We start from the raw sequence: 60,948 nt of genomic DNA on the forward strand, positions 1-60,948 counted from the left end.
AAGAGAGCTTGGCCACGAGGGTCGGGCTCACACCAGGCTACCAGCAGTTCACCAAATGACAGATGCAGAGCCTGTGGGGTGGGGTGGGGTGGGCGTCTCTAGGCCTGAGCTGGGCTTCTGCTCTGTGGAATGGGATAAGGGGAGGGGAAACAGAGAAATCAAGAGCTACATTATTCTTAAAAACTGGCCAAAGCCGGCACCCAGCGCCTCATCTCTGTCTCCTGGATTCTCACCTCACCCTACCCAGAGAAGAATGCTTCAACCTTCCTTTCTTTGAAGCACAAAATCATTAGATATTAACATTCCCCAAAATATCTTTAATATGCTCTACTGCAGAATGAAACTGGGAAACAGGGTAAAATAAATCTGGCTCAATGGTGTATATAAGCCAATTCTGGGAAGAAACTTTTCTTTCATTTCTTAAAAACATTAAATGAGAAACTTTCCATGACATTTAGGCAGAGAGCTTCCCCTGATTCTACCACAACATCTGGCCTGGGAAAGAGAAGACAGAGAGAGAGGTCACAAGTGAACTGTGGCCTTGTTGACTTACAGCGGACTTGCTTTGTGGCCCCGGAGGTCAGGACTAACTCCAGAACAGGAGACACCCCAAGCTTTCTTCTCTCTGCCTGCTGCCATCTCCCCCAGATCACCACCTAGTACTCTAGCTGGAAAAACAGCATCTTTGTGATTGGTACTCAGCAGGCAAAGTTACTGGTTCACACTGTGATGCATAGATAGCAAAAATGGTTTCCAGAGCAAAGTCTGATGTGAGCCCTTGCCTGTCCCTTCCCACCATCAAGGGAGAGGAGTTTGGCTGAGCAAAGGGGAGGTTCTTACCCCTGGCCATTGTGACTGAGTGGTTGGAGCATTAGCCCACACACTGAAGGATCACAGGTTCAATTCCCAGTCAAGGACATGTACCTGGGTTGCAGGTTTGATTCCCACCCTGGTCAGGATATGTGCAGGAGGCAACCAACAGATGTGCCTCTCTCACATCAAGGTTTCTCTCTCTCTCTTTCTCTCTCTCCCCTTCTCTCCCTCCCTTCCACTCTTTCTAAAAATCAAAGGAAAAATATTCTCAAGTGAGGATTTAAAAAAAAGGAAGAATATTGGCAAATTCAAACACACAAAAATAAAAATCTTCTGTGTGACACAGAACACCATAAGGCAAACAACAAGCGAAGGGAAGTAATTGCAATTCCTATCTCAGACAGAAGGTTAATCTTCCTGATGTATAAAGACCTCCTACAAACAGACAAAGCAAAGACACAACTCAAATGAAAAGCAGGCAAAGAATATTGATAGACAGTCCACAGAAAAGGCAGGACCAATGGCTCTTAAGCATGTGAAAGATGCCCAACAAAAGAATGCAAATTAAATCCTCACGGAGAAATATATAAAGAACTTACATAACTTAATATTAAGAAGACAAAAAACTCATTAAAAAAGTGGAAAAGAGCCTGGCCGGTGGTTCAGTGGATTGAGCATCATCCCATGGACTGAGAAATCCTGGTTCAATTCCAGGTCAGGGTATATGCCCGGGTTGCAGCTTGATCCCCAGTGAGGGGCGTGCAGGAGGCTGCTGATCAATGTTTCGTTGTCATATCAATGTTTCTATCTCTCTCTCTAAAAAATAAGTAAATAAAAACATATTTTTTAAAAAATGGAAAAGAGATTTGAAAAAACACCTTACAGAAGTTTACAAATGACAAAATACATGAAAAGATGCTCGACATCATTAATCATCGGGGAAATGCAAATTAAATTTATATTAGATACTACTATAGACCCATTAGAACAGTTAAAATTTTAGTGTTGATAAAAACGTAAAGCTATTGGCACTCTTACATTTTGTTCATGGAAGTGTAAAATGATACAGCTACTTTGGAAAACAATTGGCTAGTTTCTTTTCAAGTTAAACATACATATTTTAACTTGTATGTTCAGTAAATACTCTTACTGAAAAGAAATGAACACATATGAACACAAAGAGATTTATTTGTACATGACTGTTTATAGCTGCTTTATTCCGTGAAAAATAAACGGGGCTTGGAGGAAAAGTTGTGTTCAGGGAATTCTGGCTTCACTGCCTTCTCACTGAAGTCAGGGAGACAAGCCAGTCATCTCCTGTTCCCACGGGCTCACTGCCCCAACCCACAGCAGAGGGCTGACCCCGGAAATGACTAGTCAGAGCCAGAGGCTAGGCACCGCCTTCCTGTGTCTTCCAGACACCAGAGGTTGCTGCCAGTCTGCAGAGGGGACAGCTATTGCCATGCCCTGCCCCAAGACCCTGAGGGGCACAGGGCCAGACCCTAACTGTCCTCATCTCTATCCAGACCTGTACTAGGAAGGCTGGCAGCAAAGGTCCTGGGGCAGGGCAGGGTCCTCCAGGCTGAGAACCCATCCTCCAGAGGAGAGGCAGGCTCCAAGACCTCACACCTGCTCCATTGTCCCCTTAGCCCTCCTTACAAAAGCAGACGTTCATAAAATTACTAAGGACCCCACCCCAGACCTCCTTAATCAGAATTATGGGAGTGAGGCCTGGGAATCTGTATTTTTACACCTCGTCCTCAAACTCTTTCAGACTCTAAAGATCGAGAACCACTGCCATCAGGCAATGAGTGCAGAAAGCATGGGTGTGACTGCAACCCTCCTTCTGTGTCTCCGTCCTGCTGTGTCACTTGGCCGGCGCCCTTTCCCATCTACAGATGGATACGATGGCTAACCAGATACCGAGCCAGGCCCTGTGAAGGATCATAAGAGAACAAATATGTGGACAAATTTAGCTTCTCTCGGGACCTTTCATGCCGAGACAGTGGGACCTGGCCCTTCAGGCCACCCCATCCTGTGAATGCAGCCCAAGTCCTTGGCCCTTCAGCCTCAAGACTCCACTGAAGAAGTATTTCCATCTGTTATCCATCCCCCCCTTCCTCCCAGGTCTCCTTGTATAGTGCTGGACACACGCAGCAAACAGCGGTCATGATGGTCATGGAGGGAGTGGCCTGGATGCTTCGGTGGGGTCAGGATGAGCTGCATGCCCATCTCCCTCTGCTAGATTCCTAGCCTTCCAAGGCCCCTACTTATCTCCATCTTCCCAAGGATCCAGGCAAAAAGGCAAAGGGCGGGTCCTGACCCGTGGGTAGCCTGGGGTTAGCCGCCAGGGTTCTCTGACTGGTCTCCATCCATACCTCAGAACCCTCTGAGCAGCCAAAGGAGAGGAAGAAGGAAAGAGCAAGCATGGGGGCTCCCTAGGGGACACTTTATTGCTCATTATTATTTTTTCTCAAGTGTCTTCTTGAGTTTTATGCAAACCTCGTTGCATCTGATAGAATAGGGCAGATCAGTAAGGAAGGTAGATACTCCCTGGAGGCTTTGCCTCTGAAGAAGGGAGTGTGGGCCGCTCCCCAGACTCCCTTGCAACTGCCCAGGAGCTTGCTGGAGCCATTCAGTGTTCTGGCTGGAGAGGTGGGAGTTCCCAGCCCCTCCTGTCTCAGTTCTGTCTACAGAGACAAGGCCTGAGGCTTGGTCAAACTTCCATCATGGAGTCCGGGCCACCTCCATCACTCTGAAGGGTCAACCATTTCTAGCTCCCCCCCTTCTTCCGCCACCTCATCTGCATGAGGATGGACAATGCAGTCCCCTGCCCAGTGCCTTTCCAGGCTCTGGGACCCCAGTGTTCCTCTCTGCTATAAGCCCACAATGACAGATAACTCCCCAGCTCTGACCTCAGGTCCTGTTTGCCCCTCTGGAAGGGAGACTCAGAGCCATGAGGCTCAGCTCCAGAGGTCATACTCTCCCACCCACAGCACCCGTGCCAAGAGGAATGCCTGCCCCTGCCAGAGGTAAGCCACAGCCCCAAACTGAAGCCTGGACGGCCCTCTTTGGGATAACCTAATTTGACGTCCTTTCTGGTTCAGTGCTGTCTCCAGCAGGGACGGTGCCTTCATTAATATGGTGGAGTCTGGAGGCCGCCACTGCTTGCCAAGGCTTCAGCTAATTGGGAATTGATGACGGCCTCTGGGTGAGGGATAAATAAGTTTCCAGCAGCACAAGAGCCTCAGGCCTCGCCCAGGCTGTGGTCCCCTGGCCCTGAATCCTCCTGTGATAGACACCATAAACCCTTCTGATGGACACACTGATACTCCTTCCTCAGGGGATCCAGGTGTCCCAGTGGGGTGCAACCCAACCCCAACCCCAGGCCCCACACTCCCCTGTACAATTCCAGAATGTGCAAGGCAGCGTTAAAGTCTTAACAAGAGGACCTGACAGCCCTTCTCCTCATTATAGGTAGATTTTTTTTTTTACTCACTTATTTAAACAAACAAATTAAAAAAAACTTTTAACTATGGTTCAATGAGAGTAGTGATTCAATTTAACAATGAGCCAATCCAAATTTCAGCATGTGAGCTGTAAAATTTAAAGAGCGTCAAGCATGGGCTATCTAACCAAGCAGTTGTTCTATTAGGGGCATCACAGAAATCCCCCCACCAAGAGAGGATTCTGGTTCGTGTTGGGTTAACCTCTGCCTTTCCAGAGCCATCTAGAACCAGAACTGGGGACCCCAAAAGAGGCCACCCCTAGGGTATTAGGATGATGCACCTGGCTTGAGGCTCTGTGTTTGGGCATCTGACTGACTGGTAAGTGGGGAAGGGCTGCCTGAGGCCCTGGCCCAAGGCACAGATGATGAACTGGCCCCCAAGGCACCATCTGTGATGGAGGAACAGAGCCAAGCACGCCCTGGGCAGCAATCCCAGGCCTGGCTCACCACCACACCTAACCAGCTCTCCCACCACACTGCCTGCGAAACCCCACAGACAAGAGGCCACATGGGAGGAATCTGTGGTGCTAGCTGGTGTCCTCACAAAGTCCCAGATACCTGCTAATGGAGAGAGTCATCTAATGCCATCTAATGGAGAGATGCATCTTTCAAGATGCATCCCAGTAGAGAGAATGAGCCAACTTGCCGCTCTCCCTGCTCTCCCATTGCCCCGCAGGGACCCCCACTCCTCTGTCATGAGCTGTGATTCCACAAGGGTCAAGACAGATGTATTGAGCCCCCAAGCAGGGACTGCAGCTTGGACCCCAGGCTGAGAAGCCAAGCCCTCCCCATCATGTCCCATCCTCTGACCAAAGCCAGGGCTGCTATTGGGGGTATACATTCGGCCTGTGTATAAAAACAATGACTGAGCCCTGACCAATGTGGCTCAGTTGGTTGGAGCGTCATCCTGTGCACGAAAAGGTGGTGGGTTCGATTCCCAGTCAGGGCACATACCTAGATTGGTTTCTCTCTCTCTCTCTCCCTCCAGCCCCCTTCTCTAAAATCAATTTAAAAAAAGAAAACAATGACGGAGAGTTCCCAGGAGCCCCTGTAGAGGTCCCTGTCCTTAGGGCCGGGATACCCAATCTTTGATCCTCAGGATGGAACTGTCTGGCTCAGGCCCTAAAGGGCTGATACAGAAGGGGGCACTCAAACACCCCACTTTTATCAGACTAAGGGCACACAGCCCACCCTGAAAGATCTCTACACCCATTAGCCCAACACCCAACTGATAACCTCTGGGGGCTGCCTGCCTGTGGCCTCCCTACCCACCTCCAGCCTCCACACTTCAGACAGGTGTCTTCAGTCCCGGCCTTCCAAGGAGGGGCTCAAGGGCGGGGGCTCTGTTCACCGGCTGTGGCACGTGCTCCCTGTACACTTCCCTCCTCTCCCTCTGCCCCAGAGGCTTCTCTTGGGGAGATGGCCCTTGCAAGCTTGCACTCCCTTCCCTTGGTCTCTCCATCTCTCCCCACCCCGGGCTCACTCACAGCCCCCCATACTCCACCCCCCATCTTTCTCTCAAGGCTGAGAGTCTCTCTGCCTTGGCTTTTGCCTGAATGATCGAATGCTCTAATATATTTGCCAGGAGCTGTCTCTCCAGCTCTGGCCTCAGTATCTCACACGGCAGCAGTCTACTGGGACGTGTGTAATTCAGTGCTGAGAGGGCTCTGGGATATGCTGTTTGAGATAAAACCGCTGTGAAGGAGGCTTGGAGCAGATCAAAGCAGGCCGAGGAGAGGCCACGGGGGAAGCAGGGCCCTGCCCTGTGCCGGCTGTGCCTTAACATCACCAGAGGAGCTCACAAAATGTATTCTCCCCGAGGCCCAGCCCAGACCAATTAAATAAAGCATCAGGACTTTTTAAAAGCTACCCTGGTGATTCTAAAGTTCACCCAGGCATGAGATCAGCAGAGTCAGCTGTGGCTGCTGGGGAGGGAGAGAGAAGATGGGTGCACCCTGAGCCAAGGAGTATCAGGCCCACCGCGTACCTCCTTTAAGGCCATGCAAATCAACGCCAGAGGACAAAGGGACAGTAAACACACTTGGCTCTAAAGATGGCCCTGCAAAGCTCCGTGGTTCTGGAGGCAGAGGAGGGGGCTCCTACTGCTCAGATACCCCAGAGAATAACCAGAGAGGGGGCACTGAAGCAGCCTGGGCCTCGTGACTTTGTCTCCTTTCTTCCCGATGGCATCTCCCCTTCCCCGTGCCCGCACCACCATCCTCACCCTCTATATCCTCCCAGCTCAAGTAGCACCTCCTATTCATACAACAAACAAATACATCGCATCTACTGTGCACCGGACCCAGGTTTCTGGAGTAGAAAGTGGAGGCACAGGTCCTACCTGAAGTTCTCACAAGCAGAGGGACCTGGGGATCACAGACAGTGCAGGGGTGCCATGGGGGTCCTGGACCCTAGAGGCAAGGCTCTGAAATTAGCAGAGGTCTGCTCAAGGGGGCTTGAGGTTTTCTGGTGATACATGACCCAAGTTTTAAGGGGCACCAGCATTCCCTGGATGCTTTCTCAGACGCTCACGGCCTCAGTTAACAACCCCTTTTTCCTGTGACCACTGCATGCTGCACTTTTTCTCTACCAGGTGTTGTGTAACAGTGTTTACGTGGCTGTGGCTGCATCTGCGAACAGAGGTGAGGCACTTGGCTTTGAGGAGGGTGTCTCATTCACCTGGGTAACCCCAGAGCCTGGCACAGCACCTGGTGCACAGTGGTTGTTGGACTAAGTACAATTATTGGTCTCACTTTTGTTGGGGAGGGAGCAGCAAAGCCAGGGCCTTCCAGGTGGCCACGTCCTTAAGCCTCTGAGGGCCCAGGCCTGCACCTGCCTGCTGTCTGGACTAGTGTTCACTCCTAGCACGGGTGGGGAGAAGACACGGTAGCTGAGATGAGGCAAGGGAGGGGGCCTTCAGCGGAGGTTTCTGAAGCTGGGGCAGCTGCGAGGCCCTGAAGACAGCTGACATCAAGAAGGGATAAGGAGGGCTGTGTTGCTTGCAGGCAGGGCGAGGTGGAGTCCACATGCCCACTGCACAGGAGGGCCAGGAGCCAGGAGCCCAGGAGGACAGCCTCTCTGTAGGGTACCCGGTGGGCAGGGCTTCTTCCATGAGGGGACCAGAGCTGACTCCACAGATGTGATCAGGGCTTTGCACAATTCAATTTCCAAAGGACAAGGACAAGGAGAGGGAGCAAGCAGGGCCTGGGGGTGTTCTGTGAAAGAGAGAGAAAGGAGAAAAGAGCATGCGTGGTATGTGGCTGATGGAAGTGATGAGGTCAAAGTGGAAGAGAAACATGGCCCGAGGCCACGGGAACCTTGAATGGTCAGCAGGAGGCCCAGGTCCCCTTTATAGGACAAGCATGCTTAGGCCTCAATGCTTCTCCCAGCAACGTGGAAAGTGTTCAAGGATCACCTGTGATTTTTTTCAAAACACAGTGACTCAGGCCCATCTGTCCCAGAGATTTGGATCTGGGCAGGGAGGGGCCTGAGATGTGTGTTTAGGGTGGGTGGGGAGATAAAGGAAATTAATATATATAAAGTGCTTAGAAGGGCTCACATAAGCACTCAATAAATGTTAACTACTTTATTTATTATTATCCAAAAAGTATATATTGAGTATCTACTCTGTGTAGTACTGGAAATATCAATAGCGATACGCCAGCACCACTGTCCTCTTAGAGTTTACAACTTGTAAAGGGAAAGGCTGAAACCAGCCGATTCAAAGATTCCATCCATTATCAAGGCCTGTCTTTCCTGCCCACTAAATCCATCCACTTCTCTCCATCCTCATTGCCTGCAGCCGTGGTCCAGGCCAGCATCCTCTCTTACCAGGATGGCTCCTTGGTTTCTCCGCCTCCAGCCTTGCAACAGTGTTACAGAGGGATGGTCTAAGGGCATATCTTCCTTCTCCTCTCCTGCCAGTTCCCGAATCTCTCCTAGAGCATGCTGCCAGCAAACCAGACAACCAAATGGGACGGATTAGATCTGGTGGCTTTCTTTCATCGACATCACACCTAGCTGTGTGCTTCTAGTGATGGGTGTGCAGCAAGTGAGTGTGCATTGGGCACCATCTAGTGGATAGCAGGACAACTTATTTCCAGGCTATGAAATAAACTCCCCAAGCCCTAGGCAAGCTTCCTAATATCCAAGATTTAGTACAGAGCCAGATTTTAAAAGCAAAGATTACTCTTGACTCCACAATTAGGTCAATGTAGCAAAGGAGATTTACAGCCTACAGGCACCCTGCCTACCACTGTGCTAGGTATAGAGTTTTAAAAATGAGTCAAATTGCCTTTGTCCTCAGGGATTCCCAAGTTAGATGGATAAACCAGCTATGTGAGCAGATTATTATAAAACAGGACTTGGCATATGGCTGTGGGGTGTCCATGAGTTTAGACTAGGCTCTGGGCAGCTTTGAGAGAAGGCTTCTTTGGTCATGATCCCAGGGCACAGTCTGTGGTTTTGGAAAGGGGCCCTGTGTTCCATGCCCCATGTGTGGTATAATCCAGGTGACCAAGCGCATCGTGGGGTACATCTGGCTCCCTGAGTCTGAATCATCATAGACCTGCTCACTACCCTTCCTTATACCCCTACCCACACCTTCGTGTCAGTTAGAGAATGCCTCTTTCCAGAACACTAGCCCTAAACTCACATAAATTAACTATGCTCCTATTGGGACAGTGTGGGGAAGGCATGGACTAGACCAGTTTCGCTCTCTCCTACTCTGCCACTCAGCAGCTGGGTGACCTTTGGAAAATCTCATTGCCTTGTCCTCAGTTGTAAATTCAGGAGACCAGACATAACTCCAAGATCCCCACCTGTTCAAAAAATCTGGAGGTTTTGCTGCACGTTATTATGTTCCGGGGAATTAAATTTGACTCCATTATTTCTCGCTAAGTCAAATAACAAATCATACCACAGTAAGGTTCCACTGTCATTCAAAAAATCAAATCTGAAAACAATAAATTGTGTGTATTTAGTTCTAACAAGATTTCCTGTCCTCTGAAATTGTCGAGAAGGGAGAATCACAAAATTCTGATGCTATTTTTTTAGCGTTATTGAAAAATAAATCATAACAGTTGAAAAGTGCCTCTGTGGGAATATGGTTAGGAAATCTGCACTCTGATTAGAATTATGTAACACAAAGATGCCCAGCTGGATATAATGTCAGTGTGACTTGGTAAAGCTATTTTCTTCTTAAACTGGTGAGCTATCTGTAGCTTTACTTTCATATATATATATATATATATATTTTTTTTTTTTTTTTTCTTTTTTTAAAGAACAAAGTCCTAGCCCTGGCAGGTAGTTCAGTTGGTTGGAGCATCCTCCAGATGTGCTAGGGTTGCGGTTTCTCCCTGGCTGGGGTGGGGGGAATGGATGGGTGGAACAGCGAATCCATGTTTCTTTCTCTCTCTCTCTCCTTCCACCTCTCTTTAAAATGAATAAATAAAAATTTAAAAATAGCCCTGGCTGGTTTGGCTCAGCAGTTAGAGCGACAGCCCTCAGACCAATGAGACCCGGGTTCGATTCCAGTCAAGGGCACGCACCTTGGTTGCAGTTCACCCCCAGCCCTGGTCGGAGTCACGCGGGAGGCAACCAGTCCATGTGTCTCTCTCACGCTGATGTTTCTCTCTCTCTCTCTCTCTCTCTCTCTCCCCCCTTTCTCCCTCCCTCCTACTCTGTCTAAAGATAAATGGAAAAATGTCCTCGAGTGAGGATAAAAAAAAAATTTAATAAAATAAAAGAACAAAGGACTAAAATAAGTGGCCCAGTCAACTAGAAGCGAGGGAATAAAATCTACCTTTCTGTGGCTTTGCTCTCACTCGAGTAATGAACTTCCTGCGAGCACTAACATTTTCCCATCGGCCCAGACCTACAGACCAAGCCACGCTCTCTGGGCAGTCTTTTCTAGAATGTCTCTTTCCATCACAACAAAGTCCCATTCTTCACAGAAAAGCAGCACCCAGGACAATTGCGTGGGCTTGGAAGGGAACATCATTTCTGAGGCAATTGTGAGTTTCTTTATGCAAGCCTTGTGTTTCAAAATAACTGGGCTTAATTGCTCTGTGAGAAATGCGCCCGGGAGAAACTGGCTTACGTGGGCAGAGTGGTGGTGGCAACAGTGCCCAGCACAGTGCTGTACACATAGCAGGGACCCACCCGCACCACTGCACTGAGCTAACAGGGGTGCACCCAATGAGCTCCGCTCTCCGCTGCACCCTATTGGACTTGCCCTGGCTTTTTATTTTTAAATGTTTTTATTGATTTTTTTTTTTTTTTTTTTTTTTTTAGAAAGAGAGATAGAAACATCAATATGAGAGAGAAACATCGATCAGCTTTTTCCTGTATGCCCCAACACTGGGGATTGAGCCTGCAACCCAGACGTATGCCCTGACCAGGAATCGAACCAGGACCTCTCAGTCCATGCTCAATCCACTGAGCCACACCAGCTGGGCTTGCCCTGGCTTTTTAAAAGGCAAGTCAAAACAATTATTTTACATATTTTTATATATGTTCAATCACACACTCATTCATTCATTCATTCATTCATTCATTCATTCAACAAATGTTTACTAAGTGCCTACTATGTTCCAAGTACTAGGGTAAGGGTTAAAAATACAAAATAATTTATATGTTAAAACTTTCCTATATTATCTGTCCAGCCAGAGTGGCTTTGCGGCTGAGTGTCAACCCATGCACCAAGAGGTCGCCGGTTCGATTCCCAGTCAGGACACATGCCCAGATTGTGGGCCCGATCCCCAGTGGGGGGCATGCAGGAGGCAGCCAATCGATGTTCTTTCTCATCGATGTTTCTATCTCTCTCTCCCTTTCACTTCCTCTCTCTCTAAAAAATCAACAAAGGAAAAAAAATTAAAACAAAAAACTTTCCTATATTATCAAGTAGGAGGGCTGTGTTATTCATCATTCATTCATTCATTCGCATGGCACTGGGGTATAAAATGAGTAAGACTCTAAAGGAGCAAGTACCCGTCCTCAAAGATTATACAGTATGATAGAAATGCAATGGTGATGATAAAGGTCATGGGAAGGGACAGCCTTCTATTAATTTATGTATTTATTTATTATCTATGTGGATGAAAAAAAGGGGTTCTATGGAAAGTAACCTCACAGGATGACCTAATCATAAATTCCTAGTGGGAAGGTTATGGTGAGTAGTCATGCCCTAGGCCTATAACTTCTTTTTTTGTTTGTTTGTTAATCTTCACTTGAGGATAATTTTTTCCATTGACTGTTTTTTGTTGTTGTTGTTGTTAGAGAGAGTGGAAGGGAGGGAGGGAGGGGGAAAGAGAGAGAGAAACATCGAGAGATACATCGACCAGTTGCTTCCTACACGCACCTCTGACAGGGCTGGGGATTGAACCTGCAACATGCCTTTAACTGGATATCGAACCAAAGACCCGTCAGTGCTCCAGTCAACACTCTAACCACTGAGTGACAATGACCAGGGCTAGGCCTATAACTTCTTTAATGAAAGCTTTTTTTTTTTTAAATCTTCACCCAAGGATATACTTCTATTGATTTTTAGAGAGAGAAGAAGAGAGACAGAGAGAGAAGCATCGATGTGGGAGAGAAACATCAATCAGTTGCCTCCCATAAGCACCCGACTGGGGATTGAACCTGCAACCTGGGTATTTGCCCTGACAAAAAGGGACCCATAACCTTCTGGTGTACAGGAGGACGCTCCAACCAACTGAGCAACCCAGCCAGGGCAAGTGAACGCTTTTAAGCCAGCTCTGCCCATTGTTCTTGTGCATCAGGGTTAACAGGCCATCGAAATAACAAACGTAATACCCCTCAAAGAGCGTATTAGTCCTCAAGAGAGCACATAATCTTGTTAACTATCATATAATCCGATTTTCATGTAATCTTCCTTATGTCCCCCTCCTTAATTTCAAATACATAAAAGAAGCTGCAAAACTGTTATTTTCCAGAGTACGTATTTGAGGTCATGCTCCCCAGCATAGGTCATCAAGTTGGCTCAAATATACTTACAAAAATTGTTTACAGGTTTGGACATTTCTTACATCAACATCTAGAGAAACTGTTTTTTTCTAAACTGCCTGTCCCAGGTGTCCCCTTGGAATAATCTATGTTCAAGTGTTGTCAATCACAGGTATGGAGTCCAGCCCTCCATTACCCTTTTTGAGGCAGCCTACACAAGTGCCCTGCCCAGTACTCCTGGGCATGTAGAGCTGGTACTGATGTGAGAGGATGGGGGGTGGAGGAGGGGTGTAAAAAACTGCCAAAGTGCCAAAGAGACTTTTGGGAGAAAAAGGCAAGACTCAACCTCTCCATCTACCCACTTCTCTGACTGGTTCCATCTGAGGTTCGTGGGCAACAATGGCCATGAGGCCCCCAATAATGCCAGGGCTCAGACCGCTGGCCAAGGGGAGGGTACTAGTTCCAGCACAACTATGGCCTGGGTTTTGAACTAAACAGCTAGAATTTCCTGGTCATTCCGTCTCCCACCCTGGGCCCCGTGAGGGCTTTGTGCTCAAGGTGCTCCTTCAGCTCAAACCACACGTCTTCCTCTTGCATGAGGCCTAGGAGGCAGTCCTCCAAGTGATGGGGGGAGCCCTGTAGTCACCCATGCTGCCACATTTATGCCAGGTTCTGCTCCAGGCATCAGGGACACAGCCCTGCCTGTGGGCCACCTGCTTTCTGGGGTAGTCACCAAAATTTTGACAAAACAAAATTACAGGCATCTTATATTCTTCCTCACACTCGAAAATAATGTGATTTTGTTTTGTTTTTTTGGTTTTTTTTGTTCAGGTAGAGTAGGAGGAGGAGAGAGGAACAGAGAGAGAGAGAAACATCGATGTGAAGGGACACATCGAGTGGCTGCCACCCGCACGACTGACCAGAGCCGGGGACAAACTGCAACCGAGGTACATGCCCTTAGCGGGAACCGAACCCGGGTCTCTCCGGACCGCAGGCCGACGCTCTAACCGCTGAGCCAAACCGGCCAGGGCTTGTTTTGTTTTTATAGGCTGCAGGTATTACTTATATAATTATAAAAAAGAACAAGGTTGATGTTTATAGTGTGGTTTTTTAACAAGGAAAATGAAAAGGAGGGCAAGGCAATGTGTGCTGGAGGCGGCAGTGGAAACTGAGCTGCTCTGCCTTCACACTTGCACAGACTCTGGCTTCAACCGCCCACCACAGTCTCCCTTAACCATTTCTTCCTGCATCACGTAAGAGCATTTTTTCCTCTAGTCTCGCTGTTAATAAACCAGGCAACATAATGTATGGTAAAGAGCATTTGGAAGTTAAGAGCAAACAGGGAAATGAACTAAGACATGTTTACACCATTTAAAAAAAACAACAACACCCTACAAAGCTTAAACATCGTGGGAAATATGTTTTAATGGGCCAAAAGGTAGTACAGGAAATTCACAGAAGAAGAAATTGAAATAGCCAATGAAATATGAAAACAAACAAACCAAAGTACAACATGCATTCAAAATCTGAAGACTATAACCAAAGCTTAACTCAGGATAAAGTATACAGCCTTAAATACACATTGAAAAATAATAATAAATGACTACTTGGTAGGGAGTGGAGGTAGATGGTGAAATAGAACTTCCATCTTTTACTCTGTACACTCTTGTCTTATCTAAAGCATCTCTACCCAAAATAAACATAATGCAAGATACGTATGTAACTTTGAATTCTTATCATCACATTTCAAAAGTTAAAGGAAACAAAATTAATTTTAATAAAACATTTTATTTAACCCAATATTATTTAACCCCATATTTCCAAAACAGTATCATTTCAACATGTAAGCGATATAAAGAAAATACTAATGAGATATTTTACTTTATTTTTTTTGCACTAAGTCTTCAAAATCCAATGTGCATTTATACTTACAGCCATCTCAATTCAAATTCGTCCTCCAGAAGTGCTCAGTAGCCATGTTGCTAGTACTGCTGTACTGGACAGAGAGGATCTCAGTATTTACAGAAATATAAAAACTCTGTATAAATAAAATAAATGTAAATGACACTATCATCCCACCAAACATCTCACAGAGTATGGTTCATCTATACTGCGAATTTTAATGTAGCTGTTAAAAGGAACAAAGGGCCTCCTTTTTCTGATAGGAATAAATATCTCTGGGATATTAAAAAAAATTAGGGTACAATATGTACATAATAAGATCTCAAACTGTGAGAGTGTGTGTGTGTGTGTGTGTGTGTGTAGAACGAATCCAGCAGGATATAGGCCAAACTATAAAGTGATGAGTGAAAAAAAAAAGCCCAGCCAGTGTGGCTCAGTGGATTGAGGATGCAGGAGGCAGCCGTTGGATGTGTTTCTCTCACATAGATGTTTCTCTCTCTCTCTCCCTCTCTAAAATACACTGATGAGTGATGACCTCCAGGGTGTGAGAGTAGGGAGAAGAGGAAAAAAACTTTCACTTTTTATTCAGTTTATGTCTGTTGTTTTGTTTACTTTTTCCTTTTTTAAAATATTTTTGATTTTTTTTTTTTTTTTGGAGAGGGAGAAAGATAGAAACATTGATATGAGAAAGAAACATCGGCTGCCTCCTGCACGCCCCCTACAGGGGATCAAGCCTGCAACCCAGGCGTGTGCACTGACCGGAATCAAACCTGGACCTCTCAGTCCAGGGGATGATAATCTGCTGAGCCACACTGGCCGAGCTGTTTTTGTTTATTTTTATCAAGGGAAAAGCACAATAAAGTCCTTAAACTCCTGGTTCTGTCTCTCTCTTTCACATCTTATCCCCCAGCAAGTCAACAGTATTTGGGCTCAGGTGTTCCTCAGGCATCTCTGGAGGTCCCCAAAGACAGTGAATCCGAGGGGACATTTCCTTGCTCCTGCTCAGTCCTCTGTCCCCACACCACACAGGGATTGGGGTTCTTTTGGAGCTGGACGAGCAACTGAGAGTAATAAGCACCTAAAATATTCAGAGAAAATTGAGGATATGCTGTAAAGACATGGATTTCATTAAATAAATATTTTCTGAGGGCCAACTAAATGACAGGCATCAAGCTGGTGTAGGAAAATAAAAGTTGAGTAGAACATTTTCGGCCAAGGACTGAAACCTAATGAGGGCACCAGCTGTGGACACAGCTGACTGTAATCCGAAGAGGCACCAAGGAAACAACAGAGTTATTGGGACAGACAATGAGATAGATAAGGAGAGAGCTACTTAATGGGAGGCCCTGGAAACTGAGGGGGGAAAGGGAGGCAGGGGCTCAGTTCTCATCCCAGCTTTAATACTGGGTGACCTTGAGCATGTCAATTCATCTCTCCTTGTCTCCATTTTCTTATTTGAAAATGAAAACAGCTCCTAAAAAGGATGTAACTTAAGTGAACAGAGAGCACAGAGACTGAGTCAGACAGGTGCCATGCTATAAGGGAGCTCAGACCACATGGAGAGACCATGGTAGGTGTTTCAGGTGACCACCCAGCTGACATCGAGCCAAGAGTCAGCTGCAGCCACCAAAGGAAGCCTTTGAGATGACTCCATCCACCCTGGGTGAGAACCAACTACTTGATCCCAACTAACCAACAAGTAATAATCATAAATAATTTTTGTTGTTTTTCACCACATAGTTTTGCATGGCGATGCAGGAATTGATCTCTACAACAAGAAGTAGCTAGAGATGGAGAACAGTAATGACTGAATACCCCGCCCAACAGGTGGGGGTTTAATTCCCGGCCAGGGCACATGCCCAGATTGTGGGCCCAATCCCCAATGGGGGGCATGCAGGAGGCGGCCAATTGATGTTCTCTCTCATCGATGCTTCTATCTCTCTCTCCCTCTCCCTTCCTATCTCTAAAATCAATAAAGAAAAAAAAATGTTTTTAATGACAGCAGCCAACACAACAATAGATGTTTGGTGTGACTGCCCTATCTTGAACCATAAATGTGTCATATAAGAGAGTTGCATCTTTAAAAAACACATAATTGAATACCCCATTTAGATGAGCAGCCCCCACTGTGCTCCAGCCAATAGTTTCCACCTGAGAATGAAAGGGCAGATGTTCCCACATTTTGACATTTTTAAAGTAAAAACAGAAATCCAGATTTTTATGGGAAATGTCCTGGTTTTGCAATGTTGACACATAGTTCAAAACAATTTTAAACCTATTCAAGACAAAACTATGGGTTAAATTGGGCCTTCAGGCCACCAGTTGTCAGTCTCTAATTAGGAAAGTAGAGTGGTCATTGTCTGCCTCTTTCTCTGGACATCTCCCTTACCCTGTCCACATGGCTGCAGTGAAGTCCCCATGTTCTTACACAACTGTACTTCTTGGTCACTGTTGATTGGCTCATGAGTGGGACTCTGACCCACATTAGTTCCATCAGAATTCTTACCTGAATGTGTTTAGCAAAATGGAGGAGAAAAGACACCCCCCCCCCAAGTCAACCTCCTATGAGAGAGAAGGATGTTCCAGAGAGAGAGGCAGAGACAAGAAACAGAGGGAGTCCTAGAGGCTTTTGAATCCCTGGATACCATCATCTCTACAGTTCCTCTACATTTTAGTCCTTCTCATAGTTAGGTTAATTCTTCCTTATATTCTATGAGATACCCCAGTCTACCCCCCCCCTCAAAATTCCCCTTTTTTGGCCTATTTTCTTTCAAGCTGGGTTTCTGTCACAATATAATCAAAAAATTCTAATACAGGAGTTTAACAGAGTAGTTTAAGCAGGGTAGAAGTCACAATCAAATTTATTTTTTAGAAAGATAACAAGTCATTAACTGGGGATTCTTGCCTATGTCACATAATCTGTTTACCTACTCAACATCTATGTCTCTTAAGGTACTAGTCTTCTTCCTCTCTGTACTAGAACAAGTTATATGAATTTCATTCACCCTATGTATTTTTCTTGTCTTCTATAACAGATCTGAATATTCTCAATCAGCACACTCCGTTACAATGTTTGAATATAAAAAATAGCATAGGCTTGAAAAAGGAACCAGTTAGATAAAAATATAGTTCTACATTAAATAACAAGATCTAGTAGCAGGGTATCTTTTTTTTTTTTTTTTTATCCTTACCTGAGAACATTTTTCCATTTTTTGTTCAGATAGAGTGGGAGGGAGAGAGAGGAAGAGAGAGAGAGAGAAACATAGACGTGAAACGGACACATCCAGTGGCTGCCTTCCGCACAACCCAACCAGGACCAGGGACAAACTGCAACCAAGGTACATTCCCTTAGTGGGAACCCAACTCGGGTCTCTCTGGACCGCAGGCCGATGCTCTAACCGTTGAGCCAAACCGGCCAGGGCAGCATATCTTTTAAGGACCGCAACCTCAAGTAGTGATGAGCTTAACACTGAGTTGTCTCCAACACCTATGAAGTGATTTGAAAACATCTATGATGACTTGCTGCCAAAGTCACAGGTACTGTTCATACTCCTGAGGTTTGCATGCATGCATTTCAAGTTCATAACGAAGGCGATGCTAGATTTCAGTTAGTATTCCGTCCGGAAGGTCTGCAGACCGAAGTGAGCACCCAGCCAAGGGCCAGCAGGGGTTGACCTCCCTTTGGCAGATCAACCACATTCCCAAGCTGGCCCAGCCCTTCCAGACCTGGCCGCCCTCAGGGGAGAGAAGACACGCTTATTAAAAGGGAATGAGGGTAGAATTCATTGGAAAAGCACGTAAGCCTTCCAGGCGACAAAAAGATTACAAGCGTGGTGCCGGATCCTCCCAACAGCTACTGCGGCGAAGCAAACCCAAGTTCTGCGCTGCAGCCCACCAAACTCGCGCAGCCGCACGCGCCGGGGAAGTACCGCCCTCGCAGCCCAGAAGGCGCGCGCGCCAGTGGCCCCGCCCCTTGAACGCGTGCGCCGAGGGCCCCGCCCCTCGAACGCGTGCACCGAGGGCCCCGCCCCTCGAACGCGTGCGCCGAGGGCCCCGCCCCTCGAACGCGTGCGCTGGAGGCGTTCCCGCCGCCAGGCATCAGCAATCTATCCGGAGCTGCGGGTGGCCGACGCGGCTCGTTCTGCGGCGGCTCGGGCTCGGAGGGGAGCGGGGTGACGGGCGGACATACGCACGCGCGCGGCGCAGAGAGGCGGCGGCAGTGTGTCTTCAGGTGGCGGCCGCGGGTTCCTGAAGCTGCAGCGGCGCGAGGGGGAGGATGGCGGAGTCCTCAGACAAGCTCTACCGGGTCGAATACGCCAAGAGCGGGCGCGCCTCCTGCAAGAAATGCAGCGAGAGCATCCCCAAGGACTCGCTCCGGATGGCCATCATGGTGCAGGTGCTGGCGTGAGGGCCGCTTTGTGCGCGGCGGGGCTTCCTTGTCCGGGAAGGGTGGGGGGAGGCCCGGAGGGGCGGGCGGGCCTGGCCCCTCGGAGCCCGCGCCGGGCCTTGGGCGCTGCTGCTCCTCGGCCGGCGTGTAGCCGGTCGGGTGGACTCTCCGGAAGGTTTTACTGCTCTTGCAGGAAAAGCCCGGGAAATACAGTCTGGAGCTGAGGGTGCCTTTTGCTTTGTAAAAATGAGGAACCGTTTCTGTTACCATTCGCCCCAGGGAAGGAAATGTGGTCTTTTGAGGCTCGTCCGATTTTGACCTACCTTGTTCTAGAAGATTTTTGTCCTACATTGATGGCGACGACTGGCAGGAGAAGATTTTTTTAACCTATTTTTGGCTGTCCTTTCAACACCCGCTCACCCTCTTTTTTTTTTAAGTTGATTTTAGAGAGATCGATTTGTTGTTCCACTTATCTGTGTATTCATTGGTTGATTCTTGTAGGTTCCTGACTGGGATCAACCCCCAAACCTTGATGTATTGGGATGACGCTCCAACCAACTGAGCTGCCTGGCCAGGGTTTCACCCTCATTTTTTTTTTTTAATTGTGCAAAATTATGCAAGTCGGTGTCATTTCTCTACAGTGCGTTCATTTTTTACCTGACTTTTTTATGTAAAATAACATTTCCCCAAACTTTCCAGGTTCATAGTTGAGTTCTTTTGATGCAATTTGCAGCACTCCGGGTTTGAGTAAGAGTGGCTTGGGTTGAGGGGTTCTAAGGGGGACTTCTTGACAGATTGGGGATCCCCCCCTCCTGGGTTCCCTTAGGCTTCACAGTGGGGCGTTGGAGGCTCTGTGAGGTGGTGTGTCTGAAAGCCCTTGCCAGAGGGTTCCTGCCTCCAGCTTATATTTTGCCCATGTCCACCTGTGTAATCTTGATGCTCACCTGCCCTGTCTCCCCACCTCCAGCATAAAGCTGTCTGTAATCCAAGTTTAGTGCTCACGGTCAAGGTATTTTGATTATCCCTCCCTGCGGTGAAGCACTAATGTGTTTAGGAATGACCAGAGAGTCCTCACTGGATTTTCAATACTGCTGGGGTGGAGGGGAGTGGGTGTAAGTACTTAGGTTATTTCATTTCATGATCTGGCGGGGACTGGAGCTGTTAATCTTGGTATCCTCAGGGTTTACCTAGCTCGGTACCTAACACACAGTCCTTAATCATTCAATAAATACTCGTTGAGCACCTAGTGGGTTCCAGGCACTGCATTGGGTACTAGGGGCACAAAGAGAGACTCGGCCCTCGGAAGCTTTAGTTTGATTAAAAGGAAGATGACTGGTAAACATTGCTGTCCAGGGATGGATGCCATCTGATAGAGATGTGCCTTAGGCATCTGTGCCCAGTATAGGAGCTTGTATAAAAGTCTTTGTTCACAGAAGTGGCAGGAATTTGAAATGGATTAACAGACCTGCCATCTGAAACTGCCACATCTCCCACTAAGTGTCTTTGAGCTTTACCGTGACTGTATGGGTGACTGATCTTAGGAAGCTGTCTTCTCCTCCAGGGGCTCTTAACCTGAGGTTTGGGGTGTGGGTAGAAGGTTTGTGAGTTTAGATGAGAACAAATTTACATTTCTACTTTCACTAACCTCTAGATAAAAGTCATGATTTCCTTCAGTTAGGAGCATAAGCCACAAAGGCATATTAGCAGTACTTGTGATTTTTGTCACCATTGGTAATTACAGAGATTTTTATATCACTTTACATTTTGGGGGGATTTCTCTAAATTTACTCTCATCACTGCTTCAAGATAACAATAGTTATTAGCGTGGGTGCTTGATTTTGTTATTTAATGCTTTGCAGGTCATGGGTTACTGTATTCCAGTAAGCTTTTTAAATGTTTTGGTAACTATTTCAATTTAATTGATTTCCTTTGTGAACCTGTCTTTTGTCCTACATTTTTTTGGTTGTTGTTAATCCTCCCCAAGGATATATTTTTTTTTAATCCTCACCCGAGGACACTTTTCCATTCTTTGTTCAGATAGAGTGGGAGGGAGAGAGAGAGAAACCTCAACGCAAAAGGGACACATTGAGTGGCTGCCTACCGCACGACCCAACCAGGGCTAGGGACAAATTGCAACCGAGGTACGTGCCCTTAGCGGGAACCGAACCCCGGTCTCTCTGGACCGGAGGCGGATGCTCTAACTGCTGAGCCAAACCAGCCAGGGCTCCATTGATTTTTTAGAGAGGGAGGGAGGGAGAGACGGAGAGAGACAGATTGATTGGTTGCACCCCAACTGGAATCTGCAATCTTTCAGTGTGCAGACCAATGCTCTAACCACTGAACCACACCGGCCAGGGCTGCCCTGCATTTTTAAATGTTATTCTGAGAAAGGGACATTTATAGGCTTCACTAGGCAGTTAAAAAGGGCACTGTTCTATTGCAGACAGACAGAAAACCTAAGTACAGCCAGTGTCATGAGCAAGGACACTGAGGAGCACAGAAAAGGGATAGCTCTGGCTGGGGGAGTCAGGATGGCTCCATTGAGTAATCAGTTCCTGAACCAAATAAACTAACATTCTGGGTCCTCTTTTTTTTTTTTTTTAAATCCTCACCCGAGGACATTTTTGCATTTATCTTCAGATAGAGCAGGAGGGAGAGAGGTGGGAAGAGAGAAAGAGCGAGAAACATCTATGTGAGAGAGACACATCGAGTGGTTGCCACCTACACCACCCCAACCGGGGCCAGGGACAAACTGCAACTGAGGTCCCTGTCCTTAGTGGGAACCAAACCTGGGACTCTGGGGGGAGGGGGGGGCGCAAACCAGCCAGGGGGATTCTTTGTTATCAAAAGTATGTGTAGCCCTGACAGGTTTGACTCAGCGGTTAGAGGGTCTGCCCTCAGACTGAAGGATCTTGGGTTTAATTTCCAGTCAAGGGCATGTACCTGGGTTTGAGATTCATCTCGGCCCCAGTCAGGATTGTGAGGGAGGCAACAAATCTAAAAATCAATGGGAAATTATCCTAACCACCCACCCCCACCCCCAGGCGAGGATTAACAAAAAGAAAAAAAATGTGGTTGTCCATAATGGTAATTAGGGAGTGGAGTTTTGATTCAGGATGTAAAGTTGGTCTTCCATGCTGTGCTTGGTGGGGGTCAAAAAGAAAGAAGCCATTCTTCTCCCTCTTGGATTGTAAAACCTTTTACATTTGTATGGGAGGATTGTTCCGGGTGTATCAAATACCTGATACTTGAGCAGGCTAGCCCTGGGGCAGCCTTGAGGGGATGAACTGAGTGGAGGTTGTAGTGATCCTTCTGTTCTCCTGTCTTGGGAGGGTTAGGGAACACATTGTCCTCACGTTGGGTGTGGTGATGGGTCCTTTGCTCTCTGGGGTGAGAGCAGTGGAGTGGCCGATGAGGACCCTGGTATGGGAAAGGTGCTCAGTACACAAAGATCTGCCCTTTTCGAGAGAGCCTTGTGGCTGCCCAGTGATAGCCATAGTCATGTGACCTTGGTCTAGTTCCCTTCCTGTCATATTCTCAGATCTAAGGTCTAGGGTAAAGCTTTGCTTTGGTCAAAGGTTCTTCCTCTTAAGGGAGTTGGGGGCCCCAGTCATCCATGCATGGGAACACAGCACCCAGACCAGAGTTTAAGGGATAGGTGTGAGGCCCTAGCAGAGCCAAGAAGATACTTTGCAGTTACAAGTTCCATTGTGGTGGCAAAGCCACTTAGCCACGTGCCCTCCTTTGCATGAATGTAACTGGAACATTGCAGAGGGTACTAAGGCGGGGTACTAAGGCAGGAAGAGCCAGGTGGAGACCACTGCAGATGCATACAAGATGGCCTGATGCTTAAGGATGTGTCTGCTGCCTTGGTGAAAGTTGGAGGGCCAGAGCTCTGGAATGCTGTTTGTTATCTGGTTTGGGGACCTCTTTTCCACCGCAGGGATCTTCCCTCTTCCTTTCTTCTTTCTTCCCTTCGGGCAATCCACAAACAACCCTGAATGCCCACTATGAGCAAGCAGGCTTTGCCAGATGTCAGCAAGACGGACGTTGTGCCTTTCAGGGAGCTTCTAACCCAGTGCAGGACAGACATTGATCAAATAATCACCCAGATGGATCATTCTTAACTGTGGGAACGGGGCAGGGGCCCTTAGGGGACCCTAGAAATTGCTGTTTGCTCTGACTAGGACTGCAAGAGTTCTGGGCTGGGGGAACAGCTGAGGGTGCTGTAAGCAGGCTGCCTGATGCTGAGGAGTCTTTGACATTCTGGCCTTAACCTTCCATTTTAATCTGTTAAATCTAGAAAGAGGCCACTCATGTAGTAGGTGAGGACTAGTTGGGAGACCTTGTCACTGACTTTTCACACTGTTTCCCGTTTCCACAACTCCATCCTTAAAGTTCTATATGGTGTTTACTTTTAATGTTTTAAGTTTTTTTTTTTTCCTTACCCGAGGATATTTTTCCATTTATCTTTGGATAGAGTAGGAGGGAGGGCGAGAGACATTGATGTGAGAGAGACACATAGGACTGGTTGCCTCCCGTGCAACCCCGGCCAGGACTGGGGACGAACCGCAACCGAGGTATGTGCCCTTGGCTGGAGTCGAACCCGGGTCTCATTGGTCTGCAGGCCGACACTCTAATCGCTGAGCCAAACCAGCCAGGTCTGTTTTAATATTTTTATTTCATCTGCATGACATTTGGCTTTATGTTAGAATATAAAAGCATGTGTTTGAGGCCTCCCTTGCTTCAGTCAGAACCATTTGTGTATTTCTCATTAGCTCTTCCTACCCAGCAGCGTAGTGCACAGAACCATGTTGTCAGAGCTCCCTTTGTGGACACCATCGCCCCCAGGCATTTATGAAACGGGGGTGCTGGTTTCCCCCACCCAGACTCAAGTGTGGGTGCCAGGGACCGAGTAAATGCCAGTGTTCATCCCACTCCGCCTGTCACTGCCACCTCCACTCTGTAAAGCCTGGGAGTGCATTGGCACTGTGGCAGTGAAGGGCCATACTGTCGAGTCAGTACCAACCCAAGTGTGACGCTTCAAAGGAAAGAAAACCTGCCACGAGAGGAGAACCCCCTTTTCCACGGGGCCTGACTTCCCAGTTCCTGCAGCAGGAAATGGTACTTCCTGAAGGCACATGCGCAAGCTAACAGTCTAGCTACTGGCCCTGGAGTTCTTTCGTCTGCCCTCTCTATTCTGCTTCCCTGATTTGTTCTCTTTCCTTCTCCCTCAAAGAAGTTAATGTATTCCAATCACATCTGTGTAGCTTCTACGAGCCTGCCACTTTTCCGACACACTTTCTCTGCCTTGCTCATTATCTGGGACTAGCTCCTTGTTATTCTAACTGCAGAGGCACTTCAGAGCCACACAGGCCCTCTGCGTTCATGCCTGACTCTTTTGGGCAGACAAGTGGAGTCAGTCCGGACATGAAACAGGCATCTTGTATGCATTTTACTATGCTCAGAGATAAAGCATGTTACTTAAATGGTTAAAAAGGTACGTGGGCAGAATCCTGTTTAAAAATGCCACTGTTTCTGTGGGTGTGTCCCATGTCCTGAGAGTGGCCTCAGCAGGCAGCAGCTTTCTTAGCTGTTGGAGAAGAGCCTGAAGAGAAATGTGGAGTGGAGGGGGGTCGGGCTGCTGTTTCTCATCCATTTGCAACTGTCCCCTGGCCGTATGGGAACCTGGGCAAGGCTGTCCTTATTTCACAGATAAGAAAACAAGGGCACTTGGGCTGTTTCCAGATCTTAGCTATTGTAAATAGTGCTGCTATGAACACAGAGGTGCATATATTTTTTCTGATTGGTGTTTCAGGCTTCTTAGGATATATTTCTAGAAGTAGGATCACTGGGTCAAATGGCAGTTTAATTTTTAATTTTTTTGAGGAAATTCCGTGTTGTTTTCCATAGTGGCTTCACCGATCTGCATTCCCACCAGCAGTGTACTCGAGTCCCCTTTTTTTCTCCTCACCCTCACCAGCACTTGTTGTTTGATGATTTGTTGATGGCAGCCATTCTGGCAGGTGTGAGATGATACCTCATAGTCGTTTTAATTTTCATCTCTCTGATGAGTGAATAAAAAGGCTGTGGTACATCTACACAGTGGAATACTGTGCAGCTGTAAGGAAGAAAGATCTCTTCTTTGAGACAACATGAAGAGACCTGGAAAGTATTATGCTAAGTGAAATAAGCCAATCATAGAAACATAAATATCACACGATCTCACTTATTTGTGGAATATAATGAACAAAACAGACCCAGAGACATAGAAGTAGGGATCAGACTGACAAACCTTGGGGGGGGGGCAGGAGGAGATAAACCAAATAACTTATATGCATAACCAGTGGATATAGACAACAATACTGTGAGTGGGGAGACAGGAGCGGAGAGGAGGGTGTCAGTGGTGGGAGAGAAAGGAGAAACATCTGTAACAAAAGTAAACAAGAACTTGATATGTTTCGTTGCTGAGGGCTGGGCTTAAGGCTGCGTTGGAGGTTAACCAACTCTTCGTTTACCTCCCTCTGATTCTCATCCTTCTAGTCGCCCATGTTTGACGGCAAAGTCCCACACTGGTACCACTTCTCTTGCTTCTGGAAGGTTGGCCACTCCATCTGGCAGCCTGATGTCGAGGTGGATGGGTTCTCTGAGCTCCGGTGGGACGACCAGCAGAAAGTTAAGAAGACTGCAGAGGCTGGAGGAGTGACAGGTGTGTACACACCAGGGAGGCAGTGGGTGTTACTCCCAACCCAGAGCTTCCAGGGGGACTTTTCCCAGAGAACAAAGAAAAGGTTCTTCAGCTCACCCCTCCCTGTTTCACACATGTATATGCAGAGAACAAGGCGTCCATGTTACTTCAGCCACGCCTCATTGACCCACCTTCCGTCCTGTTGTAGGATATTTTACTTTTCCAGATGCCTGAAATGTGGCCCTTGAAGTTGTTGTCTTGTTTTTTGTTGTTGTTGATCCTCACCTGAGGATACTTTTCCATTGATTTTTTTAGAGAGAGGGAGGGAGGGAAACATTGATGGGAGAGAGGCACATTGGTTGCCTCCTGCACCACCCTGACCAGGGCTGGGGATTGAACCTGTGACCCTTTTGTCCACAGGCTGATGTTCTAACCGCTGAGCCAAACCGGCCAGGGTGTGTTGTTGTTTTAATAGACTTTGCTTTTTAGAACAGTTTTAGGTTCACAGCAAAATTAAACAGAGTTCCCACATTCCTTCTGACCCCACAGCTTCCCCACCATTAACATCTTCCACCCGAGTAGTACACTTGTTCCAATCAGTGAACTTGCATTAGCACATCGCCTTCACACAAAGTCTATAGTTTACACTGGCATTCACTCATGGTGTTATATATTCTGTGGCTTTGGACAAATGTATAACTGTATTCATCATTATAACATCATAGAATATTTTCACTGCCCTAAAATTCCTCTGCACTCATCTATTTATCTTCTCCCCCAATAGCTGGCCAATACTGATCTTTATACTGTCTCCATAGTTTTGTGTGTGTTTTTTTTTCAGAATGTCATATGGTTGGAATCACACATTATGTAGCCTTTTCAAATTGGCATATTTCACGTTAATATGTATGTAAGGTTTCTCTGTGTCTTTTTATGGGTTTTTTTGTTTTAATGCTCACCCAAGGACATGCTTAGAGAGAAGGAGGGAAAGAGAGAGAGAAAGACATTGATGTGAGAGAGAAACAGTTCTGTTGACTTCTGTATGGTGCACAGGACAATACTCAAATCCACTGAGCCACTCCAGCCAGGCTCTTTCCATAGTTTGATAACTCATTTCTCTTTTTTTAATCCTTTCCCAAGGATATTTCTCTATTTATTATCAGATAGAGTGAGAGGGAGGGAGAGATAGACAGAGAAACATAGATGTGATAGAGCCACATCAAGTAGTTGCCTCCCGCACAACCTGGGACGAACCGCAACCAAGGTACGTGCCCTAGATGGGAATTGAACCCGCAACTCATTAGTCTGCAGGCCGACACTCTTAACTGCTGAGCCAAACTAGGCAGAGCATAACTCATTTCTTTTTAGTGCTGAATAATATTCTGTTGTTTGGATGTAACAGTTTGTTATTACTGGTACATACTAGTTTATTTCTACTGAGGGACATCTTGGTTGCTTCCAAGTCTGGGCAGTTATTTATAAAACTAGTGTAAACATCCATGTGTAGGTTTTGGGGTTTTTGTTTTGTTTGTTTGTTTTTTTGTCTTATTTGTTTTTGAATTTTTGTGAGTTTATTTGAACCTGTATGTATAGGTTTTTATATGGACCTAAGTTTTCAACTCATTTGGTAAATACCAAAAAGCATGATTACTAGATTGTATGTTTAGTTTTGTAAGAAGCTGCCAAACTGTCTTCCAAAATGGCTATAGCATTTTGTATTCCCATCAGCAATGAATGAGAATTTAAGAGTTCTTTGTATAGTTTAAATAACAGTTCTTTATCACGTGTCTTTTGAAAATACATTTTCCCAATCTATACCTTGTTCTCATTCTCTTGACAGTGTCTTTCACAGAGCAAACATTTTCTTTTGTTTTTTATCCTTACCTGAAGACATCTTTGCATTTATCTTCAGATAGAGTGGGAGAGAGAGAAACATCAATGTGAGAGAGACACACCGAGTTGTTGCCATCCACACGACCCCAACAGGGGCCGGTGACAAACTGCAACTGAGGTACGCACCCCCAGCAGGAACCGAACCCGGCACTCTACTGTCCGCAGGCCAATGATCCAACTGCTGAGACAAACCGGCCAGGGCCAGAGCAAACATTTTCAATGCTAGTGAAGTTTATCTCATCAATTATTATTTTCATGAATTGTCTGTTATTGTATCTAAAAGTCAGCGTTATACCCAAGCTCATCTAGATTTCTTTGTTGTCATCTAGGAGTTTTATAGTTTTGTGTTATACATTACATTTAAGTCTGATTCATTTTGAGTTAATTTGTGCAATAGGTATGAAGTCTATGTCTAGATTCATTTTTTTGCATGTGGATGTTCAATTGTTCCAGCACCATTAGTTGAAAAGCTCTCTGTTCTCCATTGTATTGCCTTTGCTCCTTTGAAACATCAATTGACTATATATTCATGTGGATGTATTTCTGGGCTCTATTTTAATCTGTGTACCAACTTGTGTATTTTGCCAATACTACACTGTCTTGATTACTGTAGCTTTATACTAAGTCTTAAAGTCAGGTAAGTAACATCAGTCCTCTGACTCTGTTCTTCAATGTTGTCCTGGCTATTCTGGTCTTTTGACTCAACGTAAACTTTAGTTTGTTAATATCTACAAACTTGCTGGGATCCCTTTAAAATTTGAAGAGTTTTGTTTGTTTGTTTGTTTGTTTTGTTAATCCTCACCAGAAAAGGTATTTTCCCATTGACTTTTAGATAAAGTGGAAGGGAGGGGGAAAGAGAAACATTGATATGAGAGAGATACATCAGTTTGTTGCCTCCCACACAACCGAGACTGTGCTGGGAAGCAAATCTGCAACCCAGGTATGTGCCTTTGACTGGGAATTGAACCTGTGACCCTTTGGTCCGCAGACCAGTTCTCTAACTGCTGAGCCAAACTGGCCAGGACCTTTTTTTTTCTTTATTGATATTTAGAGAGTGATAGAAACATTGATGAGAGAGAGAAAATCAACTCGCTGCCTCCTGCATGCCCCCCCACTGGGGATCAGGCCCACAATCTGGGCATATGCCCTGACCAGGAACCTAACCAGTGACCTCTTGGTGCATGGGGTCAACGTTCAACCACATTGACTGGGCCAGGACCTTTTTTTAAACCATTTTTTGAAGAAGAACTTTGGAGACCACATTCTCCTGTCTCTGTCTTCCTAAACTGACCCAGTTTAACCTCTTCTTATGGCTCTAAGCTGTTGATGGCAACAAGGCTATTTGTACCTGTGCTAAACTGTTTTCTGTCTTCCTGTCCTTTTTACAAAAACTGTTAGTGTAATTGTCTCCAGCTGCTTCTGGTCTGCTATAAACTGAGATCAGAAACACAGCTCAGAGTTGTGAATAAAAATAACAGTAAATTTGTCTACAAAGGGTCTGGAGAGCGAGTGTCATTTGTAGAAGAGGGAGAAACATCGATCAATCAATTGCTTCCCACATGCAGGCCGACAGTGGATCCACCTTCTGGTGTATAGGATGGCACTCCTACCAACTGAGCCACCTGGTCAGGACTTAATGCTATTTAAATAGTAGTGTGCTTTAATTTCTTCTTGTAGTATGTCTGTTGCTGGTATATAGAAATGTCTTTTTTTTTTTTCTTTATTGATTAGAGAGAGAGAGAGAAACATCAATGAGAGAGAATATCAACTGGCCATCTCCTGCATGCCTCCCAATGGGGATTGGGCCCACAACCTGAGCATGTGCCCTGACTGGGAATCGAACCAACGACCTCTTGGTGCATGGTTCAATGCTTAACCACTGAGCCACAACAGCCAGGCTAGAAATGTCTTTTATATTAACCTTATGTTCTTCAAATTTGCTGAATTCACTTAATCTTGCTAGTAGCTTTTTTTTTTTTAGATTTCTAAGGCTATCCCGCATATACAATCATATCATCTACAAGTAGAGATGGCTTTGCTTGTTCTTTTCTGAATTTATACCTTTTATTTCTTTTTCTTTTTTTTATCATAATGCACTTACTAGAACCTCAAATACAATGCCGATTAAGTGGTAAGAGGAGACAGCTTTGTCTTATTCCTGATCACAGGAGAAACACTCAGCCTTGGAATTTATTTTCATATCAGAAAAGAATCTAGCTTTTGTCCCAAATGCTTGGTTGTTTATCCCCAAGACTCTTGAATGATTCAACCTTTTCCCAATAATTAGAAATGCCACCCAGAACATATGCTATCTTACATATATTTGTGTCTGTATCAAGATACTCCCTGTAATGGAACATTTAACTTTGATAAATTTAAGTACGTTCCACAGGGAGGGAGGGGGCTCCAATGAAAGTGGAGAGAGATAGAAGGTAAGACAACCACCAGCTAACATTGTGCTGTTTCCAACAGCCTGTCTGAGAAAGATTTTTATTTTATTGCCAGAAAAGAAGCTCTATTAACCAGCCACAATGGTTAGAAATGACATAGATGAAATGGACCAACCAAAATCAGCCAGAATTCCAAGTGTCCCAGTAGAAGAACCCCAGGGAGGTGGAAGGGGAGGGCAGGGATGCTGGAACTACACTGAGGCTGTTGAAATGAGCATTGCTGTGTTTGATGCCTCAGGCAAAGGCCAAGGTGGAGTTGGCAACAAGACGGAGAAGACGCTGGGTGACTTTGCAGCAGAGTATGCCAAGTCCAACAGAAGCACGTGCAAGGGCTGTATGGAGAAGATAGATAAGGTGAGAGCTTAGGAGTTCAAATATCTGACTCTGGGTTTCTCAGATTAGATGTCATTAGATATCTCAAAAGAAAAGAAAAATCGGGGCTTTAAGTACTAGCTCAACACTAGTGGTTAAAAATAAAGTGACGATTTTTAGTAAAGACAGGAGGTGACAGTGACTTTTTTCCAGTCGGGTCTGGACCTATTCACAGTCTAGAACTCGTGTCTGTAACTGCATCCACTCTTAGGAGACCAGGTTGGGGGTGGGGCAGGGAGTTTTGAAATCATTTACACAAAGGGTCTCTTCTGGGCCTGGCTGTAGCTGAGAGAAGGCTGTTGGTCAGTGTTTTATGGTAGGATTCAGTTTAAGAAGTGGGTTTGTTCCCTGGTGTGAGTCTCCATGTTTCTTCTACTTCATCAGAGGAACTTTATTAACCACCCTTTTCTACTAATTGTCATCCCTGAAAAATGACAGCCAGTTGGGTGCAATAGATGCTATATGAGTAGCAGGGGACAGAAGTGGAAGGATGGGCCTATACCCTCCAGCCATTGTCAACCTTCCCTGATCTTACACGTGTGCTATTTGATTAGTTTAAGGTTCCTGTATCCTCAGAGTATTGTACCAGAAATTGGAGGTAAGCCAGTGGGATTTAGAAAGGAAAATCATGACATTGTTAAACCTTCTCCACTACCTTCATCCACTACAAATTTGAGGCAAAAGTTTAGGATTCAAGGGGAATATCAGAAGCTTTGTGCTGTTGAGTGTTGCTTGTCCTGAAATGGAGTTTTCATAACGTCAGCCCCCTTTGTGCTCAGTTGCCTGGGTATGGGGCTCACCGGCATGGAACTCTCCTAGGAAAGTCAGGCCTAGAACTGTGAGCCTGGGCAGGATGGCAGGACTAGGTTCGACCGATGGGAGTGAGGCAGAAAATCCCTGCTGGGACTGGGGGCCTGCTCTGGCTCCTGGGCCTGAGATTCAGTGTCCCAAATACAGTTAGTTCAAGGCCCCAGCTGTGCCCCAGCCTACTATATTGTGTTCTTAATGTCTGTTCTGAGTCAGCCCAACATCCTCAGGAAAATATGTCAACCAATGGTTGTTGGTACCAATTCAGTGTCAACAGGAATCCCTAATATGGGGTGAGGTGAAGAAGGAAACTAGTGCAAACGGCTCAGTGGTGATACAGCACAGCTGTGAAACACCGCACTGTAGAGCCGGGGCAGTGCAGTCTCATATTCAGGGATCTCGTAGGCAGAGGGGAGCTGGCTTACATGGACAGAAATCCCTGCCCTTGGTCCCTGATTGTTCCATCCTCATGTAAATGAGGATTCCAAATTCTCACAATTTAATTGGTCCAAAAGGCACTGTCCTAATTGGTCAGAATAAAGCTGCTCTGATTGGATGGGGAAAGCCTCAGTCGTATTGGTTGAAACAGGATTCCAAGAACTCCTTTTTCTTCTTCTTTATTGATATTTTTCAGAGAGAGAGAGAATCGATTGGCTGCCTCCTGTGTCTCCCACTGGGGATTTGGCCCACAACCTGGGCATGTACCCTGACCAGGAAACGAACCAACGACCTCTTGGTGCATGGGTTGACACTCAACCACTAAGTCACACCAGCTGGGCCTAAGAACTCCTTTATAAGGGCTAAATCAGGTGGCAGAAACACAGTGCAGGCAAGCAGTTCTGTGCAGGCCTCTCCCTGAAGCGCAGTTTGTGTAAGAGGCCCCTGTAGAAAGAGCTGCTAGGCTCTGTGGTAGTGGTTTTTTTCATATGAGCCTAGTTAGCCACCAGGAGCCCTTCTTAGTAGGTGTCTTCTTTCTCAGGTTGCGCAGTTATCACATCCTTGACTTGCCCAGGCAGTTGAATAGATGATTGATTGATTCACTGATAGACAGGAAGTTGAGCCCATTTAAAATGGAGGTGCTGGGAATTGAGGGTAACACAATCACTGGTGGCATAAAAGAGCCAAAACCTCCCAGCAGTCTTCACATTACCCCTGGGATAGACCTGAGGCCCCTTGCTGGCTGGCGCATGGGCTGGCTTGGTCACCCCTGGTCCCAGATGTCTCTCCCTCCTTTTTTGTCTCAGTACCTCGTGTGGGTTTTTTTTCCTATAGGGCCAGGTGCGCCTGTCCAAGAAGATGCTGGACCCGGAGAAGCCCCAGCTGGGCATGATTGACCGCTGGTACCACCCATACTGCTTTGTTCAGAACAGAGAGGAGCTGGGTTTCCGTCCCGAATACAGTGCGAGCCAACTCAAGGGCTTCAGCCTGCTTGCTTCTGAGGACAAGGAAGCCCTGGAGAAGCAGCTCCCAGGAGTCAAGAGTGAAGGGTGGGTGGAGGGCCATGGGGACTTTAAGAGGGGTTTAGTGAGAAGCTTGATGTAGGCCCAGAGACCCCAGAGATTCCATACCATTCCTGCGTTTCCCCTTGCTGACCTTGGGAAAGCCAGGGATGCAGACTGAGGGACAGTGACAGCTCAGCTCTGCCTCTTTCCCAGCTGTGGTAGTGGAGGACAGCAGGGAAGGGCTCCTGGTGCTCCTGGTCTGATCCTGTTACCCCTACATGACCTCCTCTTGTCAGGGTGTGTTCCTTTGTGTCTAGATGTCTCTGAGCTATGGTGCTGGGAAGATCATGACAGTTTTTTAATGGGGTGGAAGGGAGGCAGTCAGTAAGATGGTCCCTGGTTTAAAGGTTAGAATGGCATGGATTTTATATGGTGTTAGCATTTAGGATGGGAAGACCTACCAGTGACTTATCTTGAGTCCATGGGCACTTATTCTTTTCAGTTTTCCCTTTGCTGGTCCTTCACCCCCAGTCTAGTGTTGCTTGGTAACAAGCACACCAAGAGAGATGTGGCAGGGTCAAGGTGTGCACCGTGCTCCTGGGAAAGTGACTGTGCACCACCATATTAGGATCAGGGTGACCCTAATATCAAACAGCTGCCCTGCATTATTTTCGTTCATAGCACACAAGTTCACAGCACAGCATGTGTGGCTCAGGACTCTATACAAAAAGCGGGAAATCTGGCCCATGGATTAAATCCTCAGGGCATTGCAGCACATGGTGTAGGTGTAGGGATGCATAAACCTGCGCATATGCTATAACAACCACCAGAATTGATGGAGCACTTTTGATATGCGAGGCACTGTGTTAAACACTTCATATGTGATATTTTGTTTAACCATCATCACAGTCCTATAAGGTAGATGGTATTCTTTTTCCTGCTTTTATGGATGAGGAAAAATGCAAGGATTTGACTCATGTCTGTGTAACAGCTGTAATGGAGTCTTAACCACTGTGACTGTCCTGCCCTGTTTTTTTGTGGGTGTTTTGTTTGTTTGTTTTTTAATCTTCACCTGAGGATATTTTTTCATTTATCTTCAAATAGAGTGAAAGGGAGGGAGGGGGAGAGAGAAGGAAAGAAACATTGACGTGAGAGAGACACATCAGTTGGTTGCCTCCCACACAATCCCGACTAGGGCCGGGGACCAAATCGCAACCAAGGTATGTGCCCTTGACCAGAATCAAACCTGCAACTCTTTGGTCCACAGGTTAGTGCTCTAACCACTTAGCCAAGCCAGCCAAGTTTGTCCTGCCCCATTTTTAAGGGCTGCTGCAGACGCTCCGTGCCTTCCTTGGGTCAGGGTGACACTGTTGGACTTGTTCAGCCGTGTTTGCTGACCCAGCTGAGGCAGACTGGTGAGCAGTGCCGATTGAATAGCAGTGCAGCCTCACCTCACAACTGCCTCTTGGCCTTCGAAGCAGCCTTAAAAGGCTCAGACTCTAGGTATGGGCTTACTTCTAGCATTGTGCTTACCTAGAACCTTCCAGGTTGTTTTGTTTGTGTCGAGAAGTACATGGAGTTTTTGACATCAGATGGAACCTGAGCCCTGGATCCTGTACTGGGCTGTTCCAAGGCTCTGGGGCAACCCTGAGGTCCCTCCTTGGCAGCTGAGTATGTTCTGAAGTGGATGAAGTCAGTGCAAACACTGCCTAAGCAGACAGCAAGCAGGGCCTGCAGAGAAGAGTTGAGATAACAAGATACTATGGAACCCAGGTCACTGGATTTCAGAGTTTTTGTGGCTCTGGTTCTTTCTCTTATATCCTGCATCTCTTTCAGAAAGAGGAAAGGCGACGAGGTAGATGGAATGGACCAAGTGGCCAAGAAGAAATCTAAAAAAGAGAAAGGCAAAGATAGTAAGCTTGAAAAGGCCCTCAAGGTGAGTTCTGAGCTGTGTGTCTCCTGCCACTCTGTCTCAGTTCTTTTTCCTCATTCTGGGAAGGAAATTCAAGGAGGTGTGGCTGTCCTACTTACCCAGACCTTTTGGAATTCCCAAATTGATAGTTGTTGTTAAGAAGCATGGCTTTTTCCCCAGGTGGTTTTCTTGAAGGAGAACCCACATTAGGCTCCAGGTCCCAGACCAGCAACCAGGCTCAGGCAGGAGCTAGGAGGTCGGTCCCACTCATCAGCCTCAACCAAGATGATGGATTCCTGCCTCAGCCACAGAGTACATCACTGTGCATCCTGGACCTTAGGGATACTTGGAAACTGAATATTAGATTTAAGGATGCCAAAGGTTCTTAGCATAGACAAATGCCTTTGAAGAGACAAGGTTGTTTCTTGGTTTGTTTTTTTTATGAAGGTCTCTTGTTTAAAAGAAGGGGGGAAAGGAATAGAAGGCAATATAGTGAAGAGGAGAAGACTACCCATTAAAGCAGTAGTTATTGACCAGAGATTCATCACTGTGTTGATTACACGTGCATTGAAGCAAAGTGCAAATTATTAAACTGCTAGCTGTTTGGGGAACTCGGGGAGAACATTTGGTCTCTTTTGGGAACTTGATTTCCATGAGCCATCTGCTTGGCTCTCTTACATGAGTATTCAGTTTTTGCCAGTGGTATATAAATTAGAAGCAATTTCTAATCTTGTTCCAGTTGTTTGATAAGGACAGATTTGGTGTGGTTGCCCTTTATAAAAAAATGTGTTTGTTATGGTCCAAATCTGACTGCGGTAGAGCTGTGGTGCTCTTTTGCACTGAGGAAATAGGTGTTTGAGAATTCCCCCATTCACTCTCGTATTAGTGGAGAGCAGCCACGTCCACCTACCTTCCTTAAGCACAGGTGTTGGGCTGATAAACCTGGGGGTTTTCCTGTGTCTCCTGGCATTTGTTTCTGAACGGTTGAATCCAGGAACCCTGGTTCCTAGACAGCAGCCTTCCCCATGTCCCTTAGTGGTCTCCTCCCCACCTTCCACAGTGTCTTTGAGAGACCTCGTTCTGGGTTTGCTTTGGCATCCACAGGAGCAGGATGGGGAGCCACACTTCCCTGTTGATCAGACCAACTTTGGAGGGCAGCTTAGCTGAGAATGTGGCTGGAGACAAGCAAGATCGGTGGGGTCTTCTCTGGTTGTTGGATTTCTTTCTTTGAAAAGAACTGGTCTCTCAATGGCTGGGTCTTGTCAATAGGCCCAGAACGACCTGATCTGGAACATCAAGGACGAGCTAAAGAAAGTGTGTTCAACGAACGACCTGAAAGAGCTGCTCATCTTCAACAAGCAGCAAGTGCCCTCCGGGGAGTCGGCGGTGAGCTGCCTTTGTGTTAAGTGAAACGCGTGTGAGGCAGCCAGGTCGCTGTGGAGTGACTGTCCTCTCGGACTATGGGAGGCCCTCCGATTGAACACCTGCTGGTATTAATTAGGAAGAGTGACAATTCCATAGTGTGTTGCATGGTCATTACTGTTGTGGTCACCATTTCCCAAGGGTAGGAAAGGGCAGGCTCCCTTAGGCCTTTTCAGATCTTCCACAAGGTAGCCCTTGGTTTAGAATTTTGGTGAGGACTGGGGTGGGACTTAATGTTTGCCTTGTATTTTCATACCACACTGGCCTGAGGAGCTCTCTGTGCTGCCTTCTGCCCAAACTGCCCAAGGGCTGTGAGGTCTGTGGAGGAGAGGTTGGCACTGTTCCTTGTGCAGGAGCAGTGGGTGCTCTGGCTCTCCCTTTATGTCTCAGTCACCAAGGGAAGTGGGAACTGCAAGAACGTGTGTGGACTTAAAGTATAAGAATCTAAGTTCCACCTATAAGCCAGCTGAAACCAGGCAAGCCCTCTCTTCTGTGTTAGTGAGCGCCGTCTGTGCAAACGCTTCGTCCTGCACTCGTGATGTCGTTTACTGTAGCCTTTCCTTTTCCGTCCGACACGCTTCTTCACTGGCTTCAGATCTTGGACCGTGTAGCTGATGGCATAGTGTTTGGTGCCCTCCTTCCCTGCAAGGAATGCTCTGGCCAGCTGGTCTTCAAGAGTGATGCTTATTACTGCACTGGGGACGTCACTGCCTGGACCAAGTGTATGGTTAAGACACAGACACCCAACCGGAAGGAGTGGGTGACCCCAAAGGTAAGCAGGGAGGATCCTGGGATTTGTTGGCAGAAAAGCATGGTCCCTTCACTCCAGGTCACCATGATTGCAGGGAAGTGTTCCTCAGAATTTCTTAGAGCTGGTCTATCCTTGTAAATAGAATACAAAATTCTATTCTTGGTTCTGTACATTTAAAAATTACACAAGTGTAGAACCAAGGCATTTCTAACTGGAGTACAGGTTTGTACAACTGGTGTAAAATTGTTTTACTTGCAAAGACCATGGATTATTTCTGTTTCTGTTTATCGAGTTCTTATTCTGTGCCAGGCACTGTTCTAAACACAGGGTGTATGGTGACTAAATGGATAATTCCTGCCTTTAGGATAGAAAAGTGTTTCTTGAGGATATTTCCCTACCTTATGCAAGAGGGGGTGAAGCTAGGTCCAGAGTTCAGATATCTCCTGTTGTTGATCTCTTTTATAATGGAACTACATATTGAATTCTCAGGTGCACACAAAACCTCAATTGAGGGACATCATTTGGAACTGTGTTGGTGGGGGACTGACAGTGTCTTTGGGGACTTAGCTGCTGGAAGGACTCCACCTATGTCCTCAAACTCAGCTGGTGCCCAGCTGTCTGGGGCAGTCATGGCTGCAACTAAGTGGGATTTGGGGTTTGATCTTCATCATATTATCTCTCCTTGTGCATTCTTCTGAGGGGCAAGCATTTGGAACAGCAGCACATAGTAAGCACCTACTAATTGCTACTTTAGTGTCCCTTTGGCACCACTAACTCAGCTAACTCCATTGTTCCACTGGCCCTCCTGCCCTGGCTCATTGCTTTCCTGCCTCCTCTGTTCACTACCATATAACACTCCCTCCCTCCCTCCCAGTCTTTTCTCTATATTTATTCTGGAGTGATCACGCTAAACAAATTTGGCCTTGTCACTTCCCCCACCCTTAATATCTTACAGTAATTCCCCAGTTCCTATAGAAATATTTTTCCAGCCCTGGCCAGTTTGGCTCAGCGGTTAGAGCGTCGGCCTGCGGTCCGGAGAGACCCTGGTTCGGTTCCCGCTAAGGGCGCGTACCTCGGTTGCAATTTGTCCCCAGACCTGGTTGGTCGTGTGGGTGGCAGCCACTCGATGTGTCCCTTTCACATCGATGTTTCTCTCTCTCTCTCTTCCTCTCTTTCCCTCCCACTCTATCTGTACAAAAAATGGAAAAATGTCATCGGGTGAGGATTAAAAAAAAAAAAAATAGAAATATTTTTCCAGTTTTTTGTTTTGTTTTTGCAGGGTCTCCAGGAGTGCAGGTTTATTGGAATTAGCCTGCCAGACTACCTCTAAGGAGAGAGGAGCCTTTCCCAGTTTTTTTGAGTATTAAATATAACAGACATTTTTGTGGTATTTGTATCTCTTCTATCTTTGAGAAAAATAACAAGTTAATAAGTAATATGAACTATTTTTGTTGTTGATTTTAGATAGAGGAAGGGAGAAAGAGAGATAGAAACATCAGTGAGAGAGAATGTCGATTTGAACTATTTTGTACTTCATGTCATTTGCACAGTATCTCTGTGTATGTATCTACTTTTTATACCCTCACCCAAGGATATGTTTATTTTCTTTTTTTTAGAGAGAAGAAGGGAGAAAGAACATCTAGGGGTTGCCTCCTGTTCACGCCTTGACCAGGGATCAAACCCACAGCCTTTTGGTATATGGGATGGTGTTCCAACCAACTGAGCCACCCAGCCAGGGCTAGATGTATATACTTTTAAATATTTTTATTGATTTTTAGAGAGAAGGGGAGGGAGAGGAAAAGAGAAAGAGAAATATCAATGTGAGAGCAGAACATTGATCAGCTGCCTCCTGCATGCCCCATACTGGAGATTGAGCCCAAAACCCAGGCATGTGCCCTGACCAGGAATCAAACCAGTAATCTTTTAGTGTACAGGACAATGCCCAACCAACTGACCCACAGCGGCCAGGGCTATATGTATTTTTTTAAGGAGTATTTTAAAAGAGTATCCGCAGCCCTGGCCTGTGTGGCTCAATTGGTTGAGCATTGCTCATGCACTGAGAGGTCAGCGGTCCGATTCATAATCAGGGAACCAGTAGGGGGCATGTAGGAGGCAGCTGATTGATATTTCTCGCTCTCACTCTCCCCTTTTCCCTTCCTCTGTCTCAAATCAATAAAAACATATATTTTTAAAAGGGTATCTGCATGTGTGATACATTTTTCTCAGGTGCACAGCTTGCTTGTTGCCCATGTGAATTCATGGATTTACAGACTCCATGCAGTGCCTCTGCTGCCCCCAGGATCTTGGCCCAGAGAATCAAGTCAGCTCCTTAGCTTGAACATCCCAACCCCTACCTAAAGCCCTTTGTGATCTGGCTGTGTTGGCCTGTATGGCCTCTCCCTGCCACCCTTTTTCTCCTCACATACCACTCTCTCCACCCCTGTACACATACACTTCTAATTTTTTACATTCCCAACAACAGGGAACTAACTACCTGGGTTCCCAGCAAACCATGATAAGTCAGTCAAATGTCTTTGCTTCTACAGTCCCCTGTTTAAGGGGCTACTTAGCAAGTCACTGCCTTTAAGGAGCCCTTCCAACAGTCCAGTCTTGCATTACCATAGCACGTTTTGGTTTAGAACTTGGCTCCTGTATAAAGTTTGCCTTGGTTGAACTTCTTTCTCAAAGGCAGAAACTGTCTTTTTAACCTCACTGTGATATGTGGCTCATGTTAGGTGCTCAGCATATGTTGGAAATGAATCTGTTACCTCTTTCATCCAGCAGTCATTCATTGAATGTGGATATAGTAGAAGAGGGCTGTTTCTTGATTGAATGAAGACTTAGGTGCATGTGAACTATGGTATTCCCTGGACTTCATGTACAGTAGCCCCCCCTTATCCACGGGGGATAGCCCCAGTGGATGCCTGAAACCGCAGATAATACCAGATCCTATACATACTAAGTAAAATAAGGATGACTTAAACACAAGCACTGCAGTGTCTTGATATTTGATCTGATAACTGAAATGACTGTTAAATGACTAGCAGGCAGGTAGCATATACAGCATGGAGACGCTGGACAAAGGGATGATCATGTATGTCCCTGACATAAAAATCATTGGCATGCAATTTAAAACCTAGTGAAATTATTTTTGGAATTTTCTATTTCTTCTTTTCAGACTGAGTTTGACTGTAAATGAAACCTCAGAAAACAAAACCATGGCTAAGGGGGGTGGTCTATATTTGATATTAATCAAGTGACCACTCAGAGCACAGCCCATTGCAAGTCACCTGGGATGAAGATAACTATACTGATAGGAGAATTTGTATTGAACACTATTATTGGGCTCTACAGCTGTGATTTTTTTTCTAAGGATAGGGAATTGCCCTGATTGCCATTTATGTCATTCTTTATTGCAAAAAGAAAAAAAAGAGATTCTTTAATTTGGACAAGAGAAATTATCTTTGCTCTATCAGGTGGTTATTTCAAGGGAGAACTGGTTTCTTAACTGAAACTTAAATTCTTTAGGAATTCCGAGAAATCCCTTACCTCAAGAAATTGAAGGTCAAAAAGCAGGACCGTATATTCCCCCCAGAGACCAGTGCCCCAGTGGTGGCAGCACCGCCGCCTTCCACAGCCTCAGCGCCTGCTACTGTGAACTCCTCTGCCCCACCAGGTAGAGCTCCAGGGCCGGGTGGGGAGGGCGGGTGGGCTGGGTCTGATCTTTGGGAGAACAGGATATCTTTCTCAGTTTGCTGTTGTTGATCCTGTGAGGAAGCCCTGTCTCGCTCCCCCAAGCAGAAGGGAGGTTGGGAGGGAATTTCCTAAGAAAGGCGAGGTAGATGGCCTTACCTGGAATGGCATTCAGTGTACCTTGCCTAGCTATACAGAGCATCTCTCCGGGTATCACTTTCCTGCCTTGGGGCGGCCCTTCACCAGTCAGTCATCCTGAGCCTGATATGATGCTGGGATTGCTTACATCCAGAGACCTGCTGTATATCTTGCCAGCAAAGGAAGTTACTGATCAATATTAGTGAGAAATACTGCACATCAATAGAGATAATGAGATCAGTTTGTGTTTTTTGTCAGGGGAAGAGACCCACTGTCTTTGTTTAGACATGTGGAGGGCTTGCAGGACTTTTCCCTATGGCACCTCTTGTTTTAGGAATGTGTCATCAGCACTGCATTCCCAGCATCCACAAATAATGGTGCACCCCTGGCCTGGGTTTAGTGCTGGACACCTCAAATGCTAGGGTCTTCTTTTTCCCTGGAATCGGTTGTCTCAGCTCATTGTGATCAAATCTTTGAGTGACTGTCATGGACAAGTCTGATATTTTAAATGGGGTCAATTACTAATATTGCATAAGAAGTTACAGTTTGTTTTTAGATGTGAAATGGAAGGAAGAGAATAATAAAAGTAATTGGGAGTTCACGTGACCTACCTCTCTGCTTCCCATCACTGCCAGCCTCCTGATCCCTGGCCTTTCTGTGCCAGGGATGAGTATAGATGACAGTTTGATGTCCTATCCTCTGCTTTCCTACTGGCCCTTTACTTCTTTTTTCATAGACTTCCCTCAGGAGAAGCTGGTGAAAGAGGGGTGCTGAGGCTGTCCAGGGACCCTACATCCTGTCCTGGCTTTTCCCTGGGGAGCAGCCCTGCCTCACGATTCTGTTTTCCCATCCCAGATAAGCCACTGTCCAACATGAAGATCTTGACTCTTGGGAAACTCTCCCGGAACAAGGATGAAGTGAAGGCCACGGTCGAGAAACTCGGGGGGAAGTTGACAGGGACGGCCAACAAGGCCTCCTTATGCATCAGCACCAAAAGTGAGTTAAATCGTATTTGTAAACCTGAAGTAGTACTCTCTGTGATGAGGATTAAGTGAGGTGATGTGCTTAACACAGTGTCTCACACAGACAGCGCCACTGCTCTGGTTCTGTAGGAAGAGCTGCCAGCCTGTGTGCCTTGTGCTGCTGCTCGGGACTGGAGCATATTCACGTGCCTTCTATTCTCCACAAAGGACTGGAGGCTACTATTCTCATCACCTACACTCTGCCACAAGGTGTTAGTAGGTTTGCTGCCAAAACAAAGTTCATAACCTAAATACATTTAGGAAGTGCAGTTAAGCAAAGGTAAATAGGTTTCTTTGCAGCATTATTACACTGACAACCGTTGTAGTGAATCTCCAAGACCAGAGAAATGGTATGCAGCATTTTTCAAACATATTTGACTTCAGGGTCCTTTTTCTGTGGAATGTCAATTAAAAACTCATTCTGTAGAATGGTTTGGAGAAGATGGCATTAACCTGTCATGCCTAGAGAAAGGGGAATGTTGCTGGTAAAAGACAGTCGTGGGGGGAGAGCAGGAAGAGATAAACCAAAAAACATACAGTATATGCATAATCAATGGACATAGACAGTACTGTGAGGCGGGGGTAGGAGGGGACAGGAGCAGGAAGGAGGATGTCAAGGGGGGGAACATCTTTAACAAAAATACATTCATTAATTTTAAAAAGAGAGAGAGACAGTTGTGGAAATAGCCTAAGAGCAAGAACACTGGATTCGGAAGGAAAGGAGAGCTGTGGGTGATGAGAGTTTGGAAGTAATCAGTCAGTACGACTAGTAATTTGAGATTTAAGATTAGTTTTAAACTTGTTGTTTGGCTTTTTTTTTCTTTCCTGATTTGAACAGAGGAGGTGGAAAAGATGAATAAAAAGATGGAGGAAGTAAAAGAGGGCAACATTCGAGTTGTGTCTGAGGATTTCCTCCAGGACATTGCCACCTCAGCCAAGAGCTTTCAGGAGCTGGTTTCAGCCCACGTCTTGTCCCCCTGGGGTGCTGAGGTGAAGGCGGAGCCTGTTGAAGTCGCGGTTCCAAGAGGGAAGTCGGGGACCATGGTCTCCAAAAAGAGCAAGGGCCCCGTCAAGGAAGAAGGTGAGGCCCTGAGCTGCCATCCCCGGGGGCCAAGAGACAGCGATGCCAGTGACCCCATTTGGCCATAAGTCATGGCCTGTCCCATGTCTGCCTGTGCAGAGCCTCACCCTTTGTGCCACTACAATGGCCTGGGGTGGTGGAAGGCACACAGGTATTGTGTTGACATATCATAAAAGTGAAAATTACCCGCTTGTCTTGACTTCCCACTCCCCTTTTAATTTAATGTTCACATCTCTCTGTCCCCTTCTAAGGAATCAACAAATCTGAAAAGACAGTGAAATTAACTCTTAAAGGAGGAGCTGCTGTGGATCCTGATTCTGGTAAGCAAACGGGTGATATGAGCAGAGTAGGGCCTGCCTTTGCCCTTGTGCCTCCTAGTGGGCTTCCCCTCCCATCCTGTCCTGAGAACACACACATCTTGTGAGGAACCTCCCAAAGGTGGTGTTAGGGTATCCAAGCAAGCGTGGACTCTGTGCCTGCCGACCCCTTTCTCCCTGAGCTCACTGGCCCCTCTGTGGGAGAGGAAGCTCTAGGAGCCCTGCCTTTATTGACAGGTCTGGAACGCTCTGCACACGTTCTGGAGAAAGGTGGGAAGGTCTTCAGCGCCACCCTTGGCCTCGTGGACATTGTTAAAGGAACCAATTCCTATTACAAGCTGCAGCTCCTGGAGGATGATCAAGGAAGCAGGTGTGTTCTGGGGATAGGAGAGTGTTCAGGGGAGCTGTGCTGTATGAAAGGTGTGGGCCCGTTTTGCTGTGCTTTCAGCATCATGAAACCCAAGTTTTCTCAGTACCTAGAGAATTTAGTCTCACAAAGAACACGGTGTATAATGAGACCTTTAATGAGAGAGGGAAGATGCGTCACCACCAGACAACCTTGCTCTCCTGTGTCCGGTCTGGCCATCTTCACAGGGTGCAGTGTTACATAATTTTGCAACTCTTATAGCCGCTCAAAGATTCTAGATTTTCTGATACCTTTACACATGTTTTTAAACTTCTGGAGCAAGTAGTTTGGCAAGAACTGAACTTACTCTTTAATTTTACTTCAAACTCACTAGTTATTAAAGATGTTTGGATTTGCGTTTTTTGTTGTTATTTTTTTAACCTTGTAGAGCTAGACAGGCCACTTCTGGGGTACTGAGGGGCTGGACTGGCTTTCATCATCCACTGGTTGATCGTCCCTTAATATAGCCAACGTGGAATGGGAGCTATATGTAGGTAGAAAGGTGTGTGGAAGGAATTCATTGAATTCTTATGGTGAAAAAGACATTTTTAAAAAATTACTTTCATATGTTAAACTTGACCTTTTCTTTTTAGCACATGAAAACCATTTACCCATTGGAACTCCAGGAGATCCAAAAAAAGTTTTCTAGTGGAAAGGCAAACCCCTGTGTAATGGTAGCCCAAGGGAATTAAAAGTCAGCACCCGGTAAATCCTGCTAGCCTCAATTTGTAAGCACTATCATGGCTTAACTTCTTCCCATCTCTTCATCTTTTCACCATACCTTTCATTTTAAAAATGAACATCAGTCCTGGCTGGTGTGGTTCAGTGGTTAGAGCGTCAGCCCAAGGACAGACAGGTCATAGGTTCTATTCCCAGTCAAGGACACTTACCTGGGTTGCAAGTTCGATCCCCAACCCTGGTTGGGGTCATGCCAGAGGCAACCAATCAATGCATCACATATTGATGTTTTCTCTCCCACTGTCTAAAAATTAATGGAAAAATATCCTCAGGTGAGGATTTAAAAAGGGGCAAGGGGGGACATCAGAGATAACCATAGAGTACAAAGTATTTGGTTGGCTACTAAAAATTTCTAAAGAAATAAACCTTAATTGTTACTTAGTTTATTACCTATTCTAGTCAGAGATTTGAAAGTCAAAAATGGTTTTTTGCTTGTAAAATATACCTTCCAAAAGCTAGATGTATATTGTATTGCAGGAGAAGGAATAGGATTTTTGTAGAAATATACAGTGTCATGGTCTGTTAAATGACAGGCAGTGAGAATAAAAATTTCCACCAGCAACGAGAAATTCTAATGGTGATTGTGGATGTGTGCATTTTCCTGGTGGCCTAGATTTATTGGTTTTTAGAGTGATAGTGTGGGTTATTAGGGTCAGAAAATGTTTTTCAGGATAGGTCAGTGTGGTGTCTTATAAACATTTCCAGGGGGAAAAAATCAACAAAATAAATGTATATGTCTTTGGGCAAGAGCCCAGGAAAATACCAGGAAGTCCCAAATTTTCTTTGAATTCTGGTTTTACCTTTAAAATGCATACAAGTCTTGTATTTGGTTTCTAATATATTTATACTTAAAGTAATATAAAATTGAATTTATCCATTCCACTAAGAAAAATTAAGTTAGCCAAATGCAGGCAGCACAGGAGCTAGAGGGTACCTGAGATATGTTCCCTAAATTGAAATGGAAACATAATAATAGCCTGAGTCTGAGGTGGCTAACCTTGTATGCCGCTGTCCCATGGTCTCATTTCATCACATCTCAGCTTCTGATCTGAACCAAAAGTTCTGCATTATCTTTAGGGTATGTTGTTAATGGCTGCATCTCTTTAAACATGTGACTTCCAAATGATACTTGCTGTATTTGTTTGGGGAGCGGAATTGGGTATTTAAAAGTCTGTAAGCCACCTAGCTTGGCTGCCAGGTCCAAGCTTAAGCTGTTCTTAGGCACTTTCTTTAGGCAATTTTTGAAAGGACATTCTTTAATTAGTTTAAACTTATTATAACTCTCAACTCGGTAAAAGAAAAATGTCCTTTATTATAATGTCAGTTCCTTTTGTTCCTCTGTCACTCACCATCATTTTGGGGTGTTTGCAACAGTTCTTTCTCACCCAAGTAGAATGTCAGGGAAGGTAAACTCCTGAAATGTTATCAGCTAACCCACAAATTTATGTCTGATGCTCCTCTTCTCCCTCCTTTGCCGCCCTCATAGGTATTGGATATTCAGGTCCTGGGGCCGTGTGGGAACAGTGATTGGTAGTAACAAATTGGAGCAGATGCCATCCAAGGAGGATGCCATTGAGCACTTTATGAAACTATATGAAGAGAAAACCGGGAATGCCTGGCATTCCGAAAACTTCACAAAGTATCCCAAAAAGTTTTACCCCCTGGAGATTGACTACGGCCAGGTAATCACTGAATGCTCTTACACCAGGTAGTTATAGTAAAAGGAAGGGATACTAGATTCTTTTAAAAGCATGCCATGAATCAGATGGCATCACTGGTGAAAATGCCACCAAATGTTTTAAAGAATTACTGCAAATCCTTTGCAAACTCTTCCAAAAAATAGAAGAGAAAGGAACACTCTCAACTCATTATGTGAGGCCAAATACAGTATATCACCCTGATACCAAAGCCAGGTAAAGACATCACAGGAAAACTAAAGACCAATATCCTGGGAATATACATGCAAAACCCTCAACAAAATACTAACAAACTGAATCTAGCAGGTTGGTTCAACATACAAAAATCAATTCATAAAATAATATGAATAGAATAAAGGACAGATGCCACATGATCATCCTAATACATAGGGAAAAGGCATTTAATAAAATCCAGTACCCTTCATGAATAAGACCCATACCATGAAGTATGAGATAGAGCCCTGATGTATTAGCAGTTTTGAGACCCTCAAGGAGGAACAGTCTTTGAAGTTTCTCCTTAAAGACAACAGAATAATTTATAGATTCTAGAGCATGTGACCTGGTTTATCATCAAGATAGAATTACAGTGACTTGACATGCTCTCCTAGGTCATAGTTTTATATTTTGTTGTTGTTTTTTTAGTTTTTTGTGTGTGTGATAAAATTGATAACATGACATTAGTTTCAGGTATATAGCATAATGATACATGTATTTCAAAACGATCACCACATTAAGTCTAGTTAACATCCATCATCTGATACAGGTACAAGAAATATTTTTTCTTTATAACTAAAAGCTTATACTTTTTGTTTTTTGGGTGTTTTGTTGTTTTTTTTTAAGTTCTCATCCGAGGATATTTTTCCATTTATCTTCAGATAGAGTGAGAGGGAGGGAGAAGGGGCGGGGGGGCACTTTGATTGGTTACCTCCTGCATGACCCTGACCAGAACTGGGAACCCGAACTGCAACCAAGGTACGGGCCCTTGACTGGAATCAAACCCGCGACTCTTTGGTCCATGGGCTGATGCTTTAACGACTGAGCCAAACCAGCCAGAGCAAAGCTTACACTTTTTGAACCACTTTATCCATTTTGCCCACCCCACCCTACTTCCTACCTCTGTCAACTACCAGTCTCTTCTCTTCGTCTATGGGCTTGTTTTGGGATTTGGGGGGATTTTTTCCTTGGTACATTTTTTATTTGGGTTTGTTTTGTTTTTAAGATTCCACAGATAAGTAAGTTTATATTAGTATTTCTCTGAGTTATGCTTAGCTTAGCATGATGCCTTCAGTGTTCATGTTGGTGAAAATGGCAAGATTTTGTTTTTTAGTTACTAAATAATATTCCAGTGTGTGTGTTTCACATTTTCTTTTTTTAAAATATATTTTAATTGGTATTTATTGAAGGGAAAGAGAAATAGAAACATCGATGTGAGAGAGGTACACCCGTTGGCTGTTCCTGCACGCCCCCTACTAGGGATTGAGCCTGCAACCCAGGCATGTGCCCTGACTGGGAATCGAACCAGAACCTCTCAGTCCATGGGGCAATGCTCAATCCACTGAGCCACACTGGCCGGGCAGTTTCACATTTTCTTCATCCATTCATCTATCAGTGAACACTTAGGTTGTTTCCATGTCTTGGCTTTGTAAATAAAGCTGCAGTGAACGTGGAGGTGTATATATCTTTTCGAATTTAGTGTTTTCATTTTCTTCAGATAAATACCCAGAGGTGGAATTGAATCGCTGGGGGGGAGAGAGAGATCGATATATATTCCACTTACTTGTGCATTCATTTGTTGCTTCTTGTATGTGCGCTGACCAGAGATCAAACCCACAATCTTGGCACTTTAGGACAACACTCTAACTAACTGAGCTACCCAGCCAGATCAAAGCCATCAGTTTCTAAGGGCACTGTAATGGACAGCATAGTCCTTGCCCTCGTGTGGTTGAAAAGTGAGAAGAGTTAAGGCATTTCCATTACAGTGTGGTCTTGGCTTCTTAGCCTGGATTGTGCAGGCAGTGGGGGTTGTGTCTGTGCTATTAGTTTATCAGGAAGTGCAGTCCCAGGGAAGAGTGGTGAGAGATGGAGAGTGGGGGTGGGGTGCTAATGTGAGGATGCACTTTAACACTGTCCAGTAGCCTGGCAGTAACTGGGACTGTAGAGAAGTCTGTATGAACTTAGTGTTCATACAGTTGGCCAGGGGTGAGGCCGTGCAAGAGAAGTAAGGGAGAATTTGTCCAATTTCCCCTTGATCCCAGGTTTGCTCTCATAACTGCCAAGTATTTCTGGGTTGGGCATGAGTGGGCACTGAGCAATTCACATGCAGGGCACCAGCAACCTGAGAATGTGAGACAATGAGCAGGAATTGGTGAGGGGGGTGTGTTTGCAGGGCAGCCTATATAGGGCTGGGTGCTGCAGTAGCATCTGAAATAAGAATGTGGAACAGCCGAGAGGACTTGGGGGTACACTGGAAGGATCTGATCCTTCTGCAGATTCACACACACTCCCTAGCAACTGCTGCCCAAACCCTGTTGATTGAAGCTTATTAGCCTTTTTGCTGGTGGCACTCTATCCTTTGTCTTCTATGTGCAGCCCAAACCTCAGACACCACCACCACTTTGGGTTATTTATTTGGATCTCTTAATGATTTTCTTTTCTTCTCTTCTCTCTCTCTCTCTCCCTCCCTCCCTCTGTGTGTGTGTGTGTGTGTGTGTGTGTGTGTGTTCTTTATTGGTTTTAAGGGAGAGGGAGAAAGAGAGAGAGACATCAATCAGAGAGAACATCGATTAGCTACCTCCTACATGCCCCCCACTGGGGATCGGACCCACAACCTGGGTATGTGCCATGACTGGGAATCAAACCAGTGATCCTTGATGCATGGGTCAACACTCAACCCCTGAGCCACACCGGCAGGGCTGATTTTCTTTTCCTTTGTAACAACCTTTTTCCCCAAAGGATGAAGAGGCAGTGAAGAAACTGACAGTAAACCCTGGCACCAAGTCCAAGCTCCCCAAGCCAGTGCAAAATCTGATTAAGATGATCTTTGATGTGGAAAGTATGAAGAAAGCCATGGTGGAATATGAGGTTAGTGCACTATTTTGTTTTATCTGAGAATTTGCAGGGGTCAGTGATTGGAATGCTGAGTTCAATGACTATTCTTGTTGGATTCGGCATCTCTACCTGTTCTTAAGCCTGAGTCAGATGCAGGTGAACCAAGGCCTAGAGTGCTTGCGAAGGGTTGTTAAACTTGCTGTGAAATGTAGGGTGTGTTGTAGAGAGCTGTCTCCTGGGTTCCCAGCCCCCCTCGCACTTTCTCCTTCTTGTTACCATGGTAGGGTCTGTAGCGTGTTTCTTTGTGGCCCAACCAAGCAGGTCATCTGAAGTTGTTTAGGCAAGTCCAGAACGTAGCCTGCTTTCAGTAAAAGCGCTGCTGTGATCGCCACGGACAGAAGTTCAGGGAACTTCGGACACTTTATCAGATAAAATTTATACCAACTGCTTTTAGGAAGAAGTTGGGTGCTGGGCTGGGTAGGAAAGGGGTGCTGGTGGTACGATTAGTCCCACTGTCCTGCCCAGGGCAAAATGACCCACATGTCATTTCCAAACTTCCTATAGTCTGGTTTTTCTGTGACTTACAGAAGTTTGCAACTGTTATCAGACCCAAGTCTGTCTCTCCCTGTGAAATGACATCTTGATGCTGTTTTTCACTCAGACAAGTAACTAGTTTCACAGGAGGAAAAAAGCTGGTGCTCCCTGTGAGGAGGTGAATCCTGAGCCCAGAGCAGGGAGGTGCTGGGGAGAGGGGGGATGCTGCATCCAGAGCTGGGGCTTCCACCCTAGAAGCCTCCCTGTGCTGCAGGTGTGGCTTCTGGACCCCAGGGCATCTCTCCCACTTTTCACTTCCTCCCTTCAGCTGAGCTGCTGTGGAGCTGCCGCCCCAGCACCAGTCCCAGGGCTGTGCCTGGAGTTTGTTTTCCAGGACTGCGGGCAGCTTGTGTTGATTCAGCCCTCCTCTTGTTCTTATAGCCTGTATGTGTGTTGCAATTTACAGATTAGAGAGACCAGTCTTTTCTTTTTTTTAATCCTCACCCTCAGATATTTTTCCATTTATCTTTGGATAGAGGTGGCGGGGGGTGGGGGGATGCGGGGAGAGAGAGAGAGGTATCAGTGTGAGAGAGACACATCAACTGGTTGCCTTTCACACGACCCTAACCAGGGCCGGGACCAAATCGCAACCCACGTATATGCCCTTGACTGGAATTGAACCCACAACTCTGGTCCGTGGGCTGACGCTCTACCGCTGAGCCAAACCAGCCAGGGCCAGTCTTTTCTTTTTAAAATAAATACCAAAATGACACCACTTGGGAGTAGTGCTCCCTTCATAGTACCTGTTCTCACTCTGGTCACACTTCCTTTGGTCAGAACATCTTTTGGAATTCCTCCTCTAGAATTACTTTCAGAACCAGTTTGTAATTCATACTAAAAGTCTCTGCTCTTTTATTGTATCTTCTTGGTTCAAAATGATTATCCACCTTGTTCCCCAGAGTTATTTCCAACTGTTTAACTCTTCCCAGAAACTAAATCTCCCTCTGGATGGGGACAGTATTGAGGGGACAGAAACACGTATGTGCCATGGCTTGTGGTAGCTATTGGACACTGTCACTGCTGGCCCCTGGTTGGTGCCTGGTGAACTGTGAATACTTTCACAGCTTATTTCATCTAATTCCTACAGTGATTCCATGTCTTGGGTGCCTGTTTGGCTCCATCCTTGTTCCAGGCCCTGCAGGTGCTAGGGGTGCAAAGAATGGGTAAGGTGCAGTATGGGCCCCGGAACTCCGAAAGGTCCACTGGGGGTAGCTCCAGAGACAGTGTCTTAGAATACAGTGTGGGGTCACCTGGTGTACAGATGTTGTGAGGGGGCCTGGCAAGTAGTACAGGCAGGGTCACTCACAGTGATGTGGGTGCCTCTGAAGGTGGCCCCATTTTACAGATAAGAACCCAAGACTGAGAAGTTGATGTACAACTAGTAACTGGTGACCAGGTCTTCTGGCTACAAATCTCATGCTTTTTTCCACTGTAGCTTATCACCTCTCTTGATGGTAGTTCCCAGGGTGGTGTAAGCATTAGCAGTACTACCAAAACGAATGTTTAACCTGTTGGGATGACAGGTTTGAAAGAGACGCTATCAACTTGATATAAATAATATATGTTAAGAAGCTTTCTCTTTTGCCCTGGCCGGTTTGGCTCAGCGGTTAGAGTGTCGGCCTGCGGTCCAGAGAGACCCGGGTTCGGTTCCCGCTAAGGGCACGTACTTCAGTTGCAGTTTGTCCCCGGCCCTCGTTGGTCGTGCGGGTGGCAGCCACTCGATGTGTCCCTTCACGTCAATGTTTCTCTCTCTCCCTTCCTCTCTCTCCCTCCCACTCTATCTGTACAAAAAATGGAAAAATATCCTCGGGTGAGGATTAAAAAAAAAAAAAAAAAGAAGCTTTCTCTTTTAAAAGTCATTTTCACCACTGCACGGTGGTTTTCTGTCCAGGGACTACCTTGGCTCTGAGACTCCCAGGAAGGCCATCTGGGCTCACCTCATCCTCACTTTGGAATTAGTTGGGAATTATGCTGAAACTTCCAGAAGTGTTGGGCTATTTCACATGAAACACAGGGATGGGAGAGCCCTGGTTGGCTTATCCCTGCTGTACATGAAGTAGCAAGAATCTTCTCATAGACTCTTGGCCTCTGCAATGGGGGTTGGACTGCAAAGTCTGAGGACTTGGGGCACTGCATCTCAATGTCAGGCACCCTCTGAATGCTTCCATCAGGGCCCCAAGAGGCCTGAGAGGGTGATTGGTCCACCTCTCTCATCACCATGCTCCACAGTACCTGACTTTCAAAGGGGAAATCCCCTGTCTTCTCAGATTGACCTCCAGAAGATGCCCTTGGGGAAGCTGAGCAAAAGACAGATCCAGGCCGCATACTCAATCCTCAGTGAGGTCCAACAGGTAAGCGAGGGGCCAACCCCTGCTCTGTCCCAGCTGCCCAGTGGTTCTCTTGGGCCAACCTTTGCTGGCCGAACCCCTCCTCTGAGGAGTGCAACAGTACCTTTACTTGAGGTTAATGGACATTCTGGGCCAGTCTATGATGATTTAGATTTTTTTCAATTCAACAAGTGTGATAGAGTGCTGCTGCTTATGAAAGATGATCACAAGACCAGTGAGTTAGCAGTGTTTCTAGTGATCAGATATGTACTAAACTTCCTGTAAACTTGATGAGGAATTTGGTTCTACCTCAAAAAATCTGATTTTATTTTGTGTGTCATTAAGAATTAGGCTGAATTTATTTTGTCATTACTAGGAAGTTATCAAATAGCTAATGTCTTAATTTCATTCATGTTCTCCCATCCGCAGAGCCTTCAAGCTGTGCCCTGGGGGGTTCCACTTGTATTTGGGGGTGGGGGAGCAGGTTTGGTTTAGCTTTTAGAAGAAAAGCACACAGGAAACTGAAGTTGGGCCGGGAAAACGGCTTTCTGGCTGAAGCTGGAGTAGAGGCCCTGGAATGTAGCAGTTAAATCCACTTAGAGCTGGGCTCAAGCAGTGGCCTGTTACCATCGGCTGAGACGTGAAGGGCTTTCCTCAAGCCCAAGCTCTTTCCTGTTCTAAAATCTCCGGGTTGAAGGGCTGGGGTGGTATCCTTACCCACTGCACAGAGCAGGCTGCAGCAGGCAGAAATTTTATGACTTAGAGGAGCTGATGTCCCTGTTAGAAGCAGGTTTGTTGCTTCAGGCCTGCGGGGTGCCAACTTGGCTGCCCTTCTGCCACCTAGGATGTCTGCCAAGTATGCAGTATCCTGTGGTCCAGCTCCTCCATCTCGTTGTGCATTTATTGAACACCGTGTGCATACAGCGTGCTAATTGTCATTGTGGCAGGAAGGGGAACTTAACCCTTCTGTGCCTGGATACTTAGACCCCCTGAAAATAAATTCCTACTTTAAATATGAAGTTCAGTGGATGAAAGGGGCCAGACTGAATTTTATAGCAATGGTTGTTGTTTTTTTCCTTTTTAACGTTGTCTTATGAAAAGTTTTCAAACATACAAAAAGTTGAAAGAATTTTACAGCAGTTTCCATGAGCCACCACCCAAATGCTACAATTAACATTTTGCATAGCGGTTCTCTAACTCCACAGCTCTTGGTACAAAATGAGATTTTATGGGAAGCTGACTGTGTGCTGAGTCTCAGGGTTTGAGGATGGGTTCCTGCTGCTGCAGGGTAATGTGACACCAACAGGAAGGTGGTCATCTTGGAAATGTCCCTGCGTTTCTTGACTTGCTGACTCACTGGGCTACCTCAGGACTCCACTGCCACACCCACCTTCTAGAAGAGAAAGCCCAGCCACGTGCTGTAGGCTTGGAGCTACTGCCTCAGCCTGTGTTCCATCTGTCCCCTCCCCTAAAGGCATTGTCCCAGGGCAGCGGTGATGCCCAGATCCTGGATCTCTCAAATCGCTTCTACACCTTGATCCCCCACGACTTTGGGATGAAGAAGCCTCCACTCCTGAACAACACAGACAGTGTGCAGGTAGCACGGAGGTCCTCGGGTCTGCTGGGCTGTGGTGCTGCACAGGGTATTGCCCCTGCGGCTTCTCCACACCATGGTCCCTAAGGGCAGGAGCCAGTTCTGGGAGGGCCACTTCTGTGTCGTCATTTTGAAGGGGGGTTTCTACCCACATTGGTGGAGACAGACCATGGGCAGAACAGATGGTTTTCCTCCCTTGCTCCCCCTCATCAGTCTGGGAAAAAGCCGTGGGAGTGGGAGAGGCTCTCGTAATAGCATCTTCATTCCTGGTTTCCCTCCCTGCCTCACAAGGGAGCCAGTGATAAGTGGCCACCTGTCACCAGTGTGTGCAAGAGGAAAGACGGGTCTTACCACAGCCCTTTTTAGCATTCTAAGGAATCTCAGTGGTGTTCACTATGAACAGGTGACAGGCTGTCCCTAATCAGCTGGGAGTTGCCCCCCTTTACTGTCCATTTGGATCTATCTACATGTAGGTTTTCTGTCACAAAAGTAGGCAAGTCTTTCTCCCTTACCTTGGTACCTAGCTCAAGGATTTTCTTTGTTCCTCTAGGCCAAAGTGGAAATGCTGGATAACCTGCTTGACATTGAGGTGGCCTACAGTCTGCTCAGGGGTGGATCTGATGATAGCAGCAAGGACCCCATTGATGTCAACTATGAGAAGCTCAAAACTGACATTAAGGTAACAAGACCCACCCTTTTTGAAGCATCCTAAACATTCCCAAGAGCTACAGTCCCCAAACCTAAATGTGTCAGGATCTCCTGGAGCGCTCTCTAAAACAGGTTGTTGGGGCCCTAAAATCCTCCTTTCTATCAATTCCTGGTTGCTGTTGGTGGTCTTTTGAGAACCTCAGAGCATTTCACCTACAAATAAGCACCTTTTTTTCAAGGTAGACTTTAAGCCAGGGACTCAGTTTGGAGAGACTGGTTTTTGAGGAGATTTACGGAAAGGTCATTTTTTTCCTTTAATCTAAAGCGGATCTCTGGTTTTGGAGACTTGTGGCAGGAAACCTAACAGGTTTGTTAATGGTTTCCCATTTCAGAAGTGGAAATGTCTGATGGCAGCTATAATAAAAATACAGTGCCTGGCTTCGTATTCTCTAGTTGAAGTGGCCACGTTGACTCAGAGTCCATGAACTTCTGCAGAGTCCATGAACTTCTAGGGCTCAGGCCTTCCTAGGGTAACCTGAAAAGGAATTTTTGCCTCAGATCCTAGCTTGCCCTGACCTTGAGCTTCATCTCATCTCCCATGTGCCTCACTATTCAGCCCCTGTGTCCTTCTCTGCAGTATTTATTATAGGGTCAAGTTCACTAGAGTCTGGTGAGCCTGGTAGGGTGTATTTACATACTAAAAAGAGCCTTTGCTCCTTGTTTAAGACAAAGCATAGATCAGTAGGTCTGAGCAGGGTAAGACACCAGATGTTACTTGTTTTGCCCTAGGGGCACCTTCGTGATGGGAATATTATGGAATCGGTTTTCTGTGAGGGCATTGTTGTTGTCTTCCCTTATAATTCTGAAGCCTTTTAACTAAGGGGCTAGGAGGAAGGGCAGAATTTCTAGATTTCTGAACTTTGGATAAGAATATGAAAATAGGCCCTGGCCAATTTGGCTCGGCGGTTAGAGCATTAGCCCGCAGACCTAAGGATTGCGGGTTCAGTTCCCAGTCAGGGCATATATTTCCCTTGCAAGTTCACTCCCTGGTCCCTGTTAGAGTCGTACAGGAGGCAACCTATCGATGTGTCTCTCTCACATGGATGTTTCTTTCTCTCTCTTTCCCCCTCCCTTCTCTCCTCCCTCCCTTCCAATCTCGCTAAAAATCAATGGAAAAATATCCTCTGGTGAGGGTTTTTTTTTTAAGAATATGAAAATAGAACACACAGCCTTTCTCATAACACACTCTGATTACCACAGATTATATTAACTAGTTGAGGGGTAGTTAGTGGGCGGGTGCTTTGAGCCATAGTGTACACGGCCCTGAGGAGTCAAGAGATGGAGCCCTGGCCGGTTTGGCTCAGCATTTAGAGCATCACCCTGCAGACCAATGAGTCGCGTGTTCGATTCTGGTCAAGGGCATGTACCTTGGTTGCGGTTCGTCCCTGGCCCTGATTGGGGTCATGCGGGAGGCAACCAGTCGATGTGTTTCTCTCACATCAGTGTTTCTCTCTCCCTCCCACTCTATCCGAACAAAAATGGAAAAAATATCCTCAGGTGAGGATTTTTAAAAAAAGGAGATGGAGCCTCCATCCCCATCCTCAAAAGCCATGCAGTTAATGGGATCCTTGCTGCTTTTTTATTGCAAATCTTGGTTGTGGGTTGTCTCCTGACCTACATGTCTTAACTCCATGAACTGCACTATTATCTGGGAGCTGGCTCCTTGTTCTACAGGCTCTCCGTTCACAGTGAGCCCCAGATTTCTAGCTTTCCTCATAGCCCAAAGAACGCAATGCACAAGGAAGTGGGACCACTAGCTTGGGATCTCCCCAGCTGTGAGGCCTGGAACATGGGCTCTTAGTCTCATTTGTGCTTTTATGAAGGCCATGGTTATATGATCTGTGTGTCAGCTGAGCCTGCAACTATTCTTCCTGCCTCTGTGTGCCTCTCCTTGGGTCTCCCCTTCTCTGATACCAAGACACCCTTCTAGGTGGTGGACAAAGATTCGGAGGAAGCCAAGATCATTAGGAAATATGTTAAGAACACTCATGCGACTACACACAATGCATATGACTTGAAAGTCCTCGAGGTAAGAATCTCTTCTCCCTGCACCCTCTGCCAGCTCTTGCCGCTCCTTCCTCCAACCTGGGCCTGGGTAGAAAGGAGCAGTTAACTTTGCTGGAAATAACCAGGGGAAGTGACTCATTTATTTGTTTAGCTGAAAAATTAGTAGTCTCGTGGTTTGGGAGTGGCTTTACTCTGTTTTAAAGAACATTCTCTATCCTAAAACCTGGTTTTAGAATTGGAAAATATTATCAGAGATCCAGATGAAGTGCCTCTGTTGTGCATCTGCTACACTTACTGTTCATTTTCCTGGCTAGTCTCTGCTAGATGGAACCTTGACTCGTCAGGGTGCTCCATGCCAGCCTGGTTGAAACACCTTACATACTTCAAGATGTGTTAGGTTTTTTGATAATTGGTCAATTCTTCTGTATCTAGTTAAGTCCTTGGGTTAACCAGAGTAACAAATAGCTTCTTTCATCTTTCTCCTTAATACTCCAACCAGATCTTTAAGATTGAGCGTGAAGGGGAAAACCAGCGCTACAAGCCGTTCAAGCAGTTGCATAACCGAAGGTTGTTGTGGCACGGGTCTAGAACCACCAATTTTGCTGGGATACTGTCGCAGGGTCTCCGGATCGCCCCACCTGAAGCGCCTGTGGTACGTGCCTGGCCTGGAGAGTGTGGGTGGGCAGTACCTGTCTCTGCAGTTGGCTCCATAAAGAGTTTATAGATACTTAGGTGAAAAAAAGCACGTGCCCCAGTGAATAAGGGGCCTGTTTAAAGATGTAGGTGTTGGCTCAGCTGTGGCTGACAGGTGGCTGTTGCCAGACATCCCTCTCCAGACCCTTAGCACAGCCGCTAGGTAGTGCCTTCACCCTCATTCCTCTGACCCAAATTCTGTCAGTGGTGTGACTGTACCTGTACCAAGCATAGTTTCTGGAACAAAAGAAATGAAGTGTCCAGGCCCTGCTGTGAGTGCAAATTGGGATGTTGACATGCAAGGAATAGACTTTGGCCATGAGCCATGCTGAGTTGCCATCTGCTTGTACCACTTCCCAGCTGGATGACCTCCATGAATCTCCACTGTCTTCCTCGGGAAAATATGCTAATAAATGAGTAGAGCCTTGCCCAGACACAAGGGATTGTTATGTCACCTGTACTACAGAAGTGACCAGCTGAACAGGAACTTATCGGCAGTCTTCCAAGCCACTGTAGGGTTGTAAAAAGTGGGGAGGGAAGAGGTTTAAAGGCTCTCAAGTGCTGTGCAGTAGCACATGACTTGGGCAATTGACCTAACCTTTTTGAACCTCGTGTTTCACTTACAAAAGGGAATAAAAATAATAGCCAGAATTTATTGGGTGTTACATGTGCCAGGTTCTAGTTTAACTAGTGTTTATTAACTCATTTAATTTTCACAATAGCCACATGAGATTCTTTTCCCCAGTTCAGAGAAGAGGGTGAGGTCCAAAGAAATGAAGTACTTGCAGCCCCTCAGTATCTGGCAGACCTGGGATCTGAACAGGCTGGCCAGGAGTTCAGGCCTCAGTGCCCTGTTAGGAGCGTTGAGAGAATTGGAAGTGACTGTTGCAGCACTCAGCTTGGCACCTGGCTTACTGGTACTTGGTAATAGGTGTTGCTGCTAACTTCCCATTAGGTTTTCATCTGTCTCTTTTCCAACCTTCCAGACAGGCTACATGTTTGGGAAAGGGATCTATTTCGCTGACATGGTCTCCAAGAGTGCCAACTACTGCCACACATCTCAGGGAGATCCAGTAGGCTTAATCCTATTGGGAGAAGTTGCCCTTGGAAATATGTGAGTATGCCTGGCTTTGGGGGCTGGTGGCACTTGGAGAGCATGGAAGGGATGGGCTCTAGGAAGGAGAGCTCCCGTTGGCTGGGAGGTGACCCTAAAAATTCCCTTCCACACTTTTAGGACCCACCAGTTAAGTGGTGAGTAGCAGAAATCTATTTAAGTGGAGTGAACGAGGGAGATGGAGGAAAGTCTCACCAAACCCAAGGACAGGTATAGCCAGGCCTCAGGAACAGGCAGTGTCCATTCTTTTTGGGGACTGGGAAGCCGAGAGGTGGACTTGCAGAAAAGATGGTCACTCCATAGCCCCCTCCCCCTGATGATGTTTAGAGACCAGCTCAGATTGAACTGGAGTCTGTCCCAGTTCTAAATACCCTGAAGAGAAAATCTGATTGGTCCAACTTAGATTGGGTTCACTTTGGTTCCATCAACTGTAACCCAAAAAAGGCAGGTTTATGTAATAGGCCATGGGTCCGGGGATCATGGCCTGAACAAACACCTCCGGAGTGGCCAGCCATGTCTCTAAACAGTATTGTTTCTTGAAAGTGGCTCCAGAGCAGTGATTGTCGACACAAACCATTCAAAGAGAACCACACCTTCCATTTCTAAAGCCAGAGTGGGAGGGAGTTCTTAGCAGTGAAAATGGACTGGATTCTCTGGAGTTGATCTCATTTTCTCACCTGACCTTGTTCTGCAAATCAGAAGAGCCCTGTGTCCCTGGAGGCTTTTCTGAGACTGTCCTCTCTTGAATAGGTATGAACTGAAGCATGCTTTGCACATCAGCAAGTTACCCAAGGGCAAGCACAGTGTCAAAGGTAATGGGTTTCCAAAGCTGCTGCTATATCCCCAGTCACCCTGGACGGCACAGGAGGGAGCTTTCTTTCCCCCCAAGAGACTGCATTCCTGTAGCTAGCTGTAAAATAGCCAGAGGTTCTTTTAAAATGTTTCACTTTCTGTGGCTGCAGTGAGTGTTGCAAATGCCGTGGGAGAGTCTTGGTGTAACCAGGTGTGTTGGCATTGCTTTTTAATCTGTTGGCTCCAGCACTGTGGGACCGCTAGGGACCTGGTGGCACTTCAGGCATCTTGGATTGTGAAGCCCGTAGCACCTGATGAGTTAGGAGCCCCATCTGCCTGTTTGGAGTAACTGCTTTTGAATTTCTGCTCAGCAGAAATATAATGGGGTGAAAGGGAGCAGCATGCACTATTCTTATTAAAAGCACTTAAGGCTGTACTGGCTGATTTGGCTCAGCAGTTAGAGTGTCTGCTCGTTGATTGAAAGGGGTCGTGGGTTCAATTCCCAGTTAAGGGCACGTACCTGGGTTGCAAGTTCAATCCCCAGCCCTGGTTGGGGTCGTGCAGGAGGCAGCCGATTGATGTGCGTCTCCCACATTGATGTTTCCCTCTCTTTCCCTTCTTCCCTTCCACTCTGTCTCAGGTCAGTGAAAAAGTATCCTCGGGTGAGGATTAACAACAACAGAAAAGTAGAAATAAATAAAATCACTTAAGGCTGGTGCCCTAGAAACTTGATTTATAACCTGCAAGGTTTTTGTTTTGTTTTTTAATATGTTTTTATTTTATTTTTTTAATTTATTTTAGAGAGAAACATCCATCTGCCTCCTCATGCATGCCCACTACTGGAGATCCAACCTGAAACCTGGGCATGTGCCCTGACTGGGAATGGAACCAGGACCTCTCAGTCCACTGAGCCACACTGGCCGGGCATACCTGCAATTTCCTTTTTTTTTTTTTAATTCTCACCCAAGGACTTTTTTTTTTTTTTTTTTTTTTGCATCTATCTTCAGATAGAACGGGAGGAAGAAGAGAGAGAGAGAAACATTGACATGAGAGAGAGAGACATCGCGTGGTTGCCACCCACACAACCCCAACCGGGGCCAGGGACAAACTGCAGCTGATGTACGTGCCCTTTACAGGAACCAAACCCGGGACGCTCTGGTCCGCAGGCTGACGCTCTAACTGCTGAGCCAAATTGGCTAGGGCTGCAGTTTTTTATCTGGAAGAAAGATAGAGTATGGAATTCATATGTCTTTAAAATGAACACATAGACCCAACATAAATGGAAGTCATCTCTCAGGAACATTTTAAACATCTATTCTCACTGTTCATCTCACTCATGCCTTCTGTTTTGCAGGTTTAGGCAAGACTACCCCTGACCCTTCAGCTAGTACTACTCTGGATGGTGTAGAGGTTCCTCTCGGGACTGGGATATCGTCTGGTGTCAACGACACCTGTCTGCTGTATAACGAGTATCCTTTCACTAGCAGGCTGTGCGAGCATGAAGGGATGTTCTGGGACTGCAGAGTCACTTGTGCAGCCAGTTAACCTGGGGCAGACTGGTGAGAGACTGTCGTTTAATGTGTCTCATGGTGAGTGCCCTCACTGGCCTCTCCCTTTACCAGGTGTAGAAGCCCAGGTTGCAGGGTGTGACCGGCCTGAGCATTCTGCCAGGTTGCGGGCAGCACAAGCACTTGCGATCGTGAAACCATTTGCTCCTTGACACACTTCCCCTCCAGGTACATTGTCTATGATACTGCTCAGGTGAATCTGAAGTATCTGCTGAAGCTGAAATTCAATTTTAAGACGTCGCTGTGGTGAACTAACGTGTGGCCGAATTGCAGCCCAGTGACTGGTGTGAAATTGCCTGTGTGCTTTGTACTGACTAATCAGGCAAAGACCTCAGCTGGGTTGCCAAGGGCATACCGTCACTGACCTCCTTGGAAAGATTTGAACACTTGGTCACATGTTAAACGATTTTTCCAAATTTTTCAAATCCATTGTTCAGGTTGGTTGGGGGAGGGGCTGTTGGGGGATTTTTTTTTTTTTTCCTGCCAGCCATAACCCTGGTAGGTTCAACTGACAGAGGAGAAATTGGGAAGAAGCAAGGGTTTTTTATCTAGACTAGTCCTAAGGGAAAAACCAAGCCACATTAGAACTTCTGACTTAATGGCCTTCCCCAAGGAAGAAAAAAGGATCTTCCACCCTTACTTTTAAGTGTTCATCTTTAGTTTTGGTTTTGCAAAAATGTTAAGCATTTATTTTGAGGTAAAAATAAAAACTAATTTCATACTATTTAGATTTTCTTTTTTCTTTTGCATTTATTGTCACCCTTCTAATTTGGGGTTTTTTTGTTTGTTTGGTGAGGGGTATGGAGAGACCAAAAGGAAGAACAGTAAAAGTTTCTCATACTTAGAAACAAAAGGTGCTTTTCTTTTCTGGAGACACTTGAATGTGGAAATTCTCAGAATATGTACTAAATTAAAAGTTGCATTTAAAATTCTCGATTTCCCTATGAGCAATTTTGTCTTCCAAATTAAAACTATATTGCTGATATATCCAAAGGCTAATAATAATTCTCGATTAATATGAAAATGGCTTCTGCATTTGTGTATTGTGTGTTTCATCTCATTCTGACTAGAGGTCTAGTTAGTCTTCACGGTGCAACCC

At 46.0% G+C, this 60,948-nt stretch overlaps 1 protein-coding gene across 2 annotated transcripts; it reads left to right on the forward strand.

The window, feature by feature from the left end:
• The first annotated feature begins 18,288 nt into the window (after positions 1-18,288).
• PARP1 (poly(ADP-ribose) polymerase 1) lies at positions 18,289-60,562 on the forward strand. Of its 2 annotated transcripts, XM_036277435.1 has the most exons (23): positions 18,289-18,584; positions 25,119-25,284; positions 29,845-29,960; positions 32,058-32,272; positions 34,064-34,163; positions 35,409-35,525; positions 36,157-36,333; positions 39,841-39,988; positions 40,999-41,139; positions 42,004-42,246; positions 42,498-42,566; positions 42,801-42,933; positions 45,194-45,389; positions 48,357-48,485; positions 51,314-51,397; positions 52,848-52,970; positions 53,518-53,646; positions 55,606-55,704; positions 56,182-56,334; positions 57,362-57,489; positions 58,240-58,301; positions 59,636-59,750; positions 60,018-60,561. In XM_036277435.1, the coding sequence occupies exons 1-23, from the start codon at positions 18,465-18,467 to the stop codon at positions 60,097-60,099; spliced, it is 3,045 nt and encodes a 1,014-aa protein (XP_036133328.1). In that variant the 5' UTR covers positions 18,289-18,464; the 3' UTR covers positions 60,100-60,561. The 2 variants fall into 2 exon arrangements, with proteins under 2 accessions (XP_036133328.1, XP_036133329.1); XM_036277436.1 differs by lacking the exon at positions 35,409-35,525 and having other exon boundaries at positions 18,310-18,584; positions 60,018-60,562.
• Positions 60,563-60,948: the final 386 nt, after the last annotated feature.

Source organism: Molossus molossus, unplaced genomic scaffold, assembly GCF_014108415.1.
Source record: "Molossus molossus isolate mMolMol1 unplaced genomic scaffold, mMolMol1.p scaffold_m16_p_23, whole genome shotgun sequence".
NCBI classification, from domain to species: domain Eukaryota; kingdom Metazoa; phylum Chordata; class Mammalia; order Chiroptera; family Molossidae; genus Molossus; species Molossus molossus.

Bases quoted from the DNA above. Each gene is read 5' to 3' on its own strand.
- PARP1 (XM_036277435.1), top strand. From the start codon at position 18,465: ATGGCGGAGTCCTCAGACAAGCTCTACCGGGTCGAATACGCCAAGAGC. The intron at 42,567-42,800 runs GTAAGCAAACGG...CTTTATTGACAG, and splicing joins TGCTGTGGATCCTGATTCTG to GTCTGGAACGCTCTGCACAC. The intron at 59,751-60,017 runs GTATCCTTTCAC...CTTCCCCTCCAG, and splicing joins ACCTGTCTGCTGTATAACGA to GTACATTGTCTATGATACTG.